Genomic DNA, 70,448 nt, shown 5'->3' with positions numbered 1-70,448 from the left:
AGCAAACTAGCTATTCAAACCTACATATGTATAATTAAATAGTTTGCTTGTAATGCAAACCATGTAAATAAAGTTTCCTACAATGCACCGTTAGTCAGACACAAGTTGTCAAATCCTAAAGCCAGACTGCATCCAGACCTTTGCTCTGGGTGTTGAGCACAGTGTGTCACTTTAACGCTCTGCTCAGCGTACGCTCTTTAACTTTCCTGGCCGGCTATTGTGTGCTTTTTTCTGTCAGAGCTGTTGGAGATGTTATGACAGTCTCTGCTTTCTCTGCTTTGGTGTAGTTTCACAGCGAGGTCTTTGGAGCGGTTTTCTGAGATAAATGTTTTATTATTGAACAGTGGTTCTGCAGGTAGTAGAAATGGACACAGCATCTAAAACGCGTGCTGTGCTGTTTGGACAGTTGTGCCCTAAATTAATGCTTTTTATTGATCTTTTATGTCGTTGCACATTGACGCACCGTTTTTTTTACTCTACTAAACTTTCACTGCGATTGGTGATTTTTATCTATATATTATTTGAATCAGACCACATGTGCTATCCTTTGTACTATGAAATACCTCGGATTTATTCAAGCGGGATTAAATGTAGATCGTGCATACTCTTTTTCATTCAGGGGCTGTTGCGTCTCCACCACAGGTGGTGGTCTGTGTTCCCGCGTCTCAGTAATATGGTATGTCATCTGCTGCACTGCAGGCTTGGCCTCTCGTCAGTACTCTTGTCACGACAGTTGCTTTTTGGCTCGGCCGCTGCTCTCTCGGCCCCGTTCAAGGCAAGGCAAGGCAAGGAGCGTCGCTCGCTACATGTCATGTTTTCAGTCAGTCAGGTGCGGATGGAAAATTTCTTAAGAAGCAAGGAAACGGTGTGACACTGGCATCAGTGGCGGGGAGATGCCGTGGGCGGAATGGAGAGCCGCCAAGCGCTCACTCCCACATTCCACATCTGCGTCAACGATGACCCACTAAACTCTGAAGTGGAGGGATTAAAGAAAATGATATCAATAAAAGTTCTCCGCCTCTTCTTGATATTGTCACGTTTGAATGTTGGGCTTTTGTATTTGAGAAAAGCGTAACCATGACGTCTCGCATACACTTCTTAATGATACACTGACTCATTTTTAGGTCATATATATGAAACACATAATAACTCGTAACCCTGCCTGTAATATTCAGTGTCCAAAACAGGGTTGATTATGGTAGTAACTTTCCTGGCTCGAAGTGAGAAAAACGGGATGTGGGTCAGTCTCAGTCAATAGCTACACTGAAAAGCTTTCTTCCCTTTTATCAACACATTTCTCACTGGTAAATGTCACAGCTGAAAGTATGGGGTGCTGAGATAGAACTAGGTCATTGTGGTGGCATTATATAAGGGTTAGGTAAGAAGATAACCCAAACCCCATTTACTCTCACGTGCTCCCTTAAACAAGTAAACTGTGAGCGTTTGGCGCCATTTAATGGCAACGCTGAGCCAGTGCACTCAGAGTTTGCCTGGAAACAGATGACTACGGAGCAGATGACCACAGAGCAGGGCTGAGACGTGGTATTTTAAGTCCGCGTTAGCATGGGGGAGCCCTTATGCAGAAATAAGAAGACAGGAGGGAAAAACGTTTTGGCAGCAAATGTTTCTGGGTCAGCTTTTAAAACAGCAGAGGCCGACACACCGGACTGAGATGTAGCGGCAGACACAGCTGTTCACGAGTCGTCGTGATTGTTTCAGCAGAAAAAAAAGAAAGAAGACCGTGAGAGATCCGGGGGGTTAGCACTGAGGCCTCCCGGTGAGAAGGTCGGGGTTCGAGTCCAGCTCGGGCCTTTCTCGTTTGCACGTCCACCACCTCGAATTACATGCTCATTAGGCCGACTGGTGACTCTAACTTGACCCTAGGTGTGAGTGTGAATGGTTGTTTGTTTCTGTGTTTGCCCTACGATAGACTGGCGACCTGTCCGGGGTGTACCCCGCCTCAAGAGAGGGTAAGCGGTAGTAGAAGAAGAGATGCACAAAAAAAGTTTGAAACAAATGCACCAACAGACAATGAGGCATCTTGGATGGTTATAAGCACAAATGCGTCAGGCAACTTTGTCCCAGAACCAAGTTGACGTTTTACTTCATCTATCTGGCAAACTAATAGTGCAAGCCGTCAATCAACCACGGTCCACAGTTTAGATTGGATCTGTTGTGCCGTTGTTATGCTTTTGATAGGAATATGTGTTGATGTTAAAGCCAGGTTGTAAGATTAATGCTGCCTATAAGCCAAACATACTTGGCTGATAAGGACCACGGGTCAAAGCAGACTCCAGCACCCAGCTGTGATATCCGCTGAGAAGGAGGTGAAAGTCAAGTGTGAAAAAGTAATTCACAGACTTGCCTCTCTCAAGGTGAGGCAGCATAGATTGAGTCTGAGGGCTCTGTTCAGTCCAAAAGGAGAGACAAGGGATAGAATGATGTTGTCTCTTAGGCAGGGTTGCCTCTCTTTATTGATCTTCATATGTTAAGTCTTTAAGTTTGGGGATGTTCAGCATCCCTAAGGCCACGTTTACACAAACCCAACTTTTGGTTGAAACCACATATGACTCGCACTTTTAGGCTGACCATTGTGACGGATCATGTTTTTCAGTAACTGGAACCGTACCTTTTTGTATGATGTTAAAGCCCAGGGTGAAAGATACAAATACGGAGCCTGTGCGGTTTCCTTTTTTTCATACGTGTGAACGCCTGGAAACGAATATCCAGTTTGAATATCCAGTTAGAATATACACTCACTTCACCACTACGATGAGCTAAAAAGGATTACAGAGTGTAACCTGGACTGAATGTTTGTATATGGCGCGCAGGGCTATTTTGTCTGGGTTCTGTAGCAGAAACAGCGCCACGCGTAGGCCTGGGACATGGACTACAGCCTTTCTCCAGCTAGATGCAGTTCTGCAATGGATCAGTATTTACGGAGTCATTCGGAACGATGCCAAGGAAAACAAGGAGAAAAAAAGATCGTTTTGTTGCGTGTGAACGTGCCCCCGGTTATAGCGACAGTTATAGAAGAAAAGACAGTTTGGAGGCAAAGAGTCGTCTTGAGAATTTTAATCTTATAAGAAATTGAACAAACTGTGAAAGTCAGTCACAGCTAATGTTTTCATTTATCAAATTGAAATACGTTAAACCATAGGTCTTCTACGGGGAACTGCAGATGTACTGCAGGGGGCTTTGATTAGACATTTTTGATATATATAATTTTTTGAATTTAAATGTCTTTAAATGCACATTAACATGAATCCAACATATTTTAGTAAAGAGGTAAATGGAGGCAGACGGTGATATATTTGAACAGCTTAATATTGAATGCAAAATGATAATAAATGTATATTTATAAATAAATAATCCAGTTTTATTTTTGTATGTATTTAAAAAAAAAAAAACAACTTTATTTAGTTTACTTTAGCCTTTTTAGCCATATTAGCATTAACCATCCAATTCATGAAACTACATGTGCACTTCCACTGAAGCCATGGCCAGTCCTTGTTACTCAGGGTGCTGCAAATTATACCTTTCATAATTAAAAAGTACCTCATGAATTCAAAAGGAAGTAAGACTTTCAAGCAATATTTTAACAGATTTTGTTAAATAATAAATTTAAACTCAAACTAAAACCCACCAGTTTCCTACGAGTTCACAGATACGCTCTGCTCTTCTTCCCGTTCCTTTAATTCCTCTTCGACCCCATTGGCAGAGCAACAATTCATTAATTGCTTAACAGTGTTAAAGCAGCATCAGGCTGATGAATTCTCGTGTAGCGTCTCACCTCTCTGCGATGGTTGTTTTCATGGATCAGATGCTGCTGCAGAGGAAGACAAGCCAAGCCAAACAGGCTCCTTGTTGCCAGCTGTCGAGCTGCCAAGGAAACGAAAGGGAGACGTGGAGGAGAGGTCAGACACCCTAGTACGGTAAGAGGAGTGCGATGTTGTTTGTGAAGAAAACCAAGCGCGGAGTCATTTTACTCAAGCTAAAGCAAATAAGATACTTGAGGATGCACACGTTTTCTCTGTGCGATATTACATGATACGCAAACGTGTTCTTTATATCGTGCAGGCAAAGCCCCAACTTCCAAATGGAGGATGACCTCAGCAGGTACATTGTCCTCTTGGCTTTTTTCATGTACTCCCCTATGAGACAATACAGACAAAGAATTCTAATTTGAATCATTTTATTTGCAGGTCTGAAGGAGAAGATCAGCAAGTCAAAATGAAATGCTTCAGGTATTTTCATATCAAATTACTGTGCCATCCGGCTCTGAAAAAAACATTTTGACTTTAATGAGTCTAATTTAGTTTGTGATGTCAACATCTATTTTATAGCTACATTATGAACCTCAGGTAATTGTGTCTAAAACGGGATACAGCTAGTAGAAATTAGAACATGGATGCGCTACAGCCTGTCTGACAGATGAATGTATCTGCAGGGAGCCTCACCGGCAGATTGAAAAGCGACGCAGGGACAAAATGAACACCCTCATTGATGAGCTGTCTGCCATGATCCCTGCCTGCCAGCCGATGGCTCGGAAACTTGACAAACTGACTGTGCTCCGAAAGGCGGTTCAACACCTGAAAACCCTTAAAGGTAACATTTAACCAACCCTGTAATTTAAAATGTCACTGGCATCAGGTCTGTTGCTAAAGGCTATGTTTTCAGCCGGGACGGGCAGCGCCTTCACAGACATCGACTGCAAGCCTTCCATCCTGCCTCAGGATGACATCAAACACCTCCTCCTCAGGGTATTTGCACATGTACAAACTCAGCAAGTCTAGTTTGAGTTTATCTGCATATTATTAATATTAACATGCGTGTTTATCCATCCATCAGGCTGCAGAAGGTTTCCTGTTGGTTGTTAGTTGTGACCGGGCGAAAATCCTGTTCATCTCAGAGTCGGTCTCCAAGATCCTCAACTTTAGCCGGGTCTGTTACACTGCTACATCACACATTTTGATGTTGCCATTGGTTATAAATGAAACAGTGTATCCTGCCGTGTGAACTGACCAGGCTACTCAACATTGTGTAACATTGTTGACAGTGTGGTTGCATTTCTTTTCTTTGGAATGTCAGCAAGTTAGCATGTAACCCAGAAAATAATAATTTAAAAAAAATGTCAGATAAAAAATAGTTAACAAGTTAACTAAATAATATAATTTATAAAGTTTAAGTATATAGTGTATAAAGTAAAGGCAAAATCATTTTATTCTTTTTTACTTACACAGGTTTAAAAAGCATATAGCCTACAGGCAGTGACCTAGCTAAAGCTAACTTATCTCATAAATGTGATCCCGCTGTGTGATGTTCATCATCCATACTGGGCACAATTGTAGCACTTAAGTCATGTATCAGCAGTTACATGAAGAACTAAAGCTGTTAAGCTAATAGGAACAAAATTAGTTTGCCAGCAGATTTTGTAGACGTGTGTGATCTAGTGGGCCAGTACACAGTATTTTCTTGTGATGTCAACCATGCATATTTCTTGTAGCATTAGCTAGCCACATTGCTATCTGAATAATAATATCTGCATTTTTTTTTTTTGTTAAACAAACTTATTAGCTGCAGCCAAAATGCTAACAAGTTGATCTGTGTGATTTTAGCTGCCTTCCAGTAAGCGAGTAGCACACCTACCATTGACTGGAAATGAGAAGCAAAGTTAAATGTTGGTGAATATCTGGTGAAGTGAAACGGTTAGCAATGAAGCGAAACGTTTAGCATTGTTGCGATAACAATGCTTCATGTTTGCTTGGTGCTAGCGTGCAGTGTTGACTTTTATTAAATGCCTGGGGGTTAAATAAAAATTAATTACTAAATATTTATTTTCTACAAAACATCCAGAATATTTGACAAACAGTATTATTTGTTCTACTACGTTATTTTTTTTAGTTTTTGAGCTCCATATTAAAGTGTCCACTTCACCCGCTCTCCACATCAACTTGTGCTTACATATTATGATTATGCCGATGTACTAAATATATATCAGGGCACTTTAAGAGTGCTGCGCTGTAATCGGCAATTTCACTCTGAACACATTAATTATTTTGAAATTACCTCCTTGTCCGTCCTGCAAAGCAAGTGCTTGGATAAACAATGATCCGGGAGTCTATTCATCACACTACTTGTGGACGCTATAAGTAGATTATAAATCAAAACTCCCAGAGCAGCATCGTTGTCAAGGTAATGTCACGTGAAAGGGGTTAAGTGCTGCTCTGTTTCTGTTCATAGGATCTGGAGCCCTTTCTCACACTCAATCACTTACAGCTGACGTCACTTAAGTGAGTGAGGGTTCAGGGCTGAAGTCTTTAGGTGGTTGGAATTGGGCCTGATACTCGTGCACTCGTCAGTCTGGCTCACTCTGTGTCAACACCACCCAAACACTCGTCGGCCCCATGTCTTTTTTGCCAGTCAGGTTAATTTTTGTTTCTACTTCGTGTTTCACTTTAAACATTGGCAACTGAAACTAATTTTGGCAAACCAAAACTGGTTAGTATCTCTCAACCTCTTCATTTAACCTTTTCTCTATGCGTTCATCTTTATTAATCCTAAACAATTAATTCCATAATGGCAGAGATGGAGAAGCAGAAAGAAATGCTACGCTTGCTCTCTGTGTCAACGCGGCACACACTGTAGTTATTTGGGATCACTGCAGCTTCTGCATCAGTTTAACGCATAAACTGTTGTTGTGGAACATGCAGATGTTATGAGACAACAACAGCATGTACAACCTGTTATTTCAACTCTGATGAAGATCTGAGAATATAGCAATTAAAGCCTACTACAGGCGACTAAAGAAGGCCTTTTATTGTATTGTTTTGACATAGCATTGCCTACACTTTCACTTATTTTTAGAAAGTGAGTTTAAAGTGGTCGACGTTCCAACTTTGACACAGACTTGTGGGCTAGCAGTGAGGAATGTGGATTAGGAGAGATGGAAGAGAAGGGCTTCTAATGAAACCTGATTCTGTGTCTGTAGGAGAGCATGTGTCATATCGGAGCTTAGCACTAACACCCCCACCCCCACCCCCACCCCTCGGCCCTGAGTTAAAGTGCAGAATCTACAGACTGTAGGGTCTTCATGTCTTTCAAATGTAGACAACAAAATACCCTTGTAGTGTGTGATGTACATCAATACATGCAAAGTTGCAGACAGGGAATTTAATTAGTATATTTTTGTTAGGAGGAAAGAAAGAAAATAAAAGGAATCCATATTGTACGTGGTAGGTAGAGATGTCTTAATTTTCCAGACATATTTTAATATTTAACCATGAATAGAAATGTTTTCAGGCTATTTTATGCAATGTAATTAAAATACAATTTGAAGCCTATTTATTTATGTATACAATAGCAATAGCAATAAATCTAGCAATAAATATAATAGTTGTTTTACTTAACCTCAGGCATTTTAATCATGTAAGCATCTGTCCATACAGTCTTACGAATTTGGCTTCTCTCCTTATCTACAGATTTTTGTTTCATGCAGAAAAAAAAACAAAAAAAATCTACAAATATTGCTTAAATTAAAAAAATATAGCCTATTTTGGACTATTGCAATATATTTAGTTGTTTTCAACATCTATTTAAGATCTACCAATAAAGATATTACAGAGATATTAAATGTGACTAAATCAATGTATGTCCTTTGTATTCATAGATGGAGCTGACTGGTCAGAGCTTGTTTGACTTCATCCACCCCAAAGACATCAACAAGGTGAAGGAACAGCTGTCGTCGTCGGAGGTGTACCCACGTCAGCGCCTCATCGATGCAGCAAGTAAATCTGTTGGCGAACAATCTTGAAGACATCCGAGTCAGTGTTGGTGAATGCTGAATGTCATTGGTTAACATCTTTTCTTTGTTCAGCTGGGGTTCAGGTCCAGGTGGACACACCCGTGAGGGCGTCCCACTTGTCCACGGGAGCGCGACGGTCCTTCTTCTGCCGCATGAAGCACAGTCGAGTGGCAGGGAAGCACGAAGACAAACACTCACTGCCCGGCACTTCCAAAAAGAAAGGTGTGTCCAGACTAGTGCTTCTCTCTATCTAGGTTAACAAGTTATAATGGCCTTGCTGTACATGTGACTAGTGGATAGTCACTGTTAGTGACCGAGCCAGAGACTGTGAAGCATGAATAAAACAGTCTGGTAATCTGCTGATACAAGCAAGAGGTTCACATGACTGGGAGTGGCACTGATCTGTGCAATGCAAAATATAGTATACGCAAAATTATCACAACAGGACATTTTATGTATGAACTCATATTACCGACTGCACTCTATTTACTAAAACACACTTAAACACTAGTTAATACACGTTTCCTAAAATATTTTCTTGCCCTGTTATTTTCTTTCCTTTCTGACCATGACCTAAAATGATCTCAGAGATTAAAGATTTACCCAGTAATGGGATACGAATGAATCTGAATCACAGAGAGCACATGAACGCACGGAAAGGAAAGGAACTGACCCTCCAATATCCACAGCTCTAAGCACTACTATTTTGGATCGTTTTGTTTCCTTTACCTTGCTCTTTTGAGAGAACTTGTGAAGTGAGTGAACTGACAGGAGCAGTCTGTTATTCATCCCAAGGTTGGAAACAGTCAGCTTTGTGTATACAGCCATGTTCACTCCAGAGCCTGCAGGGCACTCTGGCCAAAGCAGACGAGGAGGACAACAGAGGATGTGTGCTAAGAGATTAATAGGATATTTAAATGTGTTCCTAAGCAATGAGGTCAGTTTTTAGGCAACCGGTGAGTGAAAATGGAAATTTAATGCCATCCTTGCTTAAATAGGTGGAGAATAAATGAATTGTCTAATTAGGATCTGGTGATGATGGATAAGGGTCCCCTCATCCTCTGCAGGTGAAAGTTGTCGCTGAATGTAAGTAAATGAGACAAAATCATATTTCTTCAGCTGCTTTTAAAATATACCATTTACAGTCGGGCTGACGTGTCCTCGAACCAAATAGTTGAAATGTCGCTTAGAAATAAATATATGATGATTAACAGCATGCAACTTTTTAATGACGTGTCTCAGTTTTAGTAAGCGAGTCCGAATTTGACCCTTTTTCTCTGCAAACAGATGCCACAATTCAAAACACCTTGCCCTGCACAGGAAGTAGGTCAGTGTTATGGCCTTGTATAACCGCAAAGTCAGAAGGTGGTCCAAACTCCCGTTACGGTAAACTAGTTGAAGTTGCAGAAACAGGACGTTTGGCGCCTCTTAGTGGCAAACCTCAGCAACTGCAATACATAACATAGGGAACCACTCATTGAAAGAACATATGATTATAATGAAACGTACGTACGCCCTGTTCTGTCCTTTGCAGTGATTAAATCCAATGAGAGGGCTTAAATCTAAAATGTATCCTACACCCATTTTATTACTGTGTGTCAAAGAGTTGACGAACGACCATTAAAAACAGTGAGCTACACAGTTGTACTGGGGAACATAAGGATATGGGTAGTTTATACGCATTCCATACTTTCCATCCGCCTGTGTAATATTTGCTAAAAAAATGTATTTTTTTACATTTGGATCAAGTGGGTTTGGCTGAAAACCACAGAGGAATAGAACGCTGATATAAAATGAATTTATCTTTAACCTAAATGGAATTGATGACGTAGTTTACATATTGTTTCAATGATAGTGGAATTTCTGTAATGTGTAATTGGCGTTATGTGTGTGGGTGTGGGGGACACAACCTCACAGAGCTGTTTACCCGTCTGTGGAGCTGAAATGTCTGTTTGACTGCGGTACATTGTGTGTGGTGACTTTGTATATTGATTGCTGTGTATTGGTTGTGCGCCGTTCACACCATGAGCCATGCATTGTGTTTTTATTGTTGTCACGTTATTTTTTTGACATGAGTATTTGAGATAGTGAGATCTTGAACACTGCCATTTGGTGGCACTATTGATTTCATAATACCAGAGCAACCCTTGGTATTGTTTGTGTGATGGCACTATTCAGCTGCAATTTTGTCGTCATCTGTTTGTTGTCAGGTGCTTTGTTTGTTTGTTTGTGAGGGTATTGATTATGATATTTCTGGATTGCATTATAAGAGTTTCCTGCACGGCCCCACCAGAATTTCCAAGTCAAACTCGCCACTGTTGACAGTGAATAAATATAAGGACATTAAATATGCAGTTTCCTCTAAATAAAACCAACAACAATAGCACTCGAATTGCTAGATGTTCTGCCATAAAACACTCGTCCATATATAGTCAATGCATAAATCTTAATTAACTGAAGGTTTTATCTTGAGTTGTAAAGTGATTTATTATTTCTGGGTAAGAATTACAACTCCCTAAACACCATTTTATTTGGACTTCTTGTTTGTCTGCTTGTCACAGACGCTTACAGATACTGTACCCTCCACTGCACTGGATACATGCGCAGCTGGCCGAGCAGCCAGCTGGAGACGGACGAAGAGACCGATAAGGAAACCACCAACCTGACCTGCCTGGTGACGGTGTGCCGCCTCCACCCTCACGTGTCCCACCATCCTTCCAAAGAGATCAACACCAAGCCCACAGAGTTCATCACCCGTTGTGCGATCGACGGCAAGTTCACTTTTGTAGATCAACAGTGAGTTTCTCGCTTCTAACTACGTTCACCTGCACTATTTATCCTTTCTGCGTATTCGGTTTCGGTTTGGCTGAGAATGGCAGAGGCGTGCTGTGGTGAGGAGGCCTCTGAGCGTAACAGCGCTAGTTTAGAAGTTCATCTGCTAGTGGAGATAATCCTTTCTGTTTTTGCTGTTGGTTCATAGAAGGAGCTCTGCATCTTGATGGCATCACATGAAAATTTCTTCTCATTTTTTGGGAAGTAATTTCACATCACAAGTACAGTGAATCGCCTTATCGGATTGCTTGTATTGATGAATGTTACACGAGAGGCTCATCCTACGGTGTTCACTTCCATTTTCACTTGTTGCTGTTTGTGATGGCCGCAATCCTCAGAGGAAGCCAGAGGGGCCTCTCACCAGGACAACTAAACTCTGGTTTTATCCTCTTTTTGATTCCCAGAGCCACAACGGTCATTGGTTATTTACCTCAAGAAGTTCTAGGCACGTCGTGTTACGAGTACTTCCACCAGGACAACCTGCAGCACCTCGCTGAGAAACATAGGCAAGGTAACTGACAAAATGGTTCAAACTCAAACCTAATGCAAAAAATATGCCCTTCAAACAAATGCCACTAGTATTTTACTGTACGGGCCACAGGGCTTGCAGTAACAGTTCTCTCCCAGCTCTCAACTGCGCTTTGTGATGACACTCATCCGATCTCTTGGCAGTTCTTCGAAGCAAAGAGAAGATTGAGACGCAGTGCTACAAGTTCAAAACAAAATATGGCTCCTATGTTTCACTCCAAAGCCAGTGGTTTAGTTTCACAAACCCATGGACCAAAGAAGTTGAGTTTATCGTGTCTTTAAACAGGGTTATCTCGTAAGTATTGATTCTTTGTCTGGAACTACTGATCTTGACACAGCACCTGAGATACAGATATAGTGGTGTTATTTGGAGCAGGGATTAGCTGCAACATAAACTCATCCATTAATCTTTTTGATTTGTGTTTTACATTTGTAAAAACGAGTGTTTCCTAAGCAGCGCAAATACTCCTTTCCACCAACAGGGGGCCTGGTCACACAAAAGACAATGAGGAAGCAGGCGGCTCGAAAGCTCTCCAGGGTGAGACATGAGCACTGTGCTTTATATTTAGAAAACGACAGTTTGTGCCTTTTGTGTCATCATTGTCGTTTCTTCTTCTACAGTAGACACGAAGCAAATACCTTTAATTCCCGGCCTCTCCAGTGGTGTGGGCACGATGATCTATGCAGGCAGTATAGGGACCCAAATCGCAAACGAGCTCATCGACACCTACAGGTACAATCTGCGAATTCATGTGTAAAAATGGTGCAGCTGATCAAAAGTAGCTGCTTCTTCACTGCTTAACTGATGCAAAGTCTCAGTATTGGTTTTACTTTCTGACCTGTCTTTGTAACAGGGTGAACTCGTCTCCGTCAAGTGGAGCTTCCAGTCCGTTTGGCGCAGCCCAGGACAAATGTCCCCTGGTCTCCCCACAAGCCAGCAGGAGTGTGAGTGACCTGAATGAAATCACGTTTAATGGAGGGAAAATGACGCTCTGTCCATTAGCAATTACCAACGCTCCGGCTGCAATCAGGGTGCCTGATGACCTGCTGATTGTGGGATGAACTTTGGTTTTTTGTTTCTCGGAGAAATGACAGGATTTAATTTTAACGGCAGGACTAGTGAAAACATTTTGTGATATTCTGGTTGATTTCTATTGCAAATTAATAGCGGCAGATGTCATTTTTATGCAAATGTTGGTCACGTTGGGTATTTGTATGCAAATCAAAGCGAATCTTTCACAATTCTACATTTATATTCAGTTTAATGGAGACACAGGGATTTCTGGTGATGAATGAATGTAAACTGTGCGCGCAGCTTGCACTGCCCATGACCAGATGAAGTACTAGCGATAGAACTATCTACTCGTTGTACCATATGTATCTGAGATCAGTTTCCGCCACAGCATGCTCACGTGTCTATTCAAATGGGAGATAATGTGATTGAGGAAAACAGCAGCTTGTTTTCCTGAGTTTAATTACACACTTCAGTGGGAAAGGTGAAACACGGGGCCATGCGCAGCCTTTTAATGTATAATGACTCATTGCAGGCATCCAGCGGAGAAGAGGCAGCAGGCACTTCATCACAGTCCCAGTCTGACTCAAGGACGGCGACGGGCGCCAGCAGTGCAACTTCTGAAAGTGCAGGTAATGTCAACAGGGTAATCATAACTCCAGCATATACTCCAGTTTTTCCTCTACATCTCAGCAAAGGGGAAGATAGTTGGACTGCACACACAAAGGCCTCAAAAATATATTTAACATCTCATATTATATTAATTCATGATGTTGATTCCATGGATGACTTTCTAACTGCTGGCCTTTCGCAGACTTTCATCAAGATGTAAACGATAAAGTCTAAATCCAATTAAATTTTTACAAAGCTAAATGTAAATGGTTTCATGTAAAAGCACTTCCACCACAGAGTCACTGTCCCATGACTCTGGTTTGACACAGATATGCAGGGTGTGTGGTTTCTGAAGTGAACTTTAATCTTCTTTAACTTTTAGCGCACGCTTTCTTACTCCGTCCTCATTTGTTTTATGTGCTTTGCTTGACCCAGGTGAGTCGTCCCAGCTGGACTTGGACAACATGGTGGTGCCGGGCCTGAGCAGCTTCAGCAGCGACGAGGCAGCTATGGCGGTCATCATGAGCTTGCTGGAGACGGACGTAAACATGGGTCAATCGGGGGACTTTGAGGACTTGCACTGGCCTTTCTAGATAGAGGCCTGGTTTTCAGCCCCTCTCACACACGCTCTTGTGCCGTCTCTTGCCTGCCGAAAACTTGGCCGACCGCTTAATTCTGATCTGGGTGATGACTGACTTGGCCTTGCAACACTGGACTAATATCAAAGGCCGTACCAAGTCATAGCTGAGGATGATCACGTGGAAGTTATAGTTTGTAGGGAATATCTTGACTGCGGTTACCTTGTTGGTTTCTCTTAGTTTTGCTTGAAGGATAGTGAGGTCACAAAAGTGTCTTCCTCAGTGACACTTGAGCATCGGACTGAGGCTTTCCACGGAAGAACAATGTATTTGCTCTGTGACCGAGGTCTGGAGGGGAATTAGACTCCTGTCATGGGCAGTGCTGCTAGACAAAACTCCTTAAAACTTTGCATAACCTTCTGTGATAACTGACATGTTTTTTATAACATGGCCTGATTGTTCCTGATTGTTTTGTACTGATTTTTTAAAGACACATTTTAAGTTTAAGGAAATGGGATGTGTTTTGTCAAATATAATGTCCAGTCAGTATTGAACAAGGCTAAAAAATAACGTTCAGAATTTATCCCCTTAATTGAGAATTGCAGATATGCACCTTTGGAGGCGCCTCTGGCCTCACACCGACACCACTGGTCCAGTTACATTCCTTTTTTGGATATTTCAGCAAGTGCAGTCACAGAAAGCAGTCTGGTTGGTGTAATAAAGTAATGACATAATAAAACAGCAAAGGCAGAACTTCTATCTTTTCTAATTTTAATCATCCATGTTCAAAAATGATTCCGACGTGTCTGCTTTTGCACTGCAGCCATGAGTTACCAGACCACATACACAACATATGCAGTAAAAAATATATGATGTAAGTGCAATAAGAGCTGATTATAAATAAATAAATTGTTAGGATAAAGTTTTATTCGAACTTTAAATTTTACATTATCATCTGCCGGCACCATACAATCATTTTCCAATTTCACCTACCTGTGAGATCTGACGCTGTCAAAAACTACCAAGTGAATGTTTTTAAAGGAGAAAGCTCTACTCCAAGACAGTTTTTCATAGATTAAATACTTGAATATTGAATCTTGTTTACAGTTTTGGTCCCTGCATCAATGGTAGGCATGTTACAATATGGCTGAATTCGATCTCACGCTGATTAGTGCTAAAAGTAAAACATTTGTTAAACCACTCAAAGCTACCATTATGAAAAAGGCTTCAAGCTTCCAATTGACAGTTTTATAAGTTAAAAAAAAAAAGAAAAAAAGAAACATTTTTACACAGAAAAACTTTTTTTGTTAAGTTAAAATCTAAGGGAAGTAGCCATAAAGAAAGCAAATGAGGTGGTCTTTACATGGAGTGTTTTACAAGTCTGTTTCTATGTTGAATGTGCACTCAAGGACTGAGCCCTAGTACGCTTAAACTGTGTGTTCATGTATTGAGATGAGATACTGTAATCCAGACAGTTCTGTGAATCCGATTTACTGTACCTGGAGAAATATGGAAGGCCGACCATAGATTGAAGAATGTTCCCCAGTGTCTTCAGGAGGGACAGATTTGACATGGTTGTGTCATGTCTTGGGAGTCAGTCATCTTGCAGTTTTTCTCTCTGAATGTCCACCTATCACGACAACCTCTTCAAAATGAAAATTCAGAAAGAAAGGCAGAGGAAAAAGGAGCTTGGCACAAAGGAGAACACTAATCTCCTGACAGTGACATCAGATGTGGACTGTAGACGGACTGTGTATTCTTTATTAACTACGTAAGCATTTCGCAGTAACGTAGTATGTGGATTTAGTTAACCTAGTGACTGGCCTCAATACATCACACAGAAACTCTGGTTATATCACTGGTTTCCTCAAATCTTGAAAGTATAATGTGATTCTGTTGCCTTGAACACACGTTGTTTCTGATGATGTTCACAATGCCCATTTTGGCTTTAAAAGCAAAACTGACATTAATTGCTGTTGCCATTTGTGCCAAATGGACACTGAATATGCCCTGCTATCAAAAGACAAAATATCTTATGTTTGTTTGTATGTGATAATTGTTGTCGATGTAGTTGCTGTAACAAGGAATGCAGGCTGAAGTCTTTGACAGTAAAACTTTCTTTCTTTTTCTTTTTTTTTTTCCAGAAACGGTCCAAACCTCTTCCTTCATTTTAAAACTTATGGTGACAATCTTGATATTCAGACCATTTTTTAAGAGAGGTCTTTGTCCTCACGAAACGCAACATAATTTAAACGTGGTGTGAGTGCTATTGTTGGTATCACTTCTAAAAAGCACTTAATTTTTTTCTATTCGAGCCATGGTTTTTGATATCTACAGATGCAACACAAACTCACAGAAAATAAAGACAACAAAAGAACATAATGTTAAGTAATAGCTTAAGCTTTACAAAGATTATATCAGTATAGCTGCTCCACATTGAAATGATTGAATGTAAATGATATTTTGTGTTACTGTAGTTATATATACACATATACATATTATAATACCAATCGCGACACTTCTCAAGAGGCAGGACACCTGCTGTTGTGGAAGAAAATTTGACGATATGCTGATGATATTGTACTATTTCACTAAGATTGTTTATGTCTTGGTTTTCAAAAGGGGGTCCGTGACCCCTAGGGGGGCCGCGGAGGCACTGCATCGGGGTTGCAAAATCTTTGGTTGATTAGACATTTTATATATATATATTTATATAAATTTTATTTCCTTTTTTAATTTTCCCCCACAAATTTAAATTTCTTTAAATACACATTAACATGAATCCAACATATTTTAGTAAAGGGTTAAGGGATGGCTTAATATTGAACGCAAAATGATAATAATTATGTATATTTATAAATACCGCTAGGCTGAGTTTAGTATAGAACAAATATGAATGGTTTATGTGATTACAGCTCACAGAAAGACAAACCATTATGTTACAAACTCTCTGATTGCTAAATGTGGTGCTAATTAAGCACCAAAGGAGGGCAGTATTAGCCACCACCCCACTGATCAGGATGTTAACTTCAGAGGCATACCAGACTTCATCCCACCCTGGTCTTTCATGTTCGTAAATGGGACTTGGTGCGATGTTAACGCTGAAAATATCACAAGGAAATTCTGGCATGCTGACAGTTTATAATAAAATGCCGTTTTTATTTGACGCCTGCCAATTTTAAAACACTATCTTGTGTCAGAAGGACACATGATACATGTGTACCTGCAATAGTTGCAAATTCAGAGGTAGATCTGAAAATTGCACATTCTTACCCATTACTCAAATTATGGTTCAGTTTCTTCCTGTTTTGGATTAAGCTGTGGAGTGCATTTATTTTTTCATTTTCATTTGAAGTAGACATGGTTGTGAACATAGCCTTCAACCCCGCAGAGCACCCCTGCTGAGTTTTGAGGGTATTTTCAGACTTTCACCAGATGTCTGAGGTTCTTTAGTCTCAGTGCCTCATTTGCAATGCAAAGGTGAAAGGAGTGCAGTGATTAAACTAAATAGTTTCTTGGAAGAGATGCTGTTATTTTTAAAATGCCTATATACCGTAGTCTGCATGTGGAAACAAGTATACGGATGCTGAACTCAATTCTGATTGTTGATCTTTGTTGATCCACAAGTCTGAATATACATTTTAAATTACAATTAAATTCCCATCAAAATCTTAGGCGTTTTTTAAATTAAGGTGTTTTTTGTTCAATTAGCAATTTCCTCACTATTGTTTCCCTGTGTTCTATCTTACATCCTTTATCCTTTCAACTCTATTTGTTACAATGACTTCAAAAACTAAATACAAACCTCCCTCTTCTCCCTCTCCTTCCCCAGTTAAACTCTTTTTTAATGAGCATCTTAATTTCCAGGCAGCTGAGGGCCCCAATCCGCACAATACACACACATGCCCATGGCAGGGTTGTAGAAATTGATAGGGACACTGCTGTGTCATCACTACCATACAACCGCTGTCCTTAGTGTTAATAATTATGTATCTAACCTTAATATACCAACTATACCACCAAACTCAATGATCATTGTGTCCCTAATCTGCTCATATGTCATGCATCAATACATTCTTGTCACTAGATAGACAGTAGAGAGGCTAGAGAAGATGAAGAAGGAGAGGCAGGAGGAGGAGCTGAAGAAGAGGTTGGAGATCCACAAGTGAGGTCAAATAATGGGGGGAGCTGCAGAGTGCCCAGAGCTGCAGGTTGCTCCACAGGCGAGGTCTACCTGAGGCTGCAGTCCACTGCTCCAAATATACACACCACTGTGTGAACGAATGCATGGGTCAAATGCAGAGAAAGAATTTCCCCACCAGAATTTCCACAGTGGACACTAATATGCTTGTCAAAGGTTCACATTTTGCTTCTTTCATACCACCAGGGTATTCTTCGAAGTTGCCTCCTTGTTAAGCCTGCACGATAAATCGTTAAAAAATCGCGGTCTCGATTTACACATACACGTGATCTCATCTCGAAACACAACGATTCTTAAGCATTTTATTTCACGAGTGGCATCACAAGCTCCCATTTCCTCCAAGTGCCCCTAAAGGCATCACTGCCTCTGACTCCTCCCTCGACCTATGGTAAAGCGTCTTTACAACACTTGATTCTGTCAATGGAGGAAGCCCGCCTGCAGTTGAGTGTGAAGAAACAGTGAGGGAGAGAAGCAGAGAGAAGTCAGCGATAAAGTGAGTTAAATGGATGGCTAACGAGGTAACAAGCCTATTGTTCAAACGTATGCTCTGCATTCTAAGGAAACCTCAATGTTTGATACTCTACTTGAATGACTATTTAAATGTTTTTGCCATAAAACAAAAAAAAATGTGCCAATGAATCGTGATCTCAGTTCTAAGCAAAACAATCATGATTCACATTTTTTTTCCAGAATCGTGCAGCCTATACTCCTTGCCTTTCGTTAGTTGCTTAAACCTAAAACATTATAGAATTTTGTCTGACTATGATCATTTGCTTGATTGATCAGCTCTATGTGATGTGAAATAATGTTTGCAAATGCAAATGCAAATGCAAAAAAAAAAAAAAACTTTCAGGAGTGCTGCCTTGGAGAATATTTGTGTTCACATCAATGTCAAAATCAAACCTTGGCCCATAGGTATGTATGGGCCAGACACAACAAATGAGTCAGTGTTTAGTGTTGCTTGTTTTATATATGAACTACAAATGTTTTTCCATCTTTAACTCAAATAAGTTTAGAGCAGTACTGTTATATTGGAATGCAGTTGTTTCTACTAGCGTACCTAATGAACTGGTAAGTGGGTCTATAGCTGTGTTTTGTCAAAGGAGTGCAGGGGGGCCAAACAAAGCACTTCATCGTTCCCATGTGTCAGCGTCACTCTGCAGACAAATGAGGTCATCTCCTCATTTTCAACCGTCACGAAACAGCGATGAATTGACTTGACTGCATTTTTCTGTACTTTCCATGTCTCCTCTCTCCCTCTTGTGGCACCCCGAAAACACAAGCCGGTAACACCCATGGGAAGGTTGAACAAAACAAAACTCTCTTTATTCAGCTTTAATGGCAGCTTTACTGTTATACAACAAATACTTTACAGTAACAGAAATACCTGTCGAGTCCAAGCCATTTTTATATAAAAAAAATACTAATTAAAGTGCAGAATTATTAGTGTTTCTACTCATGTTCTTCTTCTATTAAAAATAAGAAGTCTGACAGTAAAGGGACCTTGTACAGAGTTTAAATGAATGTACATAGTTTAAAGGAACAATGGTTTAAGGTTAAGAAGTTACTCCATGTTACTATTCAAACTTTACATGTCAGTTCAGTGCAGTTTCCAGTGCATCATACATGAAGCAGCATTCTCACAGTGTGTCTGACTTTCTTAAGTTAGCTATTCACAAAATTAATTATAGCCTGAACCCTAAGGGCTCCAAATGGTTCAGACTTTAGTTTATCGAATACGATTATTTAAAATTGCTGTGCTACACAGCTTGTTAACGGTTCTGCTGAGAGAAGAAGGATCAATAAAAAATGATGGAGAGTTTCCCTCACTCGCTGTTGGGGAAATAAAAGCAAGACTGTATTAACAAGAGCTACTTTTGTTACAATACATGTGGCTCTGGTCAAGAAGAAGTGAGTCAAAAAATATATATCTGTTAGTTTATTTAGAATGGGATTAGATGACGTGGACCCCACGAAGGTTGATAGGGTCTCTTTCTAAACATTTAACTATTTCAAAAGTTATTTTTTCAGAGAGCTGCTGAAACAAGCCTGCAAGTTTTTTTTTTATGATTATTTTTTTTAAAATTAGTGCACTCTAAATTGTAACTTTACATCTCCCTTTGTTGACCAGCTACGATTTCTGGAGGTCAAAGCACACAGGCGTTTCTCTGAAGACCTCCGCTTGTAGGAAGTGCAGCGGCAGCAGTTCAGTGGGAAAGATAACGTTCACTTTCTACAAAAGTCCAAACTTTCCGGAGAGGCTCGTCAAGCATGCAGTAAAAAGGAGGAGGCGCTACACTCGCTGCAAGTTGGTTTCTACGCTTCTTCTGCGCCTGCTTTAAAAAAGAGGCCTTTGCAGACATCTGTAGGAGAAAACAGGGGTAAGAAAGACTAAAAAGAGTTCTCCAAAATGTGCCCGTGGCCTTTCTCTGTGCATGTTCCTTCAGTGTTATCGTCAGGAAGGGCGCAGCACATTGGGAATGAGGCGTCGGGCGAACATGACTACTGCCACGGCCTCTGCGGTGTCGGGTTGGGGTTGGGATAGATGGGCGCCGCTGTCTGGTGGGGGTAAGCGGGCACGGCTGTGTTGGGGTTGGGCGGGTACGTCGGTGTGGGGTACTGCGCCATGATGTGTGGATGACCCGGGGCTGTGGCGTGGGCGGGCGAGGAGCCGGCAGAAGACGAGGAGGGAAGGTGGAGGTAGAGAGGGGCGGACGGAGCGGACGGGGCCGAAGGGGCAGAGGGGGCGGTTGGTGTCGGGACCCTCTGCAGGACTACGTGAGGATACAGCTGAGACTCGGAGCGGTAGAGTCCAGGTAGAGAGGCCTTCAGCAAACTCTCCTGGCTCCTGAGTGAGAGAGATAGACACGATTAGCTATCGGTTGAAATGAGAGAGATTTTGTTGTGAACAAATTCAACTCCAGATAACGTGGATGACTGTTTTGCTGTTACTCTTCTGTCCATCACCGCATAAAGCCCGCCCAAACAATGACTGGCACAGCAGGTCTTTCAGTCCCAAATGGAGTGACTCCAGATCAACGTTCCCCCACAAAACCATTGTGTGGGAGAATTTCAGAGTGGTTTCCAGGTTGGAAACTAAGGAAAATTTAGGACATTACTTGGTTGATTAGTTGGTCTTGGATGAGACAGGTGACAAGAACACCAAAATGCAAGATATACAAGTTTAAAACAAACTGATCCGACCACAGCAATGCTAGCAGCACATTGAATAAGTGAGCTTCATGCTAACTTCAGTGTGTTAGCATGGAGTAACAATGCGAGCATACTGATGACTGCAAAGGGAATCATTTTGTCGTTACTTTTAGCATGTTAGCCAATGAGCACACAACACCAAACACAGATGCTAAAGAGATTATCAAATACATTTTATTATTCAAACTGAAGCTATGGTCCATTGGCGATGTTACAAGAAAACAAGAAAGGTCTCTGTATCGGGTTACAGTTTATCCTAGGATACTGAGAAATTTAACTGAAAAACGCAAATGTTAACCTTGTGGTTGGTATGGACTATTCAGGAAATCATCACAGTCAACTGGATCCACAAATGTCTGAATGAAATTTCATGGCAGTTCATATTCTAGCTTGGAGAACGACTAACCGGTGGAAGGTTCCATTATCTTCTGATATTTATAGACTCAAGTAGATGCCTCATTGTAAAAATAACATTTGACAGTTGCAACCCTAACTACGTTAGGTTGAGGCCACACGAAAACCTCCTTCAATTAATTGTGATCAGAATTAGAGTTGGGTTACGTAAACACCCATTTGCCTAATTTGTCTAGTTGAGATTATGAGACCGCATGGATGTGTGACATCCAATTGTTATTCTGAGCACTGGGTTTCTGGACAGATCACAATAATGCACCGCTAACAAATGGGTTCCACCAATTTCCTATATACACTGACCCAGCACGGTTTAACTTGGTCTCTTTATAACGATAACCATCTTCTCCAGATGAAGGTCTAGATCCTCAAACCTCACCTAATAACATAACTGTTAAGCTGTGAGCTTTTTCAGTGACTTCTAGTTCCTGTGTTTCAAAGAAGACTAACTGTCATGGGTTTAAGTTCCCTGTAGTTTTAAGTTCTACTACTTTACCTCTGGTATCCTCTGTTCTCATATCCACCGAGGCCTCCTGTCAGGTAGAGGGGACTGTCTGGAGCCAGACGGGGGTTCATCCTCTGGGACAGGTGGAAGATCTTGGGTGGGGGGAAAGACTCCCACTCGCCCTCCTCTCTCTCCAGCCAACACTCACTGCGGCGGGCTGAGCGCTTTTCCCTACGTCTGAAGAGGAGAGAATATCATTATCATCAGCTCAAAGTTTGAGAACAACCCAAGACCTCGACAGCGATGTCTCCGGTCCTATACCTGCTCCGTCCCTCTTTCTTGGCACGGTCCCGGCTGGATCGCTCCTGCATACAGCAGATGAGGAAGGACAGGGACATGGCGAGGATGACGATGCCGCTCACCACCGAGGCCAATACGGCCACTCTCAGTCCACGGTCCTCTGGCCTAGGGATTGCTTTTGGGAGAAAGAAAATAGGCACAGTCTCAACCTCCTCCTTTCCCTCCTGACGACTCCAATAAACTTCTGTCATGTTGCATAGATGCGATTGAGTTTTGAATATTTTCCGTGACCCGGTTTGATTTTCCTTGCATTTCCTGTTTTTATTTTGTAAGCTTCTTCCTTGCTGTATGGCGTCCTGCTTCACTTCCTGTTTGTGTTTTCTTGTTTGACTGGTTTCTCCTTGTGTGTTCCTCCTTCACCTGTGTCCCGTTAGCCTCCCAGCCCTTATATATAAGGTCTCAGAAGTCCTGCCTTTCAGGTTTGTGCTTGGTCAAGTTACCTGCTTGTTGATGTGCCCTTGTATTTCCTAGTGTTTCTGTTCAGCTCCTTGTGGTTTTCGTCTTGCTTTTGTTCTTTGTAACTTTTTTGTTGCCATTTCCAAGTTATTTTTGGTTCCTGATCCTGTCTCCCCTTGAGGCCGCGCTTGGGTTGTACCTTCTAGCAATACACTATATACCATGTTCATACTCGATGTGGAAGTAGAAACTCAGACATTTAGAAGGTGCTTTTGTGAACCCTACAGTTGTGGAATACCTTCACAGACAGGCAGGTAGTTGCTCCACTGCGCTTTGCCGTTCCTGACATTGCAGTAGATTTTGTCACTGCCGACCAGCTGGTATCCCTCTCTGCACCAGAAGGCCAACACGCTGCCGATTGATACGCCTGAGCCACTCTCCACGTAGAATGAACCCCGGCGTGGAGGAAGGACAGGGATACAGGACAGACCTGATGAGAGGGAAGACACAACATGTTACCGTGGGATTGGGACATACAGAAACAGAGTGGAAGTGGCGAGCTTGATCCATGTCAGCCAGTCAGAGTACCCTACGCTCACTTTACGTCATGAAAGATAATATGAAGGGTAAGGCACCAGTCGGTAAGCTCAGCACCAGTAGTGGAATCTGGGGTAAGCTGCTAGCCTTAGCCTATCAACAGGCTGTTGGTTAACACCGCTAGATCTGAAGGATGTAAAAACTTCTTGGTTGCCAGGCATGACACTGAGGTGGCCTGCTCGAGAAAGACACCAGAAGGAACAGGCGAGGCCGCGCAATTCAGTGAAACTAATCTAAACTAATCTAAAGGCAATGCGGTTGAGACGACGACCACTTCGAGCAACTGATGGACTTGATTGGGATACGACCCAAACACAGAGTTACCTGACTGTACTGCAAGGTAGAAATTGTCCAGATCATTGGCTCCTACCACCAAATTCACTATGTTGATAAGGACTGGAGCGTTGAGCTGATCTGTTGACACTAGCGGCCTGTCAATGCAAAAGGACTAGCTCTGTCCAAACACTAGCAATGTTGGTCAGGTTATGCTTGTCTCACCTGGAAACAAGCACAGGGCATATACAAAAGCCTACCTGCTGTCAGCGACAAAGTGATGGGCGATGACGGGTGAATCACTTCATATGTGGACAAGGCTTCCAAGGCTCTATTTTGACCAATCTCCCGCAACCATTGGCACAGATTGAGGTATTTAGCAGTTGTCTAAAAATGACATTGCACTACCCAATTTTAAATCCTTCCATTCCATTTTCCTTTCTCAGAATTCTGAGATTAAAGTCAGAATTCTGACTTTTTTTTCTCAGAATTCTGAGTTAAAGTAAGAACTCCTCTTCCTTAACTACCCTTAACCTCCCTCTGCTTTAGTTTTTTTTTTTTTTTCATCTTGTCATGCTTCTTTCTCTGCTTTCATGTCAAACACGGACATAACTTGATCCCGAGTGTTCATGATCTGTACAGGGAGACTGATACTAACATTTACACTGGTAGGCAGGGAGAGATGGAGGGATGGAGTAGCACTATTTCTGTCTTCCTTCTGCTACAAAACCGCTGAGTGGTCTCGTGATACAGTAGCAGCTATTGTTAGACTGTGCCGCGGGGACTTTAGAGGCTCTCTGAAAATCTCATATAAACATAGATCGCTGGTTACACAAAATGTCTCAAATTGTTTTGAAAGATCTTACTCAAATGGAAAGAAAATACGATTATTCTCTGCACTATTTCCCTAAGTGACCATACGATATCCGCAGGGGGTTGACAGTGTTGTTAATCAGCGCTGATGATTCAGCAGTTGCTGAGTTGTCTGGGTTGCAAGTGACTTGCCATGGGCAATGCGTGCAATGTGAAGTAATGCAAAGTCACATTTCTGGAAAACAAACAAGTTAATTAGTCAGTGCTTTCAAAACGTAGCCTGTTCGCATGGAAGGGTCACACAGACCCAATGCCACTCTTGATGTTAATTATTGCGAAAATGACTGGATTGACAGTTTTTTAAAGCAGAATTGAATGCAATGTTGTCCACTTGGGGGCAGCACTATAAAACTTTAAACACAGCTTATTACAGCCATATTACCAGGATGGAAGGCGTGAACATGAGCCATTCAGCTAGAAATGTTGCAGCAGGATATATTTTTGGTCACTGACTTTAGCATTCACTCAGATTTTATCTCTGTCTAGCTCTTTAGCAGCCGACTAGTCATCCTAGCTTTGTCTCCCTGCCATATTGTGCCGTGCGTGTAGTTGAGTTATTTTGCTGAGAGCGGGCATGAATCAAATCGATGAGCTGAAAGAAACTGAAACATTGTCACAGAGCAGATGACTCTTTGTGGGTTCATCACTATAAGAGAAACATTTGCACTGTGTATTGTGATGTTTTTTTTTATTATTATTTTTTTATTTCTGATAAAAATATTGATTCGTGCAGCTTTAATATGGTTTAAAGAATGACCCGAGAAAAAGTGCAGCGCTGTTAGTTTTGCTGAAAAGTTATTTTAATGAGTGATGGCCGGAAGGCCACATGAACTATGGCATGCTTTGCTGTTAGTGTCAGTAATCTGTGTGTGTGTGTGTGTGTGTGTGTGTGTGTGTGTGTGTGTGTGTGTGCGTGTGTGTGTGTCAGAGGGCGGGAGAGGGAGATGTCATCCTAATATAAGACCCTGTGTGCATGCAAGCTGCTCTCTGCTGATTAGGAGCGACAGATGGGAGGATTTCTGCAGCGGTAGAGACAGCGAGGCAGAGGATCCCGTGATCCTGTGTGAAGATGACAACATCCTCTCCCTCACACACACACACACATATATATGTACACATGCGTACACACAGCAAAGCAGAGTATGCCAGACACGTGCTTAATGGTTACAGTACAGCGAATCAAGGACAAGCTGACTCTTCTCTTTAAAAGGGGGAAACTAAAAGCCGCTCTGTTTCCCCTTAGAGACCTTCTATTGATGCATGTACACGCGTGCATATGGCAAAGGCTGAAAACAGATATAGCTATTCCACTGGCAGACAGTTGCATAATATTCCATTAATTAATCAATATTTTTTGTCTGCACAAATTATGCCCTTAAATGACATCTGTGCAAGCCATATTACAGTTATATCACCTGCTGTCACTACCTTCGCATCTGCTCAGATTTTAATATTTCGCCTCCAGTGACAAGCATTATACTTCACTCATTTGTGCTTGTGAGAATTGTCATCTCTGTGAAAGAATACAAAAGAGAGTAATTTGCATATGAATGAAAGTGATATGATATTTAATTAAAATGACATGAATGAAATTATCATCTGAGCTTTATCTGGTGATTCTATCAGACCTCATTTCAGCAGCAGGAGGCCTAATAAAATGAGCTATTAGAAAGGCACACTATGAAACAACACAGTTGTCTTCGCATTGTCCTCGCAGGGACACTGATTATTAGATGGAGCAGTAAATTAACTTTCAGTGTATTCTTTTTTTTTATTGTTGTGGCTTCTCTTGGATTTATGTTTGGAGGAGCATTAGCTCAGCAGAGGCTAGAATTTGGCAGGCACACACCTTACGACAAACCTTAGCAAGTACATAACTCATATCACAGCTCTCATGTCTACCATTTATATATATATATCACATACATAACATGGAAAACATAACTTTCCCTTTGAATTTATGTATGGAATACAGAGACCACTAACGACCTCCCAGTAATGGTAAACTAATCAGTTTGAATATAGACACAAATATATATATATATATATACACTTTACAAACCCTGTGTTAGATACTACAAGACACGACTGCAGTGTGAATCAACACTTGAACTTTTGTTTCAAGATTCACTGGAAATGACTGAGTGATCACAGAACAGGAACTTTTATGACTTAATGGGACCATTTATAAAAGAAGCAGAAACAGGGACTAGCTACGTAGATAGAATCTGCAAACACTGTCATTTTGTCATTAATGACATTCTGGCAAGAACGCAGCAGTCTTTCTTCTTTTCCTGAATAAAGATTAGAGCTACACAGGCATCTATTTTGCCAGTTAGCTGTACTTTTTGTGTCATTTGGTTTCTTACTAACACCTGATTAAAATGCGTGGTTGCAGCTCCATTGTGCCCAAAAACTGTACTGTCTGTTAATGTGCTAAAAGATGCTAGAGCAAAAAACAAACAAACAAACAAAAAAACTGCCAAGCTGTGTGATAATTCATTTTGGTTTCCTTGCTAGCATTAATATAAATTATTTTTTATTTTCAATATTTTACAGCTGGCTAGCTAGTCAAGAAATACTGTTAGCACAGCTTAGCTAACAGCTTTATTATGCTGTTAAAAGTTCATTCCACTTTTTGCTCTGGTTTGAGTTTTCATTGAGGCTTTCTACCATTTTTTTTTCTTTTATAGAGGCAAGTGACACACGAAGCAAAGCAAAACTGAACAACAAGATCTGGTGGCCACCATTGTTAACGTACTGTGAAGACAGCATAACAAAGCATGTCTGCTGCTAACCGCCTTCCTGTGTCCGTCGTCTGCAGGTAGGTTTAAAAGCTTCCCAAAGGGCCTGCTGTGTGGGTACAAATATAGACCAACACCAAAAATATGAGCTAAAAGATGCTAAAACGCTCAATTGAGCTTAGCTAACCAAGCCTTGTTAGCAAACCATCAGCACTAACAGCTAACCTTGTTTGTCAGAGAAGAAGCCTTTACCTCTATGAAGGCAAATCAAATATTGAAGCAGTGTGCGCTTTCCAAACTTTTTTTTTTTGGAGACACTGATGTAACACCCACCCCAGTAAGCACGCTAACAGACACGCTGTAATGAACAGAACGAACAATAATGGCATTGTCCAACAAACAACACATTTCCAGCAGGAATGAGAACCTGGATTAGGGCTGAAAAGATTGAAAACGTGTTGTTGGCTCTTGTGTGGCGTAGTTGTTTTTCTACTTGGCTGGAAATAAAGCTGCGTCTACGCTGGTGTCCAGGTATTACATGCTTTCCACAGAGAGACTACATTAGCTCAGTGTGTGTTGACTCAGTGTTCTGTTTGCTCACTCCTATTAGTTCAGACCCATTCAGAAAAAAAAAAAATCCTCTGTCATCATGGAAAATGTGAGTTGTCAATCAGAGGATTTGGCCGCAAGCGGGGTACTAATACAACTCTGGCCTATCCCAACCTGGCAACCTGGCGCCGCCAGCCAAGCATCCACTCTGCTGTATTCTTCTTATCACCCTCCCCGCCCGTCTCTGTCACAGAAGCACTCGGAATGGTTTGTGATTAAATAAAGATTAGGCTCTGTGCATTAAAGATTCAAACTCATGCACAGGATGAGCGTGTACGTCAAACACGCACTGACCGCACCAATACCACGCACAATAGCACAACACACTGACAGAGAGACGCATTTCCACACACACACGCATACAGTGTATATTTTTACGGGAACCTCTACTCACTCCATTTATTTACAACTGGAGGAAAGATTAGACAAAGAATGATCAGAATCTCAATCATCAGACTGAAGGAAAGACTCTCCCTCTTTTGTGCTTAGCCAGTTTTGTCCGGATAAACAATGCTTAAAAATAAACTTCATCTGAGTCAGAGTTCACCAGAATCTAAAAGTTGGAATTGACGCTAACTAAAGATGGCATCCGCACCTGAAGGATGACTTGCTTTGTCTTGTGTCTTTTCCTGTCATCCCCTTGTTGAACATTACGCTTGATCCTTTTGTTCCAGCTGCTCTCTTATGTGATCTGACCTCAAACGAACATCGCGCCTCTCTGTCCTTTCTATCAGTGTATCTATTTCTGAGGCACCTCACTGATGCGCTGTATCACAGCTGATTACTTAATCCTTACTCTGCTTGCGTAGCGGGTGTCCCTTTGCACATCTACACATGTGCGTTTGCCAAAGCCATGCATTTGTGTTTGTGGCCACTGCGTGCCAAGTGTTTATGTTCATTTAGAACGTTTAGAGGGGATTATTCCTCGGTTAAGAGGGCTCTTTCGTCCAGTGAGTGCTGAGCAAAATAAATAAATAAAATAAAAAAATTAAATGACACCAGTCCTTTAATGATGACTCCATTTACTAGTGGGATTAAAGTAGATAGAGGGATACAATAGTGGCTTTCAATAAGGTTTGGAGAACCCTTGGAGTTCAAACCTGCTGTGAAAATTAAAAAAGGCAGCATTTTTTTCTTTTTTCATCAAATTTACATGACAGAGATTTAGTTCCACCACAGTGCATGTCACTTTGTTTCAAATGGAATAAGTTTTGTGTAAATGTAGCAAACGTTGGAAATGGATATACTAATGAGATCAATTACAAGAAGATCAGGAATGACAGAGTATCTGATCTGGACATCTGTACTGGTATTTAAAAAGACAGTTCCAGGTGAGTTTATGTGAATTAGCAGGAGTCATTCCTTTGTTTCCATGTTCTCATGGTTCTAAGAAAAGCATGTTCCCCAACTTGCCCATGCCATTTTAAGAGAATACAGCTCTTAAAATGGCATGGGCTGTTGAAGAAACTCATCAGATGGGACTCAGTCAAATGAAAGTCACACCTCAGAATGTCATTGGGTCAGAAGTCGGCGGATCTGGCTCTCACATGCATCCCTCCTCAGGGTCAAGTGTTTGCTTAGGCTGAGGCAACACAATAATAGGAAGGTTAATGTGTGTTAACTGGGGAACCTAAGATGCTTGGAACATATAATTGAGAGATAATTGAGAAGTCCCACCTCTTCTAGAGACACCATGGTGACAGACAAATAATTTCTGGATTGAAAATTTAAGTGCGTCACAATTTATACATGACAATGTTTTTCAATTTAATAATCGAAAAAAGTAAAAAAGTAAAGAACGTCACTGCTTGCCTCAAATGTATTGTTGTTGTCATTAACACCTCAGGTTTACTGCACCAAAATGGTCGGTCACGCCAACTCCCGGAGGTTTTCCAAACCATGCAAGTTCTAAACACTGAGAACCAGCCTCATGTGGCAACACTAGCCTGAATTTACCATCTTCTGGGGTTCCAAGAAGTATCACCTACTGCAAATTAAGCTTTGAACTCTAATTCTCACCCTCAGAAAACTCCAAAGTCTAAACAGTAACTTGAATGAGCCCCGATTTATGTTACAACCCAGTTCAAGGTGTTACAAAAATATCCCTAAGTGTGTTGAAAAGGTGAAGATCACTTCTCTCTAAGTGTTTGTCAGCTCTGGGTAGAGTATGGTTACGTTACGTAACATTTGAGGGAGTGGTATTTTACAGTCTGACTGGCGTAATTATCTTTTAAATGAACACCGTGCCCCTTTTTCCTCTGCATGTCATTCTGAGACATTGTAGTGTCATCAGTCGTGATGCGCTGTATCACAACTGATTACCTAATCTCTAGGCTCTTACTCTGCTTGTTCAGTGGGTGTCCCTGTACACATCAACACATGTGCATTTGCCAAAGCCATCCATTAGTGCTTGTGGCCTGTGCGTGCCAAGTGTTTATGTTCGTTTAGAACATTTATAAGGGATTATTCTTTGGTAAGAGGTCTCTTTCCTCCAGTGAGTGCTGAGCAAAAAATATATATATTTAAATGACACGAGTCCTTTAATGCTGACTGTGTAAAAACACACTTGGCACAATTCACTGCCTGCTAGAGTGAAAGGTTCATTGTCAAGAAACCTACTAAAGTCGTAGTTTGACTGCTTTCCTACGTATAAACTAGATGCTGTATCCAGAAACAACAGCTAATTAGCTTAGATGAGCATAAAAACTAAAACCTGGGGGAAACCACTGCGTCTGTAAGGTAACTAAAAGCTATTCCGCACCTCTAAATCTTATTAGTTGTATCATGAATACTAGTAGGTGGAGGATTTTATGCTTAATTTTACCATTTAGAGAGTCTGTATTCTAGCTCTCAGCAACATGGGGCATTAGCTTTCAGTTTTACGGGACACACCTGGTAATAAACAGTTTAGACAAGTTTTTAAATGTGCGTTCGCAATCTCATCACTTTCATGCCCCCTGCCCTTCAGCTGCCCCCCTCCCGCTTCGCCCATCAGAGGTGATGGGTGAGACTCATTTCAGCTAGTCCAGCTAGTTTTAAACTGTGGGAAGGTAATAATGAAGTTGAGTCACTGCCAACAGCTATATTGGATTGACAGGCAGGAGACAGAGGGAAGTCTTTGTCCGATGCTTGCCAAGCCTGCAGGACTCCGGAGTGACGATGGTGTTTGTCGCTGACAGAAATACCCCTGGATCTCTGTGTATGTGCCCTGGCATGTACCGTATTTCCACCCAAAGAAATTCTTCTTATTTGCCGTGGCCTCAGAAATCCAGACACTGGCTTTATTTAAGTTGAGACCTCGGCTAGAGTGCTGTGAATCCTTTCCAGACCACCTTCAGGTTTTGTTCTACTAATCTTGAATAACTGATATGAGAAACATGCCCGAAGCTTTCTATGAGTGCACTCCTTGAAAGGAACCCAAATGGACAGACGTAAGTGTCTTCCAGATACCTGGGACTTGACTTGCTGAAGCTGAGTTCATCTGTATTTCTGTGTGTTAGCATGTCATCAATGGGATTTCTTGCACTAGAAATAGCCTGGAATAGACAAAGGTAATTGGCTTTGCCTTTAAGCCAATCAGATTACAGGCATTGTGAAGTTTCACGTTTACGTTTTAGGCTTTTGGCTGACGATCTTATCTAAAGAGACTCAGTGTGAGGAATAAGCGGCTTATTGTCATTGTGAGGCAAACGCTGTATCTAAGACTCGTCATTGTTTCTTTTTGTTTAGGATGTTGGATCCTTTCAGAATATTTAGCCACATGAAACGTAGACCAGTCCCCAATTTTGCTGTCCTCGTGGTCCCATATTCCTGCATAGTAAGATTGAAGCGGAAGACTACCTGCTAAGTAATTGATATGTGGCTCCTTTGGGGATTAACTCTAGCATTCACACACTATGTTGAGGTTAATAGGTTGTGTTACCGTGTTAACATTGAGGCTTAAGGCTTTTCTAAAGCTGAAATAACTGCTGCTTGAGTCCGCCAACACCTTAGCATCCAATCCATCAGGACGTCAGGACCTCTGCAGCTCCTCACTCCATCAACAGTCTGCTACTGACCAGGTATCCTAAGACTTCCAGAGTCAAACTGACACGAACAGACCGTTTACTCACTCACTTTTATATGTAATTCTGCGTATTACATACACTATAAAAGTTACTTTCGTGCCTCATGTACTTACCCTCCAATATTTTCTTTATGTTATTACCTGAAAAGAACCTAGTTGGAAGCCTGGTTCATTCAGTCTATATCTGCTTCACCTTTGCTATGGTTTAGATCTAGTGACAGCAATGTCGGTCTAGTGGTTGGTTGGAGATTCCTTATTTTTTGCCCTCTAGGGCGAACGTTAAGTTCAGATTGTTCATGAATATAGTGAAAATCCTCAACCATCTGCCGCCATAGGTTTGGCGGACTTGGATATAATCTAATCTCACATCTGTGCACGGAGTGTCCTTAACCGCTCTATTCAAAAGAGGGGAAAAAAATGATTATAGGCATTTCTGATGGGCGATGTTCCTATTTAAACCCCAATTCACCACTGGTCTCTTACAACTGAAGACGAATGGTGCAATTCTACAAGACCAATTGGACATACCCATTTATAGTCCCTAAATGATGAATCCTATTGTCTTTTGTGACTGATGTTGTTGTTGTTTTTTTTTACTACTAGGTTGGTATTTGTTGTTTTGAAATAACTATCTTGCCAACTACTGGATGGATTGCAGTAAAAACAAATAATATTACATCAACTCCTGTGGTATTCTAACCTTTTTGGATGTGTTGTAGTCCTATAATGGCAAAAAATTAGCTGATAATCTATGATACTCTATGTCGCTCATTGTTTTGCAGATACTGAATATTGCAGGTTTAGCCTGACAGGTTACCAATGTATGTCACATACAAAAAAAAAAAAAGCACCTGAGGACAAGTTAATCAATAGTTTAAGTCTGATTAATTTAATTCCAGGAATAGCCGGCAGCAAGGATTCCTGGACGAGCTGAATAATGAATAGCGGCTCGTATTGACAGAGTCTGAAAGCTGTGGTTTGATCCAGCGCTCCAAGGACCTACGTCTAAACCTTCACACGTCTGCCTCTCCAGTTTTTTATCGATTTTAACACTGTGGATTCGGTAAGCCGGTGTGCTGAAGACGTAGGACACGCTCAGAATCTCCCCGGGCTTCGGCCAGCCTTTGACCAGGCTGCTGTGGTACTGAACAAGCTTTGTAAATTGATATGAATAAAGGTTCAGGAAATAGTTATGCATGTTCTGAAGGTCCATCACAGAATGGACATGGACCTTCTGAAGGTGTCCTGTGGTGTCTGGCAACAGAATGCTGCTAGTGGTTAGGGTTAAGGTTAAGGGACATGTTTTTGTTTTTAGTTGTTCCTAAAGCGTTTTTGTGTGTGTGTCTGTGTCAGGCTGCTGCCATCCAGGAGTGTCATTGCTACGGGGTGAGGGTGCATGTCTAAGTAACATCCACATGAATGCCAGGTTCAAAAGTTTCCCAGCAGAACGTTGCATTGTCACAAGGCGGTCAAAAATAGTCAGTGGTTTTAATGTTGTGGCTGATCGGCGTACATCAAAAGAAACACACCTCCAACCCTGCTTCCCAGAAATACACGTCTAAATTTACTTTTGTGCGGTGCTTTGTTTTCGGACGCAGCGTCTTCTGAGTCCAGTAAGAGCTCAGAAGGCTTCTATATTTAACTGGATTTGTTTTGGGTTTTTTTCCTCCTGCGAACGTCAACCGAGACTGGCCGAAGCCAAAAGTAAACCGCCTAAAATGTCCGAACGCCAGTGCCGCTGTAATCCAGTCCTGAAGGAGTGAACCAAATAGGCTTTAAATGTGGACGTGGGGGAAAAAATAAAAAAAATCAACAAGATCTGGAGCGCAGTTTTTATCTATTGATGTAAGTGGAATAAGTAGTTTATGCTGTCACACACGCATACACACAAACGGCACACACGCACACACACACGCTTTCCTTCTGGGAGGCTTGACGTTAATCACACCTCCAGGATTGTGAATATTTGGATGAAGCGGTCTCACACAAAAGCTTCGGTCTGGGGTAATTCATGCATGTGGCGCAATGTTTCAAGCCAGCTGATCACCTGTGTGTGTGTGTGTGTGTGTGTGTGTGTGTGTGTGTGTGTGTTGTTAAACTATAAAGTGCTTATTTCTTGCCCGGCCATACACAGAGCTGCCTTTATGAAATGAGCACCAGCGTTTGTTTATTCTCTAAACCTTTAAGAAGATTGGTGCGGTTTGGGACGAGTGTGTCCATTTGCGGCGTGCGTGCACACGCGCGCTCACCAGGCACGTGGTGTTTGCATTTTGTCGTCCGCTTCAGGCTATTTGGTGTGTGCACGTGATGATATGGGCTCTGTGAGCGAGAAAAGGCAGAGGCAGGGTTGAGGGGATAGGCGGTGGGAAGACACAGGCGAACAAACGAGAGGGGCGGAAAAGTAAAAAGGGAGAAGCGGGCCGACAGAGGGAGGGCGAGAAAGGTTGGCTGAAATAAAGATACAGACAAAGGAGAAAATGAGGAGGGAGAGAAGGAGGATGGAGGAGAGGGGAAAGGCAGCTCATGGTCCAGTGGAGGTGAAGTCATGCGGGCTGTGCTGCAGCTTTCTCTTCAGGCTGAGCAGCTACGGCCTGGACATAACGAACTGTCTTTAACTGCATCACCTGACGCCTCACACACACACACACGCACACACACAAAAACAGTAAGACATAATTGTACAATGCTTGTACTATAATCCCTGTATGAAAACTCCTCATAACACGTTTGTGACCGTGTGACAGACCCAAATCCTAGCAGTGAAACTTAAACATCTCTCCACCTGAAAACAACTCCTACACGGACAAGCAAACGCACTCAAGCGCGCTCCGGCACAGTCGGACTGATGTCCGCGAATCAAAGTCCCTCTGCTTCGATGGGAAAGTCAACATGTCTTTTGTAGCCCCCCTGCGAATACTTGCTCACGACTTGCGGATTAGGAAAGCAAAGTGGCGAAGTGAACCGTTATGGGCCAAACAAAGTGTTTGAGGAGGCTTTTTGTCCCAGCTGTAAGCGTATGGGGAGGGATCCATGGTTTCTGAGTTTCCTATGGGACGACTTTTTGTCATTCGGGTTAGGTTCAGGGGCAGGAGACCAACAAATCTGTAAGGAAGCAGACTTCACTGAAGGTGTAGAAGAGACATTCTTTACTAACTGCTTGTGTTGCACAGTAAACTGTGTCTTATGAGCTGCATTCTGCTACACTTATACATCCGCTTTTTTTTTGTAGTTAGTCGTAAATATAAATCATTTCTGCACAAAAATGTCTCTTTCGTACCCAAGCTCTTTACAACCTCCAACAATTAGACAGACCCCAGATTGCAGTTTAACAGTGGCTGCATGGCTACACTATAATTTCCTTGAAGAACATTGAACATTGAACATTTCCTTCAAGACTTACTATGACTTTTATTGCGGATTCAACTTTGGCATCAAAACTTCTACAAGTACAAACCATCATTGCCCTCGCACACAGATGAATGTTCAGCCAAGGAAGGATCGTCAGATAGACCAACCTGTGTAGTTTCTGGTGATGCTCTGAGTCTGCACCTCGGTCTGCGCCTCCGTCGGAGCCTCCGTCTGGCTCTCTGCTGTCGGCGTCTGGGCTTCGGTCTGCAGGTCTGGCTGCAGCTGGACCGTGGTGCCGGTCCAGTCCTCCGGCGGCGACGTGGCTGCGGTGCTCGGCGAGTCCCCCTGGCTCAGCGTGGAGCCTCCGGCCAGGGCCAGAGCACAGAGCGGGGCGCACAGCAGCAGCAGCATCCAGAGGTGGGTGCCGGCACTTTCACCCATGGGGTAATGAAGGAGATCTCTGCGGGGAAGAAGAGGTGGAAGGTGCTCACAGCCTCATGGTCGGGCTGTGAAGGAGGAGGAGGGATCCCTCAGAGGAAAGTTCTTTCTTCTTCTTCTTCTTCGTCTGAACTCTTCTTCTCTAATCACTCCCTTGGTGGAGCGAGAGAAACCACGCTGGTGTTTCCGCTCATGATGCTGCGCTGCATGGAAGTGTGACAGAGAGAGAAGGGCAGTGAGTGTGTGCTCTTGGATGCACGTGCTCATGTACGGTAGATCCAGCTGTAATCTGCCTCTCGTTTTCTACCCAGCCTCCTCTTCCCCGTCCCTCGGCTCGCTCACTCGTGCTTCCTCTGCTCACTTGGTCCGCTGCTCTCCCTCTCCCTCTCTCTCTCTCCCTCTCCACCCCTCTCTCCCTCTCTCTCTCTGATCTCCAGCTGGGCTGACTGAGCTCTTGCATAACAGTAACTCATTCGCTGAGCTGTGCTGAGCTGTAACTCATGCAGCCTTAAGTCCTGATATTCCTGTTCGCTGCTCTTTGCCTCCCTGCCCCTCTCGCCCTGTTTATCTCTCTTGCAGATTGAGTGTGCAAGAGAGGTTAACGTGGGACTTGACAGGAAAACAATTCAGGCTGCACTAGACTAAGTCTGGATGGCAGTCTCCTGGAAGGTCACAAGCCGGAATGGCCGAAAAACTAAAGTATTCAGCGGCGCACCTCGGCGCAGGGACCAGAGGAGGAAAAAAAAGGGCAGACAAAATGACACTGTGTCCCATATGTGACTGGAAAGTTCAAGTGCAACCATATTATAGTTCAGGGAAGGGATGCTTAAAGGATAATTATTCAATGAATGCAAGGTTCAACATAGGACGTCTGACATCTCACATCAACATCAATATCAGATAAGCAGTTTTAAAAGTGTTAGACTGTTGTTATTTCGTACAAAATGCACCATATTTATTATGACCCATAGTTAATGTGATGGGAGCAACGGAGGAAGTGAGTCATGCAGTTATAGAGAGGAGGAGGTCTGGGTGGATGCACGGATTGGCAAAACATTTGAGAATGAAGACTGCTGTTCATTCTCAAGTTATATAACTTGGGTTCAGAAACAAGTCCACGCCTCAGACATCCGTTTACCATACACCTTCCACACACACACACACACACACACACACACACACACACACACACACACACACACACACACACACACACACAGGGACAAAGCCTCCGGAGATATGTCCCCATCCTGAATCTCACTCCCTGGGTTCCTCCATCCGAACATCAGACGACCACCATCAGTGTCTGCATCTTCCTTCCTTCCAGCCTCAACCCCTCTCATCCCTCTCATCCCTCTCATCCCGTGGTCTTTTAGACCGTTGGTTTAAAACCAGTTTTAAACCAACAGTCAGCTTTTCTTTCCCCCGTTTCTGTCCCTTGTTGTTGTAACCATGACAATGACGGACTGAAAGTGTGAACAGGTGTGAACACACTGTGACAACGTGAGGGGAATCCTTACTTGAACCATGTTTCACCTCATTGTTTAGCTGTCCGGTCTGTAAATGTACTGTTCTGGATCAATACCGCTGCTCTCATAATGTCATTAACTTCGCTGCGAGTCAATTTACAGATGACTCTGGCTGGCTGCGTTTATTGAGTTGTATGGTGTGCTGCCTAATACTGGGATTCTCACATAAGGGCACGCGCACATCTCTGCAGACCTGAGCCGAAAAAAGGGGTGTTAGGGGTACACTGGTACACTGCATGGAACCCACATTTTGCATTTGCCTCTTAAGCACCATTTTTATTTTTTTTTTCTTGCGTCTACAAAGTGTCAAGCTCTGGGTTGTGTAAAGTGAAAAGATTACCCTGTGAGGCAGATGTAGAGGTTAAGGGGGCACAGCCTGCAAGAAAATAAAGTTTGTGCCTGCAGCATAATATATGTTCACAAATCAGAACGAGACATGAATTTACACAGAACACAGCGGCCTGTAGGACGTGTCACTTGCCAGTGCAAAAGTAAATTGCCTCAAATAGATATTATTCAGTCAGACTCGCATGCATCCATTGCAGGATGTGCTCTGCAAAACATCCTGTGCGAAGGTCAAACACCTCAATTCAAGTTCATCTGTTTGCTTTTTGTGGACGGTTTTACGGGTGCGGCCCCTTCCAGGGTGACTGTGAGGGACCACGGAGCGTGCGGTGCGTGTTCAAATCACGACAAGCTCTGTTTTTGGTGAACGGCTACGCGATTCATTCTCATTACGAGATTGTTTGGTCTGGGAGGACCGTCTGCAGCTTAGCGAATTCATCATTGCTGCTTTTTGAATATGTTCTGTTTTTCACCGCGTCCATGCGAAGTAAAACGTGACCCCGGTACCTGTCTTCTTTTTCTTGCGTCACGCCGACTGTGCGCACATCCCCGTTTGGCGTTTCAGCCGCGTGTGTGTCCGCATGTGCATGAATCCTCATGTGGGACTGTACTTGTCACGGGCGGACGCTCAGGTGTAATGCGAAGACCCTGATAGCTCTTGTTGATAGCTCTCCACTCAGAAAGTCCATGCAAAGACGTGAATAATTGATGCACGTGGGACCAAAAATAGGGGAGAGTGACGGTGAGAGCAGAGGAGAGAGGTAGAGTCGTACGGCGAAGAAGTAGCGAGATAGAGTGAGCGATGACATGGGAAGCAAGAGGAAAACAATCAGCGAGAGAAAGAAAGACAGTGGGAGATTGGAAAAGAAAGACAGATGAAGTGAGACCTAGTGCTTTTAGCCTGTGAAAACAGCCATCTATCATGGGTTCGGCCAGCAAATGGGGACACGGTGGGCTCTGCTGCCGCAAACTACATTATTTACAGCCGCAGCTTTGCCAAAGTGGACACGGGGAAGGATTCAAAGGAGTGATCCAAGATTTTATTTTAAAGCCATCAAATTATAGCTGAAGTAGGCAAGGTTTTTATGATAAAAAAAAAAAAAAAAAAATACACCCATCCTATCAGTGTAAATCAGAAAACAGAGCTGGAACAGAGAACGGTTGTTCCAGGTGTCAGGATTTAACTGATGCTGGGACATGCTATAAATGGTAGTTGAAGCTTAATTCAACACAGTAACTCTCAGCTTTGTTTCAAATGCATGAAGAAATCTGACTATTCCAAATGTTAACATTTACTGTAGGGGTCTAGTGTAAAGGGTTTGTGTGTTATTCATTGCATGTGGAGATGTACTTTCTCACTGTAACTATGAATTGCCGTACTTTTAGCTACGAATGAGCCTTTCATGGAGCTACGCCTCTTTGCAAACCAAACAGTAGCTCTTTCTTACATTGAGGCAGCAGCTACCATAGGTTTACCATCACGCCAGGAAAAGAAGGGGTGGTCATTTTGTTATGTGTGACCTCACCACTAGATGTCACTAAAACCTACACACTGCACCTTTAAAGCGGCACTAGTTAGTATGCTATGTATGACATTAAACTTCTTCAGCTTCAGAATTTCAGATTTTCTGTACTTCTCTCTAATCTCAGATGTGCACATAACACAAGTTTTGATAATAATCTTACAGGATATTAGTAAGATTATTGCATCAGAGGGAGCAATCTAGGAGCAAAGCGCCGCCTCGTGTGATCCTATGTGACCTCATGCTGAAAGCAGAGTAACACTGTTTCAAATGTTTGATATTAATCGAGATGGTGCTGATGAGTCTGCAAGACGTTTCAGACTGGATCCCTAAGACCTAATAAAACATTAAGCAGCTAAAGAGCTGGATAAGAAGAATTCAAAGACGCGCAAATATTTGTAACACATACAACTCCACATGAATATTACTGTTGCTGCCTGATATGCACTAATCCTGACAAGTTTATTAAGTAAATTTCTAAGCTAATTCAGCAATTAAGAAAACCAAGTAGCGTGAAACTTTACTGGAATTATTTATAAAATGCATGTGGTTGCACATGTTGTGTCTTGTTTGTTTAATCCGTGCAACAAACTATGGTCAAGAAACCTATACCTTCCAACGTTAGGAGGAGTTTTGTGCAAAAGAGTTTAATGACTGGGGCACATTAGCTTAGCCAGGAAGTTACCCAGTACTTTCCATCTTTTTTCTGTTTCACGCTAAGCTAAGCTAAGCTAAGTTCAGCTAAGCTAAGCCAAGCTAAACTAAGCTGAATGATGGGACAAAAGAAGATAGGCTTAGATAAAATACGCTAAACTAAGCTACGATACGATACGATGCGATGTGATACGTTACGATACGATACGTCACGTTACGATACGTCACGGTACGATACGATACGATACGATACGATCACAAACTTTCTTTTGGTTGTCACTTCTTATTCACTTTAAAGATGTGGCATTGATCTTAAATTAAATCATTGATTTAATTCTGTTTCTACTTGGATTTAAGCAGTACTTAATATCTTTCTCTCGTTTTTCTTTTTTTATGGATTTTATACATATTTATGTATATTCTAATTTGCCATCTACTACTGTGACAGCACACATGCATTTATTATTTAAAAAACATTCCTTATTGTGTATTATGTTGATGAGGCTGTATGAAGCACTGTGCTATGTTGCTGGGTTACTTTCTACAAATGTCGAGCGTTATTATCTCAGTGTTCTCAGTGCACGCCAACATCATGTGTATATTATCTTAAATGTTTATTTTACTATTTTTCTTATGTTGGTCTTCATATATGCAATTGTTCAAGTTCCACCTACAACCTACTGATCACAGCGTTGTGACCTTAATATGCTGCTTTTTTTAACATCAATAAATCATTTCCACATTAACTATGAAACACACTATATGTGTAAGTGGTGCAAACTAATCATTGCTGTGAAAACTGTGAGCCTTCACTGAGCATTTTACATTGTCACTGACCAGGTTGCGTGTGAAAGAAAACCTGCTGTGTGGTTGTTGTACAGCAGAAAAAAATGAAGAGAACCAAAGGTCAGCTGGGTGGAAGGATGAGTCAGGCACGAGAAGCAGGAGCTGACAGATGTTTATGGCACGTTCACACTTTTAAGACAACAGAGTTTCAGCCTGTGGGCAGGCCTGCACTAGCGTGTTCATCCAACAATACAGTTACAGTTCACTGCACTTGAGTGAGTAGCATTATGAAGATGCAAGAAAGGAAGCTGTTTGTCAGATATAGTTTAAACTGATAAATGAGTACTTTTTGCGTATTTTATTGTTTTGTCTCTCCAAGAATAGTCAGAAAAACAGACTGTATGTGATGACTGGTATTCGGTATTAGTTTCTGATACAGTATTTGAGAGAGCTGATTCAACTGTGTGAACTGTGTCAACGTCATCGTGGAGGCTTTGGTTTGTAGTCTTTAACTTCCATGGTGACACTTTTGCATTCCATCCTTAAATGAATACTTGCTAACTCTTTTATTAAGAGTAAAAGTGTGTCGCTCACATCCAGCCGACCTTGTGCGTCTTCCTTCTCTAAACCTGTCTGCCTCAGAACTTTCAGTGCCTCTGCCTTTCGCTTAGCCCTTGCAGCCACAACAACTTCAAGCAGACAGTAAACAACTCTCTGGATCTTAGTGCAGCACAGTGGGGTTTCTGTGGATAGAAAAAAAAAAGTGATTGGGTTCATGTTTCCACCACGTTAATGATGTGGGCTGGGTTTTTTTTTTTTTTTTGGAGCACAAGTAGCATCTTGGAGCTTCTGGTTTTGATTCCTGCTGCCAGTCCCGAAGCGAAGAGAAGAAGCAAAGGGGGATTTGGAGGGCGGGGTAAAATCGCTGGGCCAGCTGGGAGAATAATCCTCCAGAGGAAACCTGGAGCGTATTTGAGTTGTCATTGACCTCTTACCAAAGTATTGTGACAGATTTGGTCATTATTTCCACCTTAGAATGGTTAAATACACAGTATAGCATCCCAATCATAGGCAGAAGCCAGAGGCGTATAATATACACCTATCCTAGATAATCAATCCAACTGAATATAGAACAGAAAACCTTCATTTGTCCCACAATGGGGAAATTGCAGAAAACTGTCAGGAGTGGGATTTGAACCCACGCCTCCATCTGGAGACCAGAAATCCCTTTAACTGGGAAGGGGTCAACTCTTGAGTCTGGCGCCTTAGACCGCTCGGCCATCCTGACCAGTTGGCTTTTTTCACTTTGTTTCTTTCAACAGAAAAATACAAACTATTCAAATGAAAAACAAACAAAATCAATTGCTCACTTCGAACTTTATTTCCTTTCCTTATGTTTCAGTCATCTTACCTTTCAGGGCTTTTTTGAAAACTGACATAGAACAACATAATTTCAGTGTATCACATAGTGTGTTCCATAATTTTACACCCAAAACTGAAGCACAGCTGTATTTCACATCTGTTCTTGCTTTAAATATTTCAAAAATAAAGACCCCTCTTAAATTTTGTCTTCCCTCTCTTAATTTGAAAAACTGTTCAACACATCAGGGATTCCTCGCTCGAAAGATTATTTCTAATATTTTGAATTGAACTATATCTAAGAATTTTAATGTGCTACATTTAATAAATAATCTTTTAGTTGGTTCTAAATAGAACACTTTTTTTATTACTCGTATAGTTCAGTTCCCAAAACCTCTACACACTATGTCATGTATGGAATTATCAGTGAAGTACATAATAGATATAAGCTTTTCTTAGTTAATAAATGCTTTGTTTTATAGAGAATAGCAACTGACCAAGATAATTTTTGTTTTATGTATTCTATGTGAGGTTTGTGATCTATTATAGTTCCCCAAAAACTTTATTTCATACACTCCATTAATTAACTTTAAGTAACTTTATTTCACATTTTCTTTCTAGCGCCACAAAACAACATGAATTCTGTAATAGTTTCATTTAGTGACAATCTACTGTGATTAAATCAATGGCTTAAAATACTCAGTTCCCTTTCTACTGTTCTTATTAGTTCCTTCAGGCCGTCCCCTGAGCATTATTGCATTGTTTGGAATGCATGTTTGTTAGGAATTAACAGAGGACAACTATTCTTATATATGTGTTTGTTTATTTAGGTAAAAGTATGATATGTTAACAACGTCACTCTTCCATTACTGAGGTAATCTAAGAGATGAAATAAGATGTAGATATTCATCTATGTGGGGAAATTGGACCATCACACACACATCTGAGGAGAAAACTTTCTGCCAAAATCTGGTTTCCACAGGCGCTGATCCCTGCCCACTTCTCGAGACTGAAACAGTGGTTCGCTCGCTAATCTGTCCTCTTCGGCTCTGGGTGACTCCCTGCAGCTCTGCCGTTAATTTGGGAGGCGAGCAGATTAGAAATAAGCAGTCAGACAGATAAACATGTGAAGGTGCAGTGACACTGTGAGAGGCCGGGAGACTTCGGGACCCCTGTAGCGCGTCTGACCTTCCACTTGATCTACGCTGCAGGAAGAGTCTGGTAATAACTAGCACAAAGGTGACTAGACGAGGTTGTTCCGAGAGAGTTCAGTGAGAGGACAGCCTTTGATTTATGCAAAGAGACATGCCCTTAAATTGCTCAAAAAAGTCACTAAAACACGACAAAAACAGAATTAACATGGAGTTGGCAAACTGAGATGGATTTGATTCTCAATCAGAATGGCGTGCGCTTGTGTGTCTGTGTGTATTTAAGTCTGCTTGTGTTTGTGTGTGTCTTATGCTATTTGGATGTAGTTCCTAATCTGAGGTCAACGTTTGCTGCAATCTGGCATTACTTTTATTCTCTATTTACACTTCAGGTCTTTTGCTAAGCTGTAATCCAGAGGGAAACAGCTTCTGTATTTTTATCAGCCAAAGGGAAGGTGACCAGAGAGTGCTAAAAAGGCTAAAATAAAACTAAAAAACATCAAATCTTGACAAGGAATATTTAACATTACAATATAACAAGCAACACTAAAACAGGCCAACATGCTTATATATAATTTTTGTAGAATTGAATCTGTTAAACATCTGAGCCTCTTTATAATCTATACTGATGCATAATGTAGTGGATCTGGGGGTGTATACAGCCGCCTCTTGTGGCTAGATTTTCAGATGCTTAACTTCATTATAGCTTCCTCAACTTATTATTATTATTATATTATACATTTCTGTTTCACATCTCTTATAATGACTTGAGCTTCCTCGAGGAAGTTGTGTGCCAGAGTTCCTCATCAATACTTCAACACATTATCATTGTTTCTTGTGGTGTACCCCAAGGTTCTATTTTGGGCCCCCTACTATTTTCTCTGTTCAGGCTTCTTCTTGGTTCTATTCTTAGCAAATTTATAGATAACTCTTTATATTGTTGTGTCTAAGCCCAATCTGTTTTACAAAACAGCCTAATTGCCCTAAAAGAGTGGATGAATAAAAAACATTTTACAATTAAGTGCAGATAAGACTGAGGTCTTTGTATTGAATTTTTTTACCCATATTTGTTTCCTCCATTTAAGTTAAATTATTTGTATCACAACCAAATATTTTACAGTTTTATATTCTTGTGGTATGACTCCAGCTTACAAATCAAACAAGCTTCTCCTCATGAAACCATTCAGCACCACGTAGGACCGGACAGCTCCTCCAGGGTTTAGGAGAAGCTCAGCAAAAAAGTAAAAATAAACACACCCTCCCTTGTTGTTAGTTATGCCTTGCTAACAATATAACAAGGTAATGGCCAACTAATGCAGGAAATGGTATGATGAAACATATTTGTCGTCATTTGATAAGATTATGAAGAAAACTCCAAACTAAATTTCCGAAAATGTTAGCAAACACATGACAACTTGCCACGTCACAAAACTTGGACCTTTACAAAAAACACGTATGAGGTTGTGTGTGTGTTCTGCACTGATAAAGTTTCACACACTATAAGGCTTAAACAGGTTGAGAGTGAATTAGCTAATTGGGTTATGTAAGCTCAGCCATGAAGAAGAAACAAACACACACACTAACAACATTATTTGTGGAGTTACGTTGGGAACTGATTACGCTACCGGACCAATCGTTTAGACGGTGCTCTATGTGGTGATGAACAAAAGAGAAACAGTGACATTTGCTCTGAGCCTTTTTGCTTTGAAACAAAAAGGCTCTGATTGGTTGTAGAACTGTCTAATTGCATTCACATGTGTCTTTTTCCCTGCATCAAGCTAACAGACAACTGCAATACTGAATTTCAATCAAGCCTTGAAATTATGCTGTGCTCTTGATATCGTACTTACTGGACAATTGAAAATATAATTAGCTTTTAAAATGCAACACACTGCTAAAGATTGAACCAGTGCTTTAAGCGTGGTGACTTCTGATGCCTTATACACAGCAGCATCAAATGTATGTGTTTCTTTTTCCCCCTCTTAACCTCTCACATTGAACTCTGTCATTTCTTTGTTCCTCTACCAACAACCATCCCATGATCCCCCAGAAGAGCTCTAATTACTTCCACCTCCAGCGACTGCAACAGTAACATGGTGCTTAAAGATGGAAGCTTCAGTATTAATAATTTAATCAAGTCTTAGATAATAACAAAGACGACACTTTAACATTTTATACAGTTACATTTTGCTGATATTATTGATGCATATACACTATGTCATTTTATTTAAGTAGGAAGTGTTTAGTTTCTATTTGGCACTTTGACTTAGGTAAAGGATCAGAATATAGCTTCACCTCTGTTTTAATTTAGCTTTAACATAAGGACAAAAAATAAATACACTGAATCTGATTTTGTGCAGATGGGTGCATCTGCACGCTATGATGTCACTGTGGGGGACACAGGTGCACCTGTTTTTTTTTCTTTTTTAAACAACAATATCCCACTCTTTTTATCACTGGGATTGTAGGAAAGTCAAAAATCTCTAGAGCGAGATCAGTCAAGCACCAGGAAAAATACCAAACAAACACTTAAAATGAAACCCCATGTGTTTTTATGCTAAGAGTATGTGCTGATAAGCACAGATTATTTAAGACAAATTAATTACCCTTGGAAAAAATATATTATTTTTTTGTTGTTGTTGTTGTTGATTTTGTTTTAAAGATTTGAGAAAATTTGGGCCCCCTCCATGCACTATTTGAGAAATGTAAAGTGCATGTTAGGGGGAAAAAATACTATTACTTTATGTTAGAAATTGTTAAATATAATGTAACCCAATACAATTATCACATTATCTTAAACAAAATGATTTACAATTTTTTTTAAACTTTTTTTATAACTTTTTTTTTTTTTTTAGTTTTGATATGTGCTAATTCTAACAGTGATGATAAATATATTATACCTGTGTTATGGAGTAATTATTTTGATGTGGCATAATCATGTTTTAATAAGTGACGCAGTGATTCCTCTAGAGGGCAGTGTGGGACCAAGGCCTCAAGTCAGGGCTTCCTTTCTGGCCTCTGGTTTCCTAGTGATAAAGTTTTTAACCTGGGGATGTGTTAAGGATTCGTGTGGCAGGATCAGGATGTCTTTATATTTATATTGTTTAAACACTATAAACGGAGAAACACAAAAGTAAACCGTTAATTCACTGTGTGTTTTCAAAAATATGTGTCCAAAACAATCCCTATCAACACTGTGTCCCGTGTAATACATATATAAATATCCATTTATATGCTCTAAATATTAATTTCATAATTTATGTAATGTACTTCAGGAATCAGTTTTATATAATGTAACATAACAATTGTATGTCATTTTGTGAAATCTCGCGGTCTTTTCTCCTTATCCCTTCATTTACGCTCCCTAAAGGCTGTTCCTCGACGCGGACCATGCACACGCACCGTGCAAACTTTACTTCCAACCTCATTGGCGGAGTCACGGCCAGTGAGGGTGGAGCAAAAGTCGTGATTAATTAGCATACCTATCCAGCCGCATAAATGCGCCGGCACCCTCACCTGATACTTTGGAGAGCTTCAACCAAGCAGAGGGAGAGAGAGGGGACCTTCGGGTGGTGCAGTGCATGGCGCGAGACTCGGTCCCAGTGGGAGTAAAACTCAGACTAGAAAAACCAAGCTCAGGAAAGTTCTCTCACCTCACTGAGACGCACAGAGGTCCGGTCGCCGTCTGCAGCCTGTGCGTAAAAGCGCACAGCCAAAACAGAACCTGACGCTCGCCCAAGGAGGACTACTTCCTCCCTCTTCCTCCGACTCCCGGTTGCGGTTTGAGGCTTCCCCGTCTCCCAGCTTGTGACTCACGCCCGGTTCTTTCGAGTTGTGTCCGGTCCGACCCAGAGCCCCGGGTCACCCATGAGGCTGGAGGCCGCAGCCAGGATGGATCTGTTCAGGAAGCTGTGGAGGGCGAGGAAGCTGATCGTTGTGGTGTTCATCCCTCTGTCCCTGCTTCCCTTACCGCTCATCCATCCCACCAGCGTGAGTAAAACAGTAATAATGGTGCCTTTTATCATTGTAAGCAAAGGACCGAAGGTAAACAAGGCTTTCAAAAGGTTAAAATAATAAGAAAATACGAAAATCTACATATCAATGTACTGTATGAAGTCTTTCCCTTTTCCATAAAAGTTGGCAAATACAAATCCCTAGAAATACCCTCTAGACTTTTATATAACTGATGGAAACACTAGTGTTCAAGAAAGATGCACAGACCATACTCACAGTGCAAGTTACAATAGTGACAAACTATTTTAAGTCATTAAATATGCTGGAGTAGTAAATAAATACCTAGTAAACATCCGATACAGCAGCACACAAACCATCCAGCTGATCTGGTGTCACTCCTCCTGGTTTGCTGCTAATGTCTGCAGTGTCTCATGGGATTTTGCTGTGTGTGTGTGTGTGATTGTGTGTGTCTGAGAGAGAGGGAGAGGAGGCTTAGAATCAATCAAAAGGCACACTGTCCTCCGTTTTGATGAATACTCATCTCGAGCTGTCCCGATCATCAGCTGAGCCTCGTGTGTGGAGGGGAGACGTCGCGACATGTTGATGAGAGGGTGACCGGGGGAGTGTTGTTGTGAAAGAGCAAAGGATCGACCAGAGAGAGAAAGAGAGAGAGAGAAGAGAAGGAACAGCTTGATACTCAGCAGATTGGAGTTGATGTTCATGTTTGTTTCATTCAAAAGTGAAAAGCCACACTGCACTTGCTTGCGTGTGAGGCTAAAAGAAAAGTTTTGCTGCAGCGTGGCTCTGTGGTGACACGAATTGTGTTGCGGTTCTCAGACTTTAAGCAGGATGTAGAAATGAGCCTCAGTGAGTGTTAGCGATGCTCAAGCCTGCGTGATTTGTCTGATTTGCAGACCTCTTGTCAACACGCGCTCATGCCAGAACTCCATGATACCCAGTGAAGCATGCTCATTGTTGAGAACAGCATGACTTGAGATTAGGATATCCGGCTCTCTGACTAGCAGAAGGCTTTGTCAAGAAGCAGACTCCAAGCTTGAAGGTGTTTTTTTTTAATATTAAAAATATGGTTATTGTTCCATTTATGTCTTTAACGTGTTGAATTAGTGTTGGAGTTACAGTTCTAAGCATTTTTTCCCAGAAAACTGAACACATCTTCAAACGGCTTGAAATGAAATAGTGTGTTGTCCTCCGCAATTGTTGCAAATGACCAAAGGTCCCCAGTTCCCGCTTAAGACAGAGTAAAAACAAACAAACAGGCAAACAAACAAAAAAGGGAACTCAGCATTTAAAGGATTCTTTCTATAAAAAGACAAAATGTAACCCATGTAAATAGTGTGTGAAATACACATAATTTAACCTCTTTCTCAAGTCCATTTATCTTAATAATAGTGGGAAATGTCATCAGTTGTAGTCATTTTATACCTTTTAGTGGTAAGTCTCCATGCTTAACTATTCTTAACAGAAAGAGCAAGATTCTAAAATATAAAAAGTATAGATTTTTCTGGGAATCTGATGCTCAGCACTTAGACTCAGATCCATGTTTGTATCTTGTATCTTGGTCATTCACGTGGTGCGATATTGTTTTAACTGACTGAAATGAACAGACGCCCCTGACAGATGTTTTCTTCATGCATCCCGTCCAGATGAATAATCACGTTGTTAATATTAACGCGCAGCCGTATCGCGTTTCAGCAACTAAGCTCCAAAGCACATGGTGTTTCTTATCACGCCGTTCATATTCAGCTGTTCTCGCAAGGTGTCCACCAGCCAATCGGAGGCGGGCCGGGCCGGGAGCCTTGCTTGTTATGTCAGTGGCGGTGGATGTTTGGCATGGGGAAAGGGACGCAGGATGAGGCCAAGAGAGAACAAAAGAACAAAAACTTCACTACAAGGATCAATGAAAAAAAAAAAAAAAAACCCAAAACAATCCAAGCAATTAAGTTATATAATCTACCTACCGCCATGCCGGATTTTGGCCCCCACGTGGCTTCTTTACGACACTGGGGACCTCAGACCGTGTGAGGAATGTGACAGGGGTTCAGAGCGACACCGTGTGTGTGTGTGTGTGTGTGTGTGTGTGTTTGTGTGTTTGGAGTGGTACTGCGTCCAGCTGCAGCAGAACAGAACATCTGTAGGATGCAGTCAGGCGAGGTCAAGATGGAGAACAGAGGCGGAGCCGGTGGCTGGCGTGCTCCATCACCATTGGATCAGTCCAAGAAACTAACACACACACACAAAGACAGTTACCTGTGACGCTACATCAATATTTAAATATGTGCTATGGCTGTATGGTCGAAAAACCACTCTTGGAAGGACTGATAGTCAGTTTGAAATGAAGCTCTGGTGATTTACTTGATTTTCCTTGTGTTACACCATAGGATTTACATTTGTTATTTTAACTACAATGTGTAATTTTGTCACAGAGAAGTTCCCTTTTGGATGACTTGTAGGATATTTAGTGAACCCTCGTAATCAGGTCAAAATGTACTCTGTGTATATTTTCAACTTGTGTTAAATCCTAATAAGGAAGTTAGCACGCTGGTGTTAGCATCAGCCCAAACTTGGATGTAGATGGATTATATATGAGCGTATGTCTTTATGTGTGTCACTTTAGGTTTCGACCTACCATTTTAATGTGCTTTACTCTCATATCAACAGCGTACATGAAATTGTCTTAATATGAAAACGTCTTAATACGTTGCAACATACTATTGCCATGTGGTGGCTGGTAGCTAACTGAAATTTAATATGAGCTGTCTCTGTTTTGATGCCCGTGAGCATGTCCATATAAGGGCTAAACAGTGTTTCCTCTATTTCTAAAGTTGGATTTTATCTGGGTATTTGAGAACAACTTGGATTGTGTTGGTGTCTGTGTGCGTTATCTATCAGACTCTGTTGATTGGTTCACTTGGTTTTCAGGTTTCAACTGTGACATAATCTGCCTTCAATCCTGTCTTTGCTTTTTTTTATCTAAATATCCAATGTCCATTTCCTACGGCGGCCGAGAAAAACAGTCGGCTAATGAGGCAATCAATGGGCTTCTGTTACGTGTTTAGAAAGAAACCGACCGGTCAGCCGTAAAACTCTGACGATGGTCGCAGAGATAAAGTGAACGCTAACGTCGGCATCTGGCTCTGCCACAGAAAAAAAACCTGATGTGATAGTTAATTACATCAAACACATGCAAGTCAGATACATATTTTAGAACCAAAATTAAAAAGCCTTTTATTGCTATTGTTTTTTAGAGCACTTACTTGTCTAATTCTCTCAAAAGATGAGACAAGCTCCCTTTGGTGGAACATAAGACAACTACTGGATACTTTTAGTTCCTTTAAGAAGGTTCTTGGAACTAAAATTCTGGGTACTTTGGGTGGAAACGCGACTTTAGTTTGAAAGGATAAGAAAGTCAAATCAGTAAAGCACGTTTTGTTTTGTCCTGTGAACACAAACTGAATCCGGTTTCCGATACCTCCTGGTCTGGTCCGTTGGGTGAAGTTCAGCACCTGGCCATTCCACAACATTAGTTTTGTTCTTCTTTAACCATTATTTGAAAGAACTACTTGGTTGTTGTCCTCCTGCATTGTCTTAAGATTAAGCTCACAGACGGATGTACTGACATTTTCCTTCAGGATTTGCTGGGATAATTCAGACTTCATTGGTCCATCAATGATGCCAGATGGTCCTGGCCCAGATGCGACAAAACAAACAAGGACATTACAACCTCATGGTTAATGGACTGGATAAGGTTGTGTTCCTGGAATGCGGTGTTGTTTAGACTTCAAACATTATGCCTCTAATTTAACATTTAAACTAAATAATTGTGCTTTGGTTTCATCCATCCACAAAACATTTCCCAGCAGTCTTCTGGCTCGTCCACATGATGTTTCGCAAACTGCAGATGGGCAGTGGAAGTGTTCTTTTTTGAGAGCGGTGGCTTTGTCCTTGTCCCTTTGCCATGCACACCATGGTTAACATGGAACATTAACATCCGCCAATGTGAGAGAGGCCTTTAGCTTCTTAGAAGTTACCCTGGGTTTCTTTGTGAGTTGTCATAAATCTCCTTCATTTGTCTGTCTGACAGTGCGTTTGTGGGTTCCAGACTCTTTTACAGATGCTTCTGTTACCTCTTCCAGCCTGATGAACACCAACAACTCTTTTCCCCAGGTCCTCAGAAAGCTTCTTTCTCCTGTCATCATGAATTTCTGTAAGCATGTGTTGTGATGATCAGACCGCAACAAATCCCTGATTTTCTAAACTAAATGGTCTCATTACAGCGATTAAAAACACATTTGAACAGATGGACTTCAGTCTGTCCCTAAAATAGAACCTCCTAGAGCAGTCTTCAACTAGCCCAGGCCAAATATCCCAAATTGATGGAGAGATCGATTGTGTTCCATATTAAACTTGGCCTAGTTCTATTTATAAATATACATCATATTATCATTTTGCATTCAATATTAAGCTAACCCTTATCCCTTTGCTAAAATATGTTGGATTCCTGTAAATGTGTATTTTTTTTTCTTTTTTTTTTTTAAATGTGTGTTTTAAATGTGTATTTAAAGAAATTTAAATTTGTGGGGGGAAATTAAAAAATTTATAAAAAAATGTCTAATCAACCAAAAATTTTGCGACCCCCTTGCAGTACTTCCGCGGACCCCCTAGGGGACACGGACCCCCTCTTGAAAACCTATGTCCTGTTGTATCCTTGAGGACTCGCTTTTCCACCTCGCAGATATGTTAAAGTGGATAACCAAATACACAAGTATAACATTTCCACTTTATTTGTTTGATTTTTGCCTACTTTCAATATTTCTGTGGAAATCTGCTGACGCGTTGAGTCAATTTCACCCAGAAATGTCTGCAGGTGATCATTAATAATAGCGATTGTGTTTTCTGTTTCTTTAATGAATAAGTAAAATCTGCTCCAGGGGCAACGACAGCAGCACAAACATGACCAGCACATCTTTGACGTGGAAATGGAAAGCTACGTGTCACGAAAGCTCCGCTTAGCACAAGTGTAGTTCCTTAAGCTCATCTCATCCTTTATGTCTGTCAAACTGTAAAAAAAAAAAAGGGTGCGTGATTGTCAAGATTTCTGCTCCTCCTACGTTAATGGATTATTTCCACTAGCCTCATGAGCTGTATGAAGGATCGACCTTAACCATTAAAACATATAGCCTTGGTAGTAGCTCCAAAAAGTAGCATTGCATTAATTTATCATGATAATCAAGTCATTATAACAGTTTTGCATTTATCTGAAAATAATGAAAACCCTCCTCCAGGGCCATTATAAAAGATGTATTGCAGATTCTAAAATGTGCACCTAAATGCGCAGGACTGCTGAATAATTTAGGACTTTGATTATACATTTTTCATCTACAGCGTTGTGCTTAATGAGGGCATTTTTCTTTGTGTTTTGTGTGACGCTGCAGACTTTGGGTTCACTTTTGTTGGGAGGAGAGGGGAAGTCGCAGGAAAGATGCGGCTGCTCCGGCAGGCTCCACTACGGCTTGAACTTCTAAGCCTTCGCGGCGTAAATGGAGTGCAGCCCGCTGGGGCTCGCACATGCAGTCGTACACCATCTTTGTCTGTTTCACCTCAGGCACTCCGGCGTCACATTCTTTTACAGCTTCACAAAAAGTGGAGTGAACTTTCGCCCAGATAAAAAATAATAATAGTAATAATAATAATCCTCACAGCTGCTGTCGTCTCTTTCCTAAAAATCACCCAATGACACTTCTTGCCTACATGATTTTACAAATTGTTTAACCTGATTTGTTCCCACACACCTCAGAGCCCCCCCTTCAGTTCAAACAGTGAGCACAGCCTGTATTGACGTCTGCTCCTTGACACGTCCCAGCGTAAGGTCGGACTATCACACAGGTCGCTGCGAATCGGCTTCAACTTGCAAAACTAGAACAAATGTAAAAAAAAAAAAAAAACAGATGAAGGTTTGAGGATCAGATTGAAGCTGCAGTCTTTGTGTGGAAACTACCCTCTGATAAAAGGAGACCGATAATCAATGATGAGGGACTGCTGATCTGTCTCCTTTTTTATCTGTCCATTTGTTCCCTCTCTTCTTAAAGGTCCTCTCCCATCCTCTTGACATTCCTGTCAGTGTGATCGACAGGTCAACAGTCCAACGTTTCCATTGTCTTTAATCCCGTTATCAGGCTTCTTGCGCTTCCTCAGTGTGAAGTTGTGTTTGATGCCGAAAGGTCACAGGAAGGCAAGCAGCCGAAGAGAAAAACACTTTGGAGACATCACATTTTCTCTCTTGCGTGTCTCCTGGTGGCATTTAAACTGTTGTCATGTTTTGCTGGCGGGGCCCTCTCCGATTATGAACCCAAACTCCTTGTTATGTTCTCGGCCTGATCCAGCAGCAGCTGCGCCTAATGCCTGGAAATGCCTCTTTCCTCTTGCCAGGTTAAGTCCGTAGGAAAACATTAAAAAAAAAAAAGGATTGCAGGCTGTGGCTTTAGAGTGGCAACCTGTGAAAGGCCGACCACTGCCAAGCCACAGCTAACTTTTGTTATCTTGATTAAACGACTAATTAAATTCAGCCTGGATCTCGTGTTTTGGCGCACGCCACCGCGGACTGTGCAGGTGCCGGGGCAGTTGAGCTCCGGGATCTGATCCACAGGACATTGAACTGCTTGTTGCTGAAATAAGAGACCGATGTTCTTGTTATGATTCAGGTCTAAAGATGTGGAGCTACTTAACATAATTCCGCCAGCCCTTGTTCATGTATGCCAATGCAGTTTTTCTTTCGGTGGTTTCTCAAGTGATGACAAATGACAAGTAGAGGTACTGCTGGGGTGTTGCAAAATCTTTGGTTGATTCGACATTCTTATATATTTTTTTCCTTTTTTTTATTTTTTATTTTATTGCACATAAATATGAATCCAACATATTTTAGTAAAGGGATACGTGGAGCCAGAAGACATTATCTATCAGTCAGCACTTCACTCATTCACCAATACAGGAGGTGTCTCAGCAATGCACTGTTTCACTCAAGAGCGTCGCACTAGACCTGTCAATCTAACCCTCCTGTACACAATAGGCTCCGCCCCTATCGCTTCTGAGCCAATCAGGAGGCTGCATATTACACACTGACTCTGTCAGATTCTCGCAATTGGCTGAGAGCCTATTGAGTCCCTAGGGGAAATCCAGAAGCATGATTCAATATTAGCAGAAGAGAAGCTAACAGTGCAGTTGCATGGCCAAAAAAATGAAAATTTGAACCTGTGTATTAATGGAATAGCTTAATATTGAATGGATAATATAATATACAGTATATATATATATTTGTTTTTTCATAAAAATGACATTCAAGATTTTAAATCTTGTATTTGAAAACTTCTTGTCGATGCTCCCTGGTGGACATGTATGTACTTGCAACACCAAACCTCGACCCTTCCACCACCATGTTACACAGCTGGACTTTTGAACCACATTCCAGTGGTAGCAGTCCGACAACATGAGTTTCCTACATATCCCGTGATAAGGTTTTGTTTTTTTGCATCAAAAAGTCTAGCCTGGTGTAGTCAGATGCAGCCGTATCAGAATATGCTAACACTACTTTGGCATTAATTCATATTATTGGGTGTGATTCAACTAGTACAGAGAGAAAAAAAACTTGTTGTGGTTAGTTATCAGCAGTGTTTTATCAGTGTTCAGCAGATCTTTTCCAGAGAATGATCAGTTCTCAACAGCGTGACTGCAGGACAACCTACCCCCACAAATATGTTGGGAAATTCAGGCTAGCGTCCAGGCTTCTAACTGCCAGCTCTCTGGCTTTTTTTTTTTTTTCCGCTTGGGCAGCCAATCCTAGACAAAGTCTTTTAAAATCTTTGCGACTTTATTTCCGATTTATTTTATTGTTTAAACTCCCTTGCCAGGCTCTTACACATGCACAACCTTTTTTCATGAAGGCCTCAGAGACGCTTTACTGGGGCATGATGGCACATCACACTTTAATGGTAAAAAGAACCTCCCCATGTGCTTTTTGAATCCTGTTCCTGCTCATTTTTATAATTTCCCAGGTCTGTATAAACCTTGTTTTTATATTGACGGCTTTCTGGGGAGGGAGGTCGTAACTTACACGCCTTTTATGCTGACACTGTAAACAAGAAACATATATACAACATTACCAGCACCCAGGGATGCAGTAAGCGTTAAAGGGTTCCTCTGTAACGCTGAGAAGGTGATTTATAGAGTGATTGATTTCTGTGGAGTCCATGGTTTGCTGAGAGGTTTGAACAGGTCTGGACATGCTTCATGCTGGAGCCCCGTGCCTAATTCCCCCCCCCCCACCTCCCCCTCTAGGTTTATTAATTTGAGATTAACTGACCTGTTACTGGCAAGATGTTACACTGAATGTTCTTACATAAAAGAGCTACAGGCTGCGGCAGCATGTGACCATGACCATGGTAGGACCTGCTTATGTTTAATAGGAGGGGGAGGGGTGGTTGGGGGGTGCACGTTCCAAGTCTTGCATCAAAAACCATTTCTACGAGTCTCTGCACTGAAAGGTCAACGAAAGTAGAGGTGATTTTCATAGGGTCTTAATGCATGTCACGAGATTCTTCTTGAGTTTTTGAGGTTTGGAAGCCTGTCACTAAGCCAGCCAGTGTTGCAACAGGGCTACATGACCACATTATATAACCATAACCAGAGTAATGCAGCATCGGCGTGTGTGCGTTGTTTACGCCTGCACGGTTATTGTGTAGGCCTCTCTGCTGCCATGTGAAAGTTTAAGTAGGTTTGTGTTTTCTTGGTTGCAGGAGGCATGTTGCGCTTACGTGCTGATGGTGACGGCGGTCTACTGGGTCTCCGAGGCGGTTCCTTTGGGTGCTGCCGCTCTGGTCCCGGCCTTCCTCTACCCGCTATTTGGAGTGCTCAAATCCAGCGAGGTGAGAACGGCTTATCTTTAAGTCCTTTTAGGTGACTGTCTGTTCCAAGGTTCAGCTCTCAGAGGTTGAAATTATCTCCATATAAACTCGGTATCAGCTGCTAATTTGATTAACAAAAGAGCTGAAAGCTATGGAGTGCAGTATAAGCTGGTAACTACTACCAGCGTGTGTGTCAAATAGTCAGTACTGCAATTCCTTAACCCTAACCCTAACCCTAACCCTAGCCCTTTACTTGTTGGTTCAAAACAATGTTAATGCTGCTGCTATCATACTCCATTGAAAATTTGTCTCAGTTTCCTACATTAGCAACATAAGCTAATGTACATATGTAACTAGAGTATGGAAAAGTATGGAATTTGATTTAATTTTAATTAATGGAAAATGAAAACTAGACTGTTACCGAGGTTCAATTTTCTAAATTTTCTAATGAATAAATATTAAAAAAATTAAAATTGGATTGATCTGTTTTTTTTTGTTTTTTTTAAGGTGCTTGGCAGCACAGCTAAGATTTACTGTGTAGTTTGTAAATTAGGGTCTGGAAAAAGACAATGTGTAGAAAATGTGTAGGAACCCTGTGTAACATACACTTTTGACAGTGTGTTACAATTCTGGTTGCAAGAGTCAGTTTAAGATCAGATTGCTGCGCCACTGCCACTAATTTGTGAATAATTTGGGCCAACTTGCACGTTTCTCAGTATCTCAATATTTCACGTTTTCCAATAAAGTGTCAACTGTTAGCACTTCTGCCATCTGCTGCCATTTCTTATTAGCATTACATAAAAAGTGAGCTGTGGGCCTCATGTGACCAAATCGCATTGACAAACAGTGACAAAGCTGCCTTTTAACACTGCGGTAAGCCGCTTGCCATGGTTCTCCATAAATATGCCACCAGAGAGCTTTATGCAACATTTTCAGTCTATTACGGTACTCTCAGTTACCCCTAAACGCCTCCGCTGTTCCATCGCGTGCTTGAGCGCCGCTAATCTTCATCTGTTGCCACCTGCCGTGCGTGTCCACAGACTGTAAGTGTTGGAACAGCGGCAGTGAAAAAAAAATTAGGCTCCTTATTTTCTTTAGTTTCTCTTAAAATCAAACATGATGTTAAAACTGGACAAACTAAAATGCTAGAAGTTGCAGAGGGTGGTGTGCATGTGCATACTTTATGTGAGCCTGTGTCTCACTGCCACACTTCATATTAGTCATCACTGAGAATTTTAATATTTTAATCCTTTCCTTTACTAATTCTTTTAAGTTCTGTTCTGATTTCAAAGCAGCTGCTAGTGTGTAGAGATATTAAAGCATGTACCAAAGCACGTACCAAAGCATGTACCAAAGCACGTACCAAAGCACGTACCAAAGGTCCCTAGCTGCGACTGAACCATGCTCGTTAATAGCACATTTGTGCAGCACTGTGCACATCTTAACCAACAGTGTTTCCAGATGCCCCGTGTAGTTTAGTACCCGAGATGATTACGCAGACATGACCGAGAACGGTGCAACTGTGTGTCAGAAGCCCCAGCTGGAGAACATGCAACACATTTTAGGTGAGAGGTGAGGCGAAGCTGGCTTATACAACGCTGCAACGCCGTGAACCCTACGGGTGGGAAGTAGAGCTGATTAAGAAGAACAAATGGTAAACTGTAAGTGTTTATCCAAGCGAGGGAGGGTGGAGTGGGTGGAAGGAGGTAAAAGCAAAAAAAAGGTCCCGTTTTCCTAGATGGAATTATGCTCCATTATCAGTTTCATTAAGCCTTTTTTTGGTGTTTTCTGTGTGTGTGTGTGTGCTGATTAAGGTGGCAGCAGAGTACTGTAAAGATACCACCCTGCTGCTGATGGGAGTCATCTGCCTGGCAGCCTCCATAGAGAAATGGAACCTGCACAAACGCATCGCTCTGAGGATGGTGATGATTGCAGGGGCAAAGCCTGGCATGTGAGCATCACACACACGCACTTTCACAGACTTACACTAAGCACTGAAAATGGTTGCAAAGCTCTTCATACAGGAATAGAGTGATTGGCATCCACTAAATTCTGATCTCTCTCTCATCCAGGCTGGTGCTGGGCTTCATGTGCTGCACGGTGTTTCTGTCCATGTGGCTCAGCAACACGTCCACCACAGCCATGGTGATGCCCATAGCCGAGGCCGTCCTGCAGCAGTTGATCTGCACCGGCCTGGCCGACAACCACAACGACTCCGAAACGGTAGAGGCCCCCGAGGATGAGAGTGGTACGTCCGGCTGCCGTTCAGCTGTTTAAGAAGAATTCTCTTGCTAACAGATAAACATGTTTTCTTTGGTTATCCTGATTATGACTGCTGTTGTCTGCAGCTGTGTCGGGCAAAGAAGATAATTTGGACAAAAACCAGTTAGAGCTGCTCTATCGCAACAACAGGTATGTGGTGTCCAACTTTCAATTTTCCTCAGTGTCTTCGTCTAATTAACAATTCCAAATATACAAAACTTCAAACTGTATGTGTTCGCCTGAGGATCCAGACATTGTCTGAAACTAAGGTGTTCCACTGTGAGAACATGGCACCATACTTCATACTAAGAGAAAGTGAATATGGATTTGCAAAAGGGCACATTTGAATCTGATAATGCCATATTTTACTGTAAAGATGACCTGTGTATATTGTCCCTCCATGTCCTCCATAAAAAGCCTTAGCACATGTTTTGTCATTACCTTTTTTTTTTTTTTTACCTGATTTAAACCAAGTACAGGTACATTTTGACCTTAATTTTCTTTTCTTCTTCCAGCAACGACTGCAGTAAACAAAAATCTTCTACGCTAAGTGTGGTAAGACGTTTTTTTTTTTTTGGGTGTGTGTGTATGAAGGTGTCGGCATCACAGCAGAAAAACAAAAACATGTACCATTAGTAAAGATTTCCTTTCTTTTTTTTTCTTGTTCTCAGGTACAGACCGTTGAGGTAAATGGTCTGGGTCTGCCAATCTCCATCCACAGAGGCCACGGCAATGGACAACTGCCGCAGGTTTGTAGCATGTTGTTATTCAGGAGATTAACGAGGGGTTTGGGGGACTGTGAGTTTTCTGGAATCAAGAACGTTGGTGATTTGCAGTGTTTTCCCTCTTTTTTCACAGGCTGCGATTGAAATCCCAAACGTGAAGCGCATCAAAGCCAGGAGAGACTCTCAGTATCCCACCAAAAGGGACCACTTGATCTGTAAATGTCTCTCGCTCAGCATCACCTATGCAGCGACCATCGGTGGTCTTATCACCATCACTGGCACGTCAACCAACCTCATCTTTGCTGAGCAGTTTAACAAGTAGGTACATATGCACAAGACTTGACGTTACCAAACGATACTACAGAGTTGTCCCTGAAATATAGCCCTGTTGGTCACTCATTGCTGTACCTGACTCCTAACAAAGCAAGGCAGGCAGGTGATGCCTGGGAAGACAGAGAGCAACATGTGAAGGCACCAACCTGTCAGTCAAAGTGGTCACGCCCATAATTTAATATGCCAAGGCAAGTAGAGCTCCCCCTGGTGACTGGCTGCAGTATAGTCTTAGGACTTGGACCAAATTAAATGACGAAATAATTTCTTTCGTATCGCTTCAGTCATTTTAGGTAGTTAATATAATCCTGGTGAATATTCATGTGTCCATTTTCTGAGAAGTTTCGTTTTAGTTATTTTACATTATAGAAACAGGATGTGACATCATGATCACTACAAGTTGCTATGCCATGAAGCGGTTCTATAGTACATTTCTTTGTAACTGGTGGAGGTATAGCAGAGTAAAGTATTAATCAGAAATGCAAGTGTGGCAGAAGTTTGGATGGGTCATTGATATCTGCATGACTCCCCCTCGGACCGTACTACGCAGACTGTGGCTGTAACATGGCGCCGCATATATTCCTGACAAAAATAGCATCAGTGTGGCCGACCCAAAAAAGTGGGGATGTGTTCTCCAAAATGTATACATTTTATGGGCTGTATACATGGAGACATTTTAACGTAAAGTACTACCGATATCGACTCACTTTTGAAGTTAGCCTAAAGTGGTTGTTTGGGGTACTGCACCTTGTTCAGAGGTTGTTAATAATGTACTTTACTGTGCACACATGGCAGTTATCAAGTTAGTGCCAGAAGGACATAAAATTTGGCTTCCTTGGGTTTAATGCCAGGGGCCATAGTCTGGAAATTATACAGAATTACACCAAGAAAACTATGCAAGCAACCCCTGAATGTCAAACCAACTTAACAAAATGTTCTGAATGAATTAGTTCAAGCCAACTGCACACGCCATCTCAACTCTCAATACATACTTACAGTTCGGTTGATTTCTTGGCTGCTGTGCTGCTTGGACTGAAACAGTTGGTGTTAACTCAGTGCCCGGGGTCCGAGATCAAACTAATCAGCCTCTACAGTCCTGACAGAGCCGATTTCCTCCAGCCTCTGCTCTAAGCCCGGCAGAATGGCCTCCTTCATGTTGGAGCTTGTTGGACAAAGGTCAGGTTTTGGATTCTGAGTATGCGGCAGCAGTTGTAATCATAACAATGTGATGTTACCTGGAACAATAATCAATCAGAGGGGTGAATACTGAAAACTGCATTTGAATTTAGAGCGAAATCACATTATTTCTTGAGCCTGAAGTGATGGTAAACATGTTTATGTGCGTGTGTTCAGGTCAGTCAGTCCAAGTTCTTGTTGGAACAATAAGTCATCAACTTGACCTTGTGTGCTTTGAAAAGACACACTCGACAGTTGACCTTTGGCTGAGGTGAAATGTGAGTGCCAGGCCTTGCGGGGAAACACGCAACTTGTTCAGAAACCCTTTCTCCTCCAGTTCTGAGCTGTTACTGTTTTGGTCTTCAGTCATCTGTCTGATTTCATTCACCAAGTTTGTAACTTGGAGATCACGCTGGTTTAAACTTGTGTTGGCATTTTGAGAAATTCAGGTGTTGAAAAGAAAAGTTCTTAAAAGATCTGCTGTTAAATTTTCTGTAGCAGCAGCAGCCAACAAATGTGGATTTTGTTAATAAGGATAAACTGTTGAAAAGACCTTATTTACTCCTTAGCACAAAATCTAACCCAGTGCAAGAAAGAAAAATAGGCAGTGTGTTAGCAGGAAAGTACTCTCAATTTTTGTCCCCAAAATAATAATCAATTTTTGTACTAAAATATCTCAGCAGATTTTGACCCCACAGGATAAACTCTTTTGAATTTGGCAACCCCCAGTAGTTTTTATTATCTAGTGCAGAGGTCCTTAACCTTTTGGCTCTTCAAGTGACCAATGAATCACTGGGAGCCCTGGGGTTGTTTTCCTGCAACAAGACCAAAGTCATCGACGGGAGGCTCCCAAAGTGTGTTCCTTGCTGTGTGTCCTGTTTATGTTACATGTGCTTTTCATTGCATTTATAGAGAGATTTTGAGCTGGAGGTTGTGTTTTCAGTGTTTTTGTGGCTAGATCAAGGACACTTAGTATTGACTACAGATATTATGTCATACCATTTGCAAGCTCCAGGGGCTGATATGTTGTGAGGACATATTCACAAGTTTGGCCACAGATCCAGTTGTTTGTGTTCCTTAGGGCGTCTGTGGTTGCAAAAAAAATATTTTAAAGTGTTTCAATGAATGATGATTGTACACAAAATGGAGCAGGGATGGTCCAGCTGTGAAAATCTGAACAGATATCTAAGGTCCCCAGAGAATGAATCTTAATGAACCTGACTGCTTACTGGTCAAGAGCCTTGGCTAGCTACGTTAAAGTACAGACCCACAGAGTTGCTGTCATACCTGGAAATTCCCTGGTGTATCAGTTTTAACTTTGGAATTTTCCTTCTGATTTAACAGATAATTGCTCTTCGCGTCCATAATTTGTAATCTGCTGATATTAGCCTGATGGTGAACACAAAGAACTAATTGTTTTTAGTAGACACCAATAAATCTATGATCTATGTGTTTTAATTTGGATTTACATGAAATTTGACTGGACTTTAACTCATATTTCCTTTTGACTCATTTTGTCCTGTCATTATTTGTTCCCCAGTTTAATGCAAACATTGAAAATATGCCTAGCTGCTAGCTAAAGGATCCACAAGTGTCAACTTGATGATACTGAACCCTTACAGGGGTTTTCTAACACACTAAACCAAGCCTCCGTGTCTCTCTTTCTGTGCGTTTCCTTTCCAGCCGTTATCCAGAGGCAAAGGTGATCAACTTTGGCACGTGGTTCATCTTCAGCTTCCCCATCGCCATCATCATGCTGATCCTCACCTGGCTGTGGCTGCACTTCCTCTTCCTCGGCTGCAAGTGAGTGCATTGCACAGAGCTCAGTCACTGCCAGCTCTGATTACTCCTCGCCCACATCTGCATCTTATCATTATGGACTCACGATAATCTGTCTGTCTGTACGCTTGCTTAGCCGCGACGTCGTCAGGTGTCCTGTGGCTGGAGTGCGTCAGGTCACCTTGTGGTTGATGTTGTTGTTGTTGCCACTCTGTTTTCAGCTTCAGAGAGACGTGCTCGTGGAGTAAGAAACGCAAAACCAGGAGGGAGATGCTGTCAGAGAAGAGGATCCACGAGGAATATGCTAAACTTGGACCCATAAGGTGTGTATGGTGACCAAGCTTTCCCGGCCATATATGACTGGAGGTTTGTAGGTTTTAGACAGTTCAGGTCTGCATTCTTGTCCTTTAGCTTAGCACATACCTCAGTTAGCACTGGTATCTTCTAAGGATTTGAGCTGGTCCTCCACCGAGTTGGCATTGTTCTTTAGACTCAGTGACACTTTAGCGTGTTGGTCAGGTAGGCCATGCTAATGTGGCTAACCTCAGAGTTGGAGTCGTCTTCTTTTGGGTCTTCCTTTTCCACACAGTAGCTCCCCCGAGTGGGGAGTTGTAGAGCCAAACAGTTGTAGTTTTAAAAAGTTACAGTCAATGCACAACATATAATAAATATATTCCCAAAGGTCCAATAAACATCTACGTAGATCCTACATTCACTGTGTGCGTGTCACTCACACAACCAGACATATTATTGTGGGACGGCCATGTAGTCACTAATGTAAGTGTTGCGTATGTGTTCCAGCTACCCTGAGGTTGTGACCGGTGTTTTCTTCATCTTGATGACTCTGCTGTGGTTCACCAGAGAGCCTGGCTTCGTGCCCGGCTGGACGTCTCTCTTTGAAAAGTAGGTGCTTATAGCGTTGCAGTACCCGACCACCAACGCTAAGACATGTTAGCGACCTGTGACTTTGCTGTCGTTGGTGCAGTTTGCACCCTGTCGCATGGGGAACACGTTGTTCCCATAAGGCAACTTTACATTGAACGTTATTTAAGATGGAAAATTAAAACCATTAAAGCCAGTATAAAACAAATACAGAAATGAGTGATATTCTGAGAACCACATTGTTTGCACTGTTGCATTGACCTCAGGACATATCAGAATGTTTCCAGTTGCTACCTAAAACTTTACGTCAGCCAATTTCGACGTATAAAAAAGTACACAGTCGCCACTGAAGCCTCTCTAGAAAACATGAATGACTTCAAGGATTTAAACTTAAAGGAGATTTCAGATTTCCAATTGAAGCTCTAGTGGACTATTGGATAAGGCCTTGGCCCCCCTATTGCAGGGTCCCATTTGGGCTGTTCCATTGCAGAGTGATGCAGCAGAAGCTTTCTGGGTCTATTTCAACCATCTCCTGCTAATCACTTGAGGTAGATGTGGAGTGGTGGCTAGAGAAGCAGCGTAACGTATTTGTCCATGGCTGAATGGTGCCTGGACTACCCTATGTCCGAGCACCATGAGGGATCATACATGAAAAAATGAAGAATGTATGACTTTGTAATCCTTGACAATATCCAAGTTTCCTCTGTGTTTCATCTGTGTGCGCTTTCGTCCACCATCTTTCAGGAAGGGATACAGGACCGATGCAACAGTGTCTGTCCTTCTGGGCTTCCTGCTCTTCCTCATCCCTGCCAGACGACCCTTCTCCTCCTCCTCCCCCTCCTCCTCATCCAGCTGTACAGACTCAGGTCAAGACTCATTCAACTGCCAGTGTTCAATATACCTTTATTACTTTTGGAGTTGTCTCAGTTATTATTATTAGACGTTATGGTCCTTTCATCAGGTAGTCGTGAAGCTTTAATCAACGACAGTGACACAAAAAAGGATTTACAGCTGCTATAATGCCTCAGCTTCAACAAAGGAAAAGAATTTGCTGTATGCTGACCTCAGTTAAAAGCCATTATGATATCTTATAATCCAAAAGTTTGTGACATAGCTGCGTGCTCCACATCTTTTCAAGCTCGTTCCAAGGTGCCCTTGTTTTCATCCGCAGCCCGGGCAGGTTGATTTATCGCCCGTGTGCTCCAGGTTCACTGGGTCACGGGAGCCTGTGCTTTAGGAGGAAATCAGTTTCCCACGGTGGCGCAGTGTTTTTGAAAAACACGCTTGGAAACTGCCATTTCACGCTGCTCAACACAAGATGTGCTCGAGCTGGCCCATGTGGTTCGGGCATGCAAACAGTCTCGTCACAATTTGGGCAAAATAATATGAATAAACTGATGTTTAATTAGTTGTTTTGTAAAGTATCAACTCAAATATCTAATAACAGAATCTAGTGTGTAATTAATCCATAACCAAAATACAAAAATGCACTTTTTTGACGGAACAAAGCATCAAATAAGAAAATTATATTTTTATCGGCTTGTATTTTCACTATATTTAGCGCTAAAATGGATATTTGATAATGAAATTGTGAAACTTTATCGCATTTAAATACACTATACACTATTAAAATAAATACTGAAAATAAATGTGATCTTACCCACAGAAATTTTTATTAGTCCTGTTGAGATTAGATTACCACCCAGCTGTTGCTGTTGTATTTTAATTTTTTCTGTGTTCTTTAACCATTAGATGAGGATCCAGAGTCTGACCCGCTTGCTCCCATGATCACCTGGAAGGACTTCCAGAGGCTGATGCCGTGGGAGATCGTCATCCTGGTGGGAGGAGGCTATGCCCTGGCAGCTGGCTGCAAGGTACGGTGCACTGTGTGCTACTGCCCTGCCCCAAACATCCACGTCCTTATCACGCTGCGCAGGGGTCAGAACGGCCTGTCGCCAGCGTTCAGAAGCCGCTTTGAGGATGTCCACTCACTGTATGTTGTGCGTGTGCAGGTGTCAGGCCTGTCCGTGTGGATTGGCAGACAGCTGGAGCCCATGAGCGGCCTTCCTCCCTGGGCCGTCACCCTGCTGGCCTGCCTGCTGGTGTCGGCGGTCACTGAGTTTGCCTCCAACCCGGCAACTCTCACCGTATTCCTGCCCATCCTGTCAGCGCTGGTACGACACACTCTCCTTTACACACTTGATGGGAAATAACGGAGTAGTACATATCGTGTTCACAAAGGAGGTGGAGGTGGTATTTCATTGATGTGGCTACTGGTGGCACTTTGGAAGAAGAGAAAAAAGAGACAGACAAGTTCAGACTCAGAGGATACATTATTAGCCAGCTGGATTATATCTGTAAACCACAGGAATGAGTTTCCCACAACACCTTCCTGCAGATGCTTCACAATAAGAGCATTGTTAAGAAATGAAGGGTGTACGCCCACTGAAACAGCCGGGGCTTCATAATTTAAAATAACTTAAATAAGGGATGCAGATCATGTTAAGTTTAGTATTAACAGCAGTAACTTTGAACAATGCAAACGGGGAGTGAGATCTCTGAATAAAATACAGTAAATTAACAATGAAACAGATGTAAGTAGAGTTACCCTCTGTAGCTGAAGCAGATAAAGGTCTCAGTCACATTTGAGTAAAATAATCCTGTCCTATTGCAATTCCACCTTGGACCAAAAGGGGTCTGCATACCCCCAGCTGAGAATGAATGGCCCACAGCAGGGGCCTTTAAAGTTTTTCAGGCCACTGACCCCAAACTAATGGGTACATATTTGTATATAAGCCTCTGAGCTCATCAATAGACCCTTTCAACAGCAGCCATTCTGACACGTCAAAGAGAGAGATCCAGACGTAGGTGCTTCTGTACCCCAACCTGATCTGCCTTACACTCTCTCTCTCTCTCTCTCTCTCTCTCCGTTCCCCTGTTCCCTCCCTCCTCTTCCCCTCTATGTGCTCCTTCACCTCACGCTCCTCTATACAGTCGGAGACTCTGCTCATCAACCCCCTCCACACTTTGATCCCGTCCACCATGTGCGTGTCATTCGGGGTCATGCTTCCAGTGGGGAACCCCCCCAACGCCATCGTCTTCAGTTACGGCCACGTGCAGATCAGTGACATGGTACAGCACACACACACACACACACACACACACACACACACACACACACACACACACACATGCACACTCTTTACGCAACTGCAGCATCAAAAGGCTCGAGGGCACAGCGTGTCAGATTTTTCTCCCGCAGAAGTCGAAGGATCATTTCTGTTCATTAACACGTTGCAAACCAAAACACAAGCTCTTCTTTTATCTCCAGGTGAAAGCGGGATTCGGGGTGAACCTGATCGGTGTGGCCGTGGTGATGCTGGCCATCACCACCTGGGGGGTCCCACTCTTCAACCTGACCGAGTTCCCGGCCTGGGCCGTGGCCAGGAACGTCACCGGGAGCTTATAACCACCGACGGGCTGGGACCAGCGGTGAGGAGAGGGATGAAAGCCGACAGACGGAAGGAGGGAAAGTTTCCGTGTTGAGAGACAATGATAATAAATAATAATAATAAAAAAAAGAAGCAGTTACGTGGCGTGCCAAGAGGAGAACCAGACTGAATAAACTGGCTTTAAAGGAGGACGATGGATGGCGCAAAGGTGGAGAAGAAGAAGATTTTATTTGTATTGGCCTCATGTGGTTGTTTCAAGGAATGTTAAAGTGGACACTGGGAGAACAATGAACTCCAACATTTATTATTATTATTATTATTTTAAATCTCTGTAAATGTTTGACGGAGATTATGTTTTCATCAAATCATTAAAAACCACAAACCTATTTGTGGTGATCGAGACCTGACATGTTTTTTTTTTTTTTTTTTCTGATTTAGAACAGAAGCAATGATAAGCGTACCTGTAACCGTACCTCTCCTTTCTGGTAGAGTAGCCGTGAGCCGTGTGAGGTATACGTACACGTGCCTCTTTTATTGCGTTCTTGCTCAGCTGAACCTCGGCTGCATTTAATGCAGTGTATTGCCCCACAACTAGATGGCGCACATTTTCAGCATGATGTAAAACTGGAACTTTGTCTTGAAGACGTCTCACCCCTCATCCAAGTTGCTTCTTCGCTTCTTAACGATCGGTGTTAAGGTTTCTATTAGGAACATTTGTGAGTGGTGCACACTCAAACACTAATCCACATATAATGAATTCATGCTTTTAAGGTGAGATAAATGTTAGAGGATGTTGTTTGGATTAACCTGGATTGAGTCTTGTCTGTTCCAACAAGCTATTAATGGTCGGAGGAGAGGTTATATTTTTTGGGAGCAGATGTTATAAGATAGTATATAACAGGCTGATAATTTATCCTTCAGTTCTCATCCTCTATTCAGGGAGGGGTTTTCCAGTTCTACGTGTACGGCTGACATTCATGCATTGAGTGGTGAAACGTCTTCACGCGTGTCCATTTTTTTCCCCTTAAAACTAAGCAAGAGGTTGCTGTTAAAGCAAGATAAATGCATGAGAAGAGGCATCTAACGTGGCTGCTGCTGGTTTACTGTACTGTCTCTACTGTACTCTAAACTCCTTTATTTGTTTCCACGGAGACGGACAATGTCCTGTACGTCCGTCTCTAGCTGCTGGTGGTATATTGGAAATCTGCGCCTCTTAAATTCCAATGTCTTTACCAAAGTTTCCAAAGTTGATTTTGCGCCCTGCTATGCTGTGAACCTGTTGATCCTTGCGGTGCCTTCTTTAGCGCGTCGGTGCCTCTCATTCTACGGTTTCAGCGTCAGAGCCCCTCGCCCTGACGGTGCGGACCCTCTACCTATTTTCTGATTTGAAATCACGTAAAGAAAAAAAAAAAAGAAGAAAAAAATTGATTTTTTTTTGATACTGTTGCAATATATAAAAAACTATTTCCACATGTACTGTATTTACTAATCATAGTGTATTTTATGCTAAACAGAATCCCAAGCCTTTATTTTAGAGGTTGGAAGGCTTGTACTTTCATTTTTGTCATGTTAAATGCATTTTAAAAATTAGATACAAGATTTTAAAAAAAGGACGTTCTGAGGTCCTTAGCTATGGGAGTTTGCTCATCTTTTTTTAAGGGTAAATCTCCAGGTACAAACACTTTTGATTATCACAAAAAAAAAGTTTGGCATGTGAAGCAGGGTACTGTGCAGAAATGTAAAAGATATACCTTTATTTTTACACAAATTTTAAATGTAATTTGTGACTTTTTTATATATATATATATATATAGATATATCACTACAGTATAGGTATGTACCTTTGTGTAGCCTGAATCAGAAGCTGTAATGTTTGTAATTTATTCACTTCTACTGAGGATTTCATACATCTCAATGGTGTTGCAGCGGTGACCTTTGACCCGGGGGCCACACTCTTCTGTAAATACAGACAGATTTGTAATATAAATATAATAATGTGCCTTTGCCTGTTTCCAATGAGCTGTAACATTCATAAATTATGAGTAATGTGGTAATGCGTTTACATTCAGCTATGAACTAGAGTTAAGATGATACAATATTACACAATAAAAACAACTAAAACCTCTCGGCTGATTTTATTCATTCCCACACCACACGAGTCGGTCACACTAGCGAAGTGAGGCTCCGTCCTGGAGTTAGAGGCTGGATCAGTAAAGATCAATGTATATTTGTAAATAGCAAAATCATGACCCAAACCTGAGAACATGATGAGGTTTCACTAATAGACAAGTCAAGAAGTTTCGATGAACAATCACAGAAAATGAATGGACAGTGTTGGGATGAGCAACATCTACCTACAGTAACAATTTCAACAATCTACGATGACGTTACATGTTACCATCACTGACTGATTAAGGCTGGATACTTAGGAGAGCAGCCGAGTTGGATAACATGAGATGACGCCACTTCACAATATGTCTGAGGACGTAGGAGGAGAACATTTTCAAACAGGTCCTTTGCGCTGCTGTTTGGATTTCGTTTCGCAGTGTTTGTCTGCACAAATAAATAACAATAAAGGTGGAGCACATGTTCTCTGTCCACGACACAGCAGAGAAGCTCCCGCTTCCAGCTCTGCCCCAGGTTTGGTGAAAGGCCGGTCAGTCCGCTGCTTTCCATCTTCTCCTGGTGGGCGACGGTTAGGATGTCTGCTGGGAGCCTTCTGCAGGCGAGAACCCATCTGTCTGTATCTTTTCCTTGTACTTTAGGAAGTCTCTCCTCTTGGTGAAATATTTCACCTGCAGGGGAAGATCGACAAGAGACTGAAGAACAGAACTGCAGCATTTTCAGGGCTGAACATGCACAGATTTTGATCTCTGTCTAAAGCATTTACTGCTTCCTCTAAAGCGGACAATCTCGAAGATAAAAAGATGGGATACTTTACCCATTGAGCGGGGCATTTCGACTCGAACTCACTCTGGAACCTCTGGCAGGATGCAACCTTGTCATCGTTGTCATCTAAGCATTTCCAGAGAGCGTCCCTGGCTTCCCAGCAGGCCTTTCTTTCAGACGAGTTTGGAGCCGTCATGGCTGCTTGACTCTAGGAGGGACTTCATGAAGGAGAAGGAAAGATCATTTAAGTACACAATAAATGCATTAATATCAGTCAACAATCAGACACTGTATAGAGAACGCTACTACACTGTTCTTGTCTATACATTCAATAATTTATGTCATATTACCCTAGGGCTTGTTGTTACACACTAACTAGACTCGGTACTCACATTATTTCCATCAGGTTTAACTACTTTTTTAAGTAGTTTATACCAAAAAACAATAGTAGTTCAATATACAGTATCTCTTCACCACGGTTCAGTTGATTAGACTGCCACTTGCAACAGCTTTCAGCTATCACTCTACCTACTGAAATAGGTAACACGACACCTGCTGTCATTTAGAGACAGCTTAAACTCGGCTAAGTTTCACTCACTGAGTCTTAGAAACCTCCTAGCGGAATTCTTCGTTTCAGCGGTCGCTTCTGTTTGCTCCTGTCACTCCATGAATCCTTCCAAAATATCTCCAAAATGTGGAACGATCAAAGCTGAAATAAGAGTATTTTATAACGTGTTTACAGCGCTGGGCAGAGTGAAGGACGAGCACCGGAAGAACACTTCCTTGTGTCGCACGGTGATGACGTAGCCGCGTAATTGACCAAGCGCGCCAGGTGATGGCGTGGTTGGAAAACAAAACAAGCGCGGTTAAGAGACGATAAAAACATGTAAGATTACTGAGGAATAAAAGAATAACGACAACTTAAACTAAGCTTAAATAATAATACTTAGTATTTTTGTCGATTAATTAAGTGTTTTTGAAAGTGTCGTCTTATGTAATTTGTGTCTCGGCAAAGAAAATAAATTAAAAAAAAAATGAAGAGGGTGAAGAAGCAACAGGTGAGTGATTCATTAGCTAATGTACCACCTTTCTTTTAACTTAACACATCTGATTTTCGATTAAATTTAGCCGTAACAATGCAGCACTTACAGCGGTATTTTTGAAGTTTAATGTCTTTTTCTGTAGAGGTAAGACAACTTACAGAATTGTACGCACAATTTTCACAGTAATGTTTGGACAAAACAAACGTATACTTTTTTCTTTCCAAACCCTCCTTTTCTTCTAAAATCTAACACATACTTTTAGACATTTATTGAAACTGATGTTTTCAACTTATTTCAGAATAATATAACACAAGTACAATATGATGTAGAAGATCAATAAATGCGTTGTCCTCTTGT

General features: G+C 41.8%; 4 protein-coding genes and 1 non-coding gene across 7 annotated transcripts in view; 2 read left to right on the top strand and 3 right to left on the bottom strand.

Moving 5' to 3' along the window:
- Positions 1-15,494, top strand: part of LOC125000438 (aryl hydrocarbon receptor nuclear translocator-like protein 2) — a 19,913-nt gene extending 4,419 nt beyond the window's left edge. The window contains exons 2-17 of one of the 2 annotated variants that reach the window (XM_047575991.1): positions 3,824-3,935; positions 4,081-4,119; positions 4,206-4,247; positions 4,451-4,608; positions 4,681-4,763; positions 4,852-4,944; positions 7,670-7,787; positions 7,877-8,026; positions 10,366-10,600; positions 11,041-11,147; positions 11,309-11,459; positions 11,647-11,702; positions 11,789-11,897; positions 12,019-12,109; positions 12,712-12,808; positions 13,224-15,494. In XM_047575991.1, the coding sequence (XP_047431947.1) occupies positions 3,824-3,935; positions 4,081-4,119; positions 4,206-4,247; positions 4,451-4,608; positions 4,681-4,763; positions 4,852-4,944; positions 7,670-7,787; positions 7,877-8,026; positions 10,366-10,600; positions 11,041-11,147; positions 11,309-11,459; positions 11,647-11,702; positions 11,789-11,897; positions 12,019-12,109; positions 12,712-12,808; positions 13,224-13,381 (1,799 nt within the window). In that variant the 3' untranslated portion in view covers positions 13,382-15,494. Of the gene's footprint in view, positions 1-3,823; positions 3,936-4,080; positions 4,120-4,205; positions 4,248-4,450; positions 4,609-4,680; positions 4,764-4,851; positions 4,945-7,669; positions 7,788-7,876; positions 8,027-10,365; positions 10,601-11,040; positions 11,148-11,308; positions 11,460-11,646; positions 11,703-11,785; positions 11,898-12,018; positions 12,110-12,711; positions 12,809-13,223 lie in introns of both variants that reach the window. The other variant, XM_047575989.1, reaches the window with a different exon arrangement.
- A 3,372-nt stretch (positions 15,495-18,866) lies between these two features.
- zgc:162331 (uncharacterized protein LOC793007 homolog) lies at positions 18,867-46,482 on the bottom strand. Of its 2 annotated transcripts, none has more exons than XM_047575316.1 (6): positions 46,338-46,482; positions 35,070-35,538; positions 22,691-22,882; positions 21,958-22,111; positions 21,688-21,873; positions 18,867-20,415 (listed from the first exon to the last, which is right to left on the bottom strand). In XM_047575316.1, exons 2-6 carry the CDS (start codon positions 35,341-35,343, stop codon positions 20,070-20,072), a joined length of 1,152 nt encoding a protein of 383 aa, XP_047431272.1. In that variant the 5' UTR covers positions 35,344-35,538; positions 46,338-46,482; the 3' UTR covers positions 18,867-20,069. The 2 variants fall into 2 exon arrangements, with proteins under 2 accessions (XP_047431272.1, XP_047431271.1); XM_047575315.1 differs by having other exon boundaries at positions 35,070-35,543; positions 46,338-46,479.
- trnal-caa lies at positions 41,355-41,465 on the bottom strand. Its single transcript has 2 exons — positions 41,428-41,465; positions 41,355-41,400 (listed from the first exon to the last, which is right to left on the bottom strand). It is a non-coding gene; the product is annotated as a tRNA-Leu (tRNA).
- A 49-nt stretch (positions 46,483-46,531) lies between the features above and the next one.
- On the top strand, positions 46,532-66,561 carry slc13a4 (solute carrier family 13 member 4). Its single transcript, XM_047575314.1, has 16 exons — positions 46,532-46,674; positions 55,446-55,574; positions 57,368-57,504; positions 57,626-57,801; positions 57,902-57,965; positions 58,331-58,370; positions 58,487-58,564; positions 58,674-58,858; positions 61,730-61,849; positions 62,047-62,148; positions 62,627-62,728; positions 63,452-63,573; positions 64,460-64,581; positions 64,720-64,881; positions 65,702-65,839; positions 66,039-66,561. The coding sequence occupies exons 1-16, from the start codon at positions 46,552-46,554 to the stop codon at positions 66,174-66,176; spliced, it is 1,938 nt and encodes a 645-aa protein (XP_047431270.1). The 5' UTR covers positions 46,532-46,551; the 3' UTR covers positions 66,177-66,561.
- Positions 66,562-67,958: 1,397 nt separating this feature from the next.
- LOC125000010 (cytochrome c oxidase assembly factor 6 homolog) lies at positions 67,959-69,842 on the bottom strand. Its single transcript, XM_047575317.1, has 3 exons — positions 69,647-69,842; positions 69,101-69,266; positions 67,959-68,954 (listed from the first exon to the last, which is right to left on the bottom strand). The coding sequence occupies exons 2-3, from the start codon at positions 69,242-69,244 to the stop codon at positions 68,856-68,858; spliced, it is 243 nt and encodes an 80-aa protein (XP_047431273.1). The 5' UTR covers positions 69,245-69,266; positions 69,647-69,842; the 3' UTR covers positions 67,959-68,855.
- Between the last annotated feature and the right edge of the window lie 606 nt (positions 69,843-70,448).

The sequence above is a fragment of the Mugil cephalus genome, chromosome 22, assembly GCF_022458985.1.
Source record: "Mugil cephalus isolate CIBA_MC_2020 chromosome 22, CIBA_Mcephalus_1.1, whole genome shotgun sequence".
NCBI classification, from domain to species: domain Eukaryota; kingdom Metazoa; phylum Chordata; class Actinopteri; order Mugiliformes; family Mugilidae; genus Mugil; species Mugil cephalus.
This window is presented reverse-complemented; position numbering and strand designations above follow the sequence as displayed.

Bases quoted from the DNA above. Each gene is read 5' to 3' on its own strand.
- LOC125000010 (XM_047575317.1), bottom strand. From the start codon at position 69,244: ATGACGGCTCCAAACTCGTCTGAAAGAAAGGCCTGCTGGGAAGCCAGG. The intron at 68,955-69,100 runs GTAAAGTATCCC...CTTCCCCTGCAG, and splicing joins CGAAATGCCCCGCTCAATGG to GTGAAATATTTCACCAAGAG.
- slc13a4 (XM_047575314.1), top strand. From the start codon at position 46,552: ATGAGGCTGGAGGCCGCAGCCAGGATGGATCTGTTCAGGAAGCTGTGG. The intron at 57,966-58,330 runs GTATGTGGTGTC...TTCTTCTTCCAG, and splicing joins CTGCTCTATCGCAACAACAG to CAACGACTGCAGTAAACAAA. The intron at 64,882-65,701 runs GTACGACACACT...TCCTCTATACAG, and splicing joins TGCCCATCCTGTCAGCGCTG to TCGGAGACTCTGCTCATCAA.
- zgc:162331 (XM_047575316.1), bottom strand. From the start codon at position 35,343: ATGGGTGAAAGTGCCGGCACCCACCTCTGGATGCTGCTGCTGCTGTGC. The intron at 22,112-22,690 runs GTATTCCACAAC...TTCTCCCAAAAG, and splicing joins CTACCTGCCTGTCTGTGAAG to CAATCCCTAGGCCAGAGGAC. The intron at 20,416-21,687 runs GTAAAGTAGTAG...TCTCTCACTCAG, and splicing joins GAGAACAGAGGATACCAGAG to GAGCCAGGAGAGTTTGCTGA.